General features: G+C 46.2%; 2 gene segments (V, D, J or C); both read left to right on the forward strand.

Annotated features, from left to right (window-relative positions):
* Positions 1-4,772: 4,772 nt before the first annotated feature.
* Positions 4,773-13,436, forward strand: LOC122101359 (the record flags this gene model as incomplete). The annotated part of the segment is given in 3 exon segments: positions 4,773-4,862; positions 4,936-5,244; positions 13,432-13,436. Coding segments are annotated over 3 exon segments (360 nt in total), but the record flags the coding sequence as incomplete, so codon positions are not given.
* Positions 13,437-25,833: 12,397 nt separating this feature from the next.
* LOC122101392 lies at positions 25,834-50,260 on the forward strand. The segment is given in 4 exon segments: positions 25,834-25,944; positions 26,049-26,176; positions 44,497-44,676; positions 50,216-50,260. Coding segments are annotated over 4 exon segments (399 nt in total).
* The last annotated feature ends 8,387 nt before the right edge of the window (positions 50,261-58,647 follow it).

The raw sequence follows: 58,647 nt of genomic DNA on the forward strand, positions 1-58,647 counted from the left end.
AGGCAGCTGCCTCGGGCTGTGAGGAGAAGGCTGATTCCCTGAGCGCTGCTTAGAACACAGAGATGATTCTGAGCCAAGGGCTGCAGACCTGAGCCCATGCTGAGTGTGGGAAAGGCTCTACCCGTCCCATTCTCAGAAAACACAGACAGCAAGGGGTTCCCAGTGAATAAAGCCAGGGAAAAACTCCCAGCTAATAGTCATGTGAACACATTTTCCAGTCAACTGATCCCCTACTATAGAGCTTTCAGCATAAAAGGATGCTGGAGTTTGTCAAGAGCTTTTTCTGCATCAAGATGATCCTTTTTTTTGTTCTAGATATACATAGGTATACAACTCTGTGAGATATGCACACATGTGTATATATGTAGAATACATTTATTCCATGTGTGTTATATATGTGTGTATATGTTGCTCTAATGTGTACCCTATGTATAACTTCACACATTTATATACATATACAAATCTAATTTGCTTTTATGTAGTTTCCCTATGCACATTTTCATATGCAAATCTGCAATGCACAGTTATGTACACTAATGCAGAGATTTATCTACCCCTCTTATCACTGGAATATTGCCGGAGCCTGCCGGCAATGAAAGGGTGTCCTGAATTATGGGGCGAGGACGGAAAAATAAGGACATAAGACAAAGGATGGGGTCGAAAGGTCTGCAGCTCAAGACTGCAGCTCCGTTTATTTTTAACTTTTCCAAATATATACTATTAGAAGTCAAGAGGTAACATAAGGTTACAGTAGTCCAGAAAAACAAGGAAAATTTCAGTAAAAACAGAGTGCAGTAAAACAAGACAAGGTCAACTGGTAGAAAGTAAAACAAACTCTGCAGACATAGCAAAGCAAACCTGGGCACCTGGTGTTTTTTAAGTAAGCCAGTTCCTTGTACGTGCCTTCAAGTGAGCACAGGGGTCAAGATGACCTTACAGCTTTACTGTCAGCTCCCAACAGAATATGAGGGGAGTTTTTATATTCCCTGAACTATCAGCTGGGAATATGTCTAGAACCTGAAAGTCTGTTTCCTCTCATTTGTGTCCTGTGAACGTGTAAGCCAGACAAGGGACTATGGGCTCATCAAACACCTACTCCACAGGGAATATTCACCCAGGACCTCTTCCCCTCTTCTTTCATGTTCACTTCACACGGGATGTCTTCTCTTCCCTTACACATTCACTTCACATGGGACGTCTTACCTTCCTCTTACACATTCACTTCACAATGGACCTCTTTTCTTCCCTTATACATTCACGTCACACAGGACCACTTTTCTTCCTTATACAGTCACATAAAGAGAATAACCTCTGTGCAATTGCAGTACCAAAATAATTCACAAACCATATTTGTTTAACTTCAGGTTCATCCTCATTGTAATATTTCTGCTTATAGAGAACCTATTCTGCTACAAAATGGAACATTGATCACACATTAAGTCTAAGTATAATTCCTGTGAAATACCCACAAAATCGGTGCCATTTTTATTTAGCAGAATGTACAGACCAGGTGGTGTTCATGACAAAATGCAGAAGCTAGATCAGAGAATTACGCAGGTTCCCAGGCCTACCCATGCACAGACTTCCCCAGAACTTGGACCTGCTGTAGGGTCATACATGGAGTAGAGTACATGGACCTATGGATGTACCGTGTCCTCCTACAGTCCTGGTGACCTTATCTGGGGTCATAACTGAATTTCAGTAAATGGTGTTACATGGGTGTACCAAGACCACATACAGTCCTGTGACTTACTCAGGTCATGAATGGAGCAACAGCCACGCACCACCATCTCACAGTCTTGTCATGGTCCTGTGTTCTGCTGGGTTAGGAAAAAGGGTGAAAATGATGGTCATGGAAACTTGCTGCACTTGAGAACCTCCATGATTTCCTGTCACGTGAACTCCCAAGTCTCCACAGTGACTGGGTTGTGTGGGACCAGGTGGAATTCCTTCTTAGGAAAAATAAGAATGATGTCCAATAGTTAAAATGCCATCATTCTTAGAATGTATTCTGGAGAACTTTGCATCTCCTGTGTCAGTTCTATACTGGACAAGTGGTGCAATTTCTGCTTGTATTAAATACATGTTTTCATATGTCTCCAGTCAAAGTAGCCTAACGTCTTCCTTCCATTTCCTAAAGATGAGAAATGATGAGAACTCAGAGTCATGAATTGAAGAGGGCTCTCCAATACATGGTAAGGGCCTATCAACATGCCTGAGAGAACTGAGTTACATTTCCCAGAGGAGAAGCTCCAAATGGCCTGGCAGTGCCGGGCAGCCCACAGCACCTGCAGAGACCTGCAGAGAGATTCCAAATATTTGACTTCCCTCAGCTGTGAAGCAGAGAAGACCTTCAAGGTGAACGCCTTTCCTCTCCCTCCTGCCCAGCGAACCAAACAAACCTTTATCTGTGAAGTGACCCTCCCAAGGGTGTAAACCACAATATTTCCTGAAAATAAAAAGCCTGGTCTAACTGGAGTCAAAGGATAAACGGTTTATTCTATTTTATGTTACAAAAGAGAATCTCCTGCATTGAAATAATTTTTCTTAAGAATATATTTGGAGGGCTGGGAAGGTGGCTCAGTGGTAGAGTGCTTTGCATTGCATACATGAGGCCCTGGGTTCGATTCCTCAGCACCACATAAGCAGACAAAAAAAGGCCGGAAATGGGGCTGTGGCTCAAGTGGTAGAGCACTCGCCTTGAGCTGAAGAGCTGAGGGACAGTGCCCAGGCCCAGAGTTCAGACCCCAGGACCGGACCCCCCCAAAATAAAAAAAAATTTAAAAAAAAACAAGAATATATTTGGAAAGATGATGTCTTCAGGCTGGGGCATTGTGATGTAAGGAATGCCCCATGGGTGTCTTGTGGGTGGAACACTGCCCCAGCCCAGAATTGTGCCTGTGTGCTTTGAGGAGACGCGGGTCCCAGCAGTCCTTGTGGAAGAGGGACTGTCTGTGCTGACCTCTGACCTCAAGGTCACACTGGCCTGTGACCGCGGTCAGGAGATCATACCGCTGAGCACTCTGTGCCAGTGGAGCTGCACAGGTGCACTTGTGGGACTTGGAGGGATTGTGGCTGCAGGTGCCGACAGACGTGTTTCTCCTTGCCCCTGTGTGCTGTCCAGGTGTGGTCAGAGTCAGGATCGGCCTGTGAACCCTTGAGGTCCCATTGCTCACTGCTGGCCTCCAGCTGCATCAGGACCAGCGGTGCCTCTGGCGTCGGCTTCACTGACTCATGAGGAGGGGCTGCACTGGACAGGAGACACGGTGACATCAAAGTCACCTCCACAGCCACACGTGCATCTGAGACAGACAGCAGAGCCCCACCCTCCACACCACAGAGCTCTGCGGTCCACCTGGGGAGGATGTGGGCTTCAGACACCTGCAGGAACGCTGGCCACCAGCAGGGGGCGTCGGGGACACGCTGAGCTGGGCAGGGCCTGCTGTGCATGCTCAGATGACCTGGGCTGTCCTGTGCCAGTGAAACTTGTGTCCTGTTAACACTGGCTCAGATAGGAGCCAGGACCAGTGGATCTCACCTGTGACCCCAGCTGTGGGGAGCCTGCGTTCTGAGCAGTGCAGTTCCAATCCAGCTTGGGAAACAATTGACGAGAATCCCAGCTCACACGACTCACCCAAAACCAGAGAGGAAGCTGCTGCTCAAGGGATAGAGCACCAGACGTGAGCACCAAAGGTCAAGGACAGCAACTCAGGCCCCGGGGACAACCCAGCACTGCCCATAGAGAAAGAAATGGACAACAAGTGCATTATATCCATGAATTAAAATAGAATCATGGAACCATTAATGGGGGAAAAGAGAAGACGGGTAGATAAGGTGACTGTGATGAAGGCAAACTGCAGGAATATATGAAGATATTGTGACAAACCTTGTTATGTGATCACTACTCACTAGTAAACATTAATAACCAGAGTCCCAAGCACAGCTCAAGGCAGACATACTGCCTGGTAAAAAGTAGCTCCTCTGTTCAATTAGTCCAGGAAAACAGGATGTATTCCCACAACTTACTTTTCCCCTTTTTTGGGTCAACTTCATTCTGAGGACACAGGGTCTTTACCAGGAGCTCAGGAGAAGCTCAGGTTTGGAGTTCTGGTCTCTGAAAAGGAGACACAGCTTTCTCCCTCACTGTCTCCCAGCACCTGTGACCAGCCTCTGCTCCCTGCATGTGCCATCAGTCCCAACATGGAGGCCCTTGGGTCAAACACAAGTGACACAAGAAGGAGGAAGGGGAGGTACCACACACTATGGATTAAAATGCTGCTGGTTAAACTGAAGGAAGCTCAGCATGCTTCTCAGGACGCTGTCCTCACATTGACAGCACAGATTCATTTGAACCTACAGTGGACACTCCTGGCCATCTGGAAATGGTGGATCTTCTCAAGAAGGAGATGATATCATCATGTACCCCTCCTGCTCTCACCTCCTCCACTCATGACTTGTGGAAAGCCATCCGTGGGCCAGGGGGGCTGTGGGTCCTGGGTGGTGGTGGTTCTGGGCTCACTGGGTCCCACAATCCCAGTTCATAGATCTGACATCAGGCAGGACAGAGGGAACTCATGAGAACACCGCGATCTTCCACCCACCAGAGAGGCCATTTGCACTTCCGCTGGGGTGGGATCTGTGCCTGGGTCTAAGGAGTCAGGATGTCCATGGGGTAGATTAGCCCAGCAGGTGCTTAAGAGCAAGGCCATATGCAAATCTCCCAGGCCCACAGAGTAGAAAGGCCAGGCTCCTCTGACACATACACACAGGCCTCACCCTGCAGTCTCCAGAGCCACTCGGTCCACATCCCCACAGCATGGAGTGGATGTGGAGGCTCCTTCTCCTGCTGGCAGTGGCCCCAGGTGAGGACCCCAGACCAGGGCTGCCGAGGACTCCGAGGAGCTCCCGGCCCTAACTCCAGTGTTTCCTCCACAGGTACCTACTCCCAGGTGCAGCTGGTGCAGTCTGGGCCTGAGCTGAAGAAGCCAGGAGAAACCGTGAAGGTCTCCTGCAAGGCTTCTGGATACACCTTCACTAGCTATGCTATTAATTGGGTGAGGCAGGAGCCAAGAGGTGGCCTGCAGTGGATGGGGTGGATCAACACTAACACTGGAAATCCAACCTACGCTGAGGGCTTCAAAGGACGATTTGTCTTCTCCCTGGAGACCTCTGTCAACACAGCTCATCTGCAGATCAGCAGCCTGAAGGCTGAGGACACGGCTGTGTACTACTGTGCAAGACACGGTGAGGAAACCACATCCAGAAGGTGTCAGAAACTCTGAGGGAGAAGCTGTTCCTGCTCACCAGACAGCAGCACTAGCTGCAAACAGCCTGTGGTGGAGGTTGTGATTTAGAGCTGAGAAAGGTAGAAAAGGGAATTATGCTCTTCTGCAGAATATTTTCATCATTATGTTGACAAGTCCTGAAATGGAGAGAAATTGATTGCAGCAGGCACTAATTTGTTTAGTAAACATTGCTCTCTTAACAGCTCTCAGCATAAAGACACTGAAGAGTCTCTTAGGAGCTGGACCTCTGACTCCATCACTTGTAGTCCAAGAAGAGGGCAGATCCGACCACTGACTATGGAGACAGTACAGGGCTTCCTCATGTACAGTAGAGATCACACAGATTAGACCACTCACTATGGAGATAGAACAGTGGTTCCTCAGGAACAGTAGAAATCACACAGATCAGACTACTCACTATGGAGACAGTATAATGCTTCCTCCATACATTAAAAACAGATATACCACATGAATCCTTTATATGCCTTCTGAGTATAAAGACAAAGAACAACCCTCTGACTGCCTCAATTTCATTTTACTCAGTCTTTTCAAGGTGCTATTCACAGCAACAGTATTCTCTCATCTGCCTACATGCCAAGCAAGGGACAACAAAGTAATGAGGCTCTTAAAATACCTTCCATGCTGAATATATTGCACTATTGGAAGACCACAAGATCCCAACCAAAGCCTTTGGATATGAGAAGTAATTTTCAGCAACACAGAAAATCAGCATTAAGAATCAGCTCCATCTCTTCTACCAGTACCCTAGTGAGAAAATAATCAGGAAAACAGCCATTCACAAGATCCTCAGAAAATAAAGTGCCCTGAGAGAAGTTCCAGGAAGATGGCAGAGGAGAAGCTGGAGACTAAACAAGCTCTCACATAGAAAGCAGTTTTAGAGTTCCAGTGAACAGTCCTAAACCAGAGAATCATACCAAGTGTGCCATCACAGTACAGAGAGTTAGGCCACAGAGGGAAAATCCAGGCAAGGAGACAGATCTGAGCACTTGCCAGCAGCCGCCACTGCAGCACTGGAGGCGGCGATGGCGGCCGTAGCCGCCATACCTGTGAAAGACCCCAGACCCCCTGGGATGCTTTCTTCAACAGGAGGGCACCCCAAGAACCAAGACTCCAAGCCAGCAGCTGCAATAAGCAAGAGGAGTTTATTTGGCATTTGCGCAAACAGGCTCTCTGTCCAGGGCAGACAGGAAGCCCGGAGCAGAGGTTACAGGCACTTTTAAAGACAAAAGCCACAGGATTAGCATATGACCCCAGGTTTCCCAGGATTGGCTCAGTTTACTACACGGGGGAAGTTTATAACACTCTTTGTAATAAAACAATTGGCGCGGATGATCAAACGGAGATAGTCACTCTGGGAGATAAGGGTTAGGGAGTTTACGGAGTTACAGACTTGTGATTAATTAACATTTGGCATAATTTGTTGGGCTCACCAGGTGGTCCTTATCTTGAGCCCTCTAAACCGAGAATTTTTACACAGGAATGCAGAGGAGCATACTCTTTGTTCCTTATCTTGGGTCCCATTTGGCCACCTGGGGAATTTACTTGTTAGTTCTTTATTTACGACTACAGAGCTTGTCCCAGGGCCCACATCTAGGCTCTGAAACTTTTTATTTATTTCCAAGGAGGGGAAGGGTCAGTGCTAGCGCAAGCCAAGTTTACAGAAGCAAAACCAGCAGTTAGCAATTGTAAAATGTAACTCTAATTTTTAATCTTTCACCTGCAAAACAGGGAATCCGGGACAAAGGCACCAGATGCAATGGGCCAGCAGATTCTACTCAACAACAGCAAGAACTGACAAGGAGCAGACATCTTCATCCTTCAGTTTTCAGACCGAGATGACCCAGGAACCAAGACTCCAGCTTGAGTAGAAGCCTGACATCCTCACTCCTTCTCAGGGAGCAGCGGAGGGAATGCCATGCCTCCCCACTACTGGAGATCTCCATCTTTGATACTGACAAAGGCCTGGCTGAGCAGCTAGCTCCAACTAAGGCCTTGGAAGAAAACAAAAGAGTCATTAAGCAGGTCACAGAAACCTAACCTGGCCTGCCAGGCTCTGTTTACCCAGTGAAGAAAGCCACTCCTGGGGCTGGCTGTGGGGGCTGGGTGACTTTTCCCTGGGTGGAGGCTGCCCCTCCCTACAGCAGCTTTGACAATCAATTGAAATTCAGTAAACATAAACCCTGAGAATGGCTCCAGGCTGGGCTCTGTAAGTGTCTCAGAATCTAGCCCCTCAGGGAAAAGCCACTGTTTGCTGAAAGGCCTCAACTCTACCCAGAACCTACCCTCATCACAGCATCTCCAAACTAGAGGAAACAGCCATCTCCCTCTTTTGTGATACTCAAAGCAGATCTCCCTCCCATTGAACTAGCCTGGGAAGAGGATCACAAAATCCTGGGTAAAAGAGACCATTTTTCTGCCTGCTGAAACAAACTGACTTAAGAAACCAGCCAAGCCACAGGAAAATCAAACACCACAAGCAGACCAGAGACTCCAATTAGAGACTGGTTATGGACACAAAGGAGATACAGGACCTTCCCAATCTCCCACCCCCTGCCCCGAAAAAATCAAAGAACTCTTTTTTTGTACTTTTATACAAAAATTTTTTTCTAAAACTTTTTTTAATTTTTAACTTAAAAAAATTGTTTCCTATTAACTTTTTTTTCTTCCTCTTATAATTTTTATTTTAGGGGTATATGTGGTGTGCTTTTTCTTTTCTTTTCTTTATCTCTTTTTTCTTTTTTCAAATTTTTTTGTTTAGCTCTACTGACCTTTTGATCCTTTTTTTCTTTCCTTCTCATTCTTTTCACCTTTTCTTCTCTTTCCTTCTTCTTTGCATGACTTAATTGCTGTTCTGCTAATCCTCAGATATTCCGATAGTCGATTATTAGACCTTATCCCCCATTGTGTGCACACTTAATCCAGAAATTTATTACTCAATTCAAAACTTCTTAGATTTAAATTCCTTAATAGCAGTACTACCTCTTTATACCTATATAATATTTTTAGCATTTTTATTTTTAAGTTTTTCACATCTCTTTTCTAGCCCTACCCTTCTCTTATCCTATCCACTTTTTAATTTTTAATTTTTGTTTTTCTATTTTTTCTTGTCTCTTTTTTTCTCTCTTTCTCTTTCATCTTCTTTTTTCTCTCTCTACTATCATTCTATCCAACCTATTTCTTGTTTTGAGATTAGGACTTAGTTAAGTTAACTCTCCCATTGCCTTTCCATATCCCTTATTCCTATTTTTACCCACATCTCTCCCTACACCTAATAATTTTGGTTTGCCAAATTCTTCTTTGCAGTTCATAGTCCATTAATACATAGTTGTTTGATGTTGAATAGCTATATCTGTTGAACTAGATTGTATCTGCAGACTTTTGACTGTACAACTGCAGACTTTGGATGATGCTTGCCTTAATATAGTGTTCTATCACAAAACTGGTTTAACTTTAATCCCAAATGGGCAGGGAAAGCCAGAAAAACACTAGAAAAATGGCAAGTCCTGGTATCTCAATTCCCACTCATGATAATCAGGGGAGAGAACAGGTAATGAATAATCCAGAGGAGAGTTCCCAGAAACCTCTACAATCACTACTGGTAAACATGGTAAATAAAAAGATTGAAAACCTGCGAAGGAATCTGTATGAGCATGATAGGGAGAGAGAGGAGGCAAACAAAGGTCAATACAGAAATATCATGAGCATAAGAAAGCTACTCAAAGATTGATACAGGAATTTCATGAGCACCTTGAGAACACTCAAAGAGAAATAAAGGAATGGCTTGAGCAGACTGAGATCAGTCAAAGACATAGACAGGAATTGAGGGAGCTGGCTGAGAACAAAGAGAAAGTCAGGAATGGCTTGAGCAGGCCGAGAACACTCAAAGAGAACTACAGAAATTGAGTGAATGTGAGGAGGCTATTCAAAGAGTAATATAGGAATTGAGAGAGCAGGATGAGAATACACAAAGCTCACTAAAGGCATTCATGGAGTCCATAAACAGAGAGCTGAAAGAAGTCAGGGAGACAACAAAGGGAATGCTGAATGGAACCCAACAGAAAGAATGGGAGTCCAAAGGACCATAACCAATCAACTAAGTGATTTGAGAATAAACACTGAACACCAAATTAAGGAAGTAAAGAAGCTCATACAAGATATAAAACAAAGCTCCAACAAAGAATTTGAAGCAATCAAAGCTCACCAACTAGAAGGAAAAGAAATAAAAAACAAAGTAGAAAATCTTGATAGTAGATTAGACCATGCAGAAGATCGAATCTCGGGGATTAAAACAGCTTAGATATTATAGAGAAAAAACATACAACCATCCAAGACAAATCCAAGAACTATGACAGATCTATTCAACACTTGGAAGACACCATCAGAAGACCTACTCTGAGGACAATGGGTGCAGAGGAGCTCCTAGACACAGAAGTTAATGGTCTAGGAAATCCGATTAACAAGGTCTTAGCAGATAATTTCCCAAACTTGCAAAAAGATAGGCCTATTCAGATACAAGAAGCTTTTAGAACTCAAAATAGGCCAGACCAGAACAGTACATCCCACCCTCACATTATAATCCTCACAGGATCAATTCAGACCAAGGAAAGGATCCTTAAAGCTGTCAAGGAGAAAAGATCAATCAGCTATAAAGGGAAATGAATTAGAATCACCTCAGATTTCTCAGCAGAGACAATCAAAGCAAGAATAGCCTGGAATGATGTATGTCATGCCATAAAGACAAACAACTATCCTCCAAGAATACTGTACCCAGCTGAACTCTCCTTCATAACCGAAGGTCAAATAAAAACCTTCCATACCAAAGAAAAATTGAAACACCAAACCAGCCCTACAAAAGATTCTTAAAGATGTCTTACACATAGAAAACCAACAAGACCACAATAAGGGCAAGAAACTGCCCCAAAACTGAGAATCCAAGAACCATAGGAAGAACCCAGTTTTCGCAGCCCCCAAGAAGGTGGATAACATGGCAGGAACTCCCAAATACCTCTCAGTCCTATCTCTCAACATTAATGGACTTAACTCTCCAATTAAGCGACATAGACTGTCTAGTTGGATTAAAAACCAAGATGCTTCTATCTGCTGCCTTCAGGAGCCACATCTTGCCCATAAAAACAAACATATTTTCTATGTGAAAGGCTGGAACAAAATCTACCAAGCAAACAGCACCCATAAACAGGCAGGAGTTGCATTCCAGCATCAAATAAAATAGACTTCAAATTAAAATTAGTGAGAAGAGATAAAGAAAGTAGCTACCTACTAATTAAGGGATCTCTCCTTCAGGAGGATACTACAATTCTAAATATCTATTCTCCACACAACAGAGCACCCAAATTTATCCAAGAAACACTACTTTCCCTCGAATCCCACATAGATCCAAAGATATTAATCGTTGGGGACTTTAACACACCACTTTCCCCACTAGGTAGATCAACTCGGCAAAAACTCAACAGAGAAACCGCAGACCTAAACAACTGCATAGATCAACTATATTTAACAGACATCTACCAATTATTTCACCCAGAAACATCAGAATACACACTCTTCTGAGCAGCACGTGGAACATTTTCCAAAATAGACCACATTTTAGGCCACAAAGAAAACTTATCCAAATTCAGAAACATTGAAGTTACACTTTGCATTCTCTCAGACCACAAGGGAATAAAATTAGAACTCAACACCAAAAGCTACCAAAGAAAGTCCTGTACCACATGGAGGCTGAACAACACACTATTTAATCACCAGTGGGTAATGGAAGAGATTAGAAAGGAAATTCAAATGTTCATGATATTCAACAAAAATGAACACACAAACTACCAGCTCCTCTGGAACACAGCAAAGGCAGTACTCAGGGCAAGTTTATAGCTCTGAGTTCCTACATCAACAAATTGAAGAAATCTGAAACCAACAATTTAACGAGACATCTGAGCCTCCTTGAAGAAGAGCAGCAAGATAAACCCCAATCCAGTAGATGGAAAAAAAAAATTTTTAAGTAAAAATGGATGTCAAGATGTTAATGTAAGAGATTAGTGTAATTGTGAAATGTTCTATACATTATCAACTATATAAAGCTTTCTATATTGAATGTACATTATAGAGATCGTTCCTATGTGTACATAAAAAATTTTAAAAATAAAGGGATTGACTACTTTGTTAATGAGAAAAAAAAGAAATAATTACAATTAAATCTGAATTCAATGAATTAGAATCCAAAAAAACCATAGAAAGAATCAACAAAACAAAGAGTTGGTTCTTTGAAAAAAATTAACAAAATTGACAGACACTTAGAAAATCTTATCAGAAAAAGAAGAGAACACACCCAAATAAATAAACTCATAGATGAGAATGGAAACATCACCACAGAAACAACCAAGATTCAGAACATTATAAGGGAATACTTCACAAAACTTTATGCTAATAAGTTTGAGAACTTGGCAGAAATGGACCTTTTCCTAGCAAATATTGACATGCCAAAAGTAAACCAAGATGAGTTAAACCATCTTAACAGGCCCATGTCAAGCATTGAAATAGAAACAGCAATAAAAGGCCTGTCCATCTAAGAAAAGCCCAGGACCAGAGGGTTTTACAGCAGAATTCTACAAGGCATTCAAAACAGCTCACACCAATACTCCTCCAACACTTCAATGAAATTGAAAGAGAAAGTTCACTACTGAACTCACTCTATGAAGCCATCATAATCCTCATCCCAAAACCAGGCAGGGACTCATCAAAGAAAGAGAACTATAGACCCATTTCTTTGATGAACATTGATGCAAAACTTCTCAACAAAATTCTGGTCAATTGACTTCAACAATTCATTCAAAAAATCATACACCACGATCAAACAGGATTCATTTCAGGGATGCAAAGCTGGTTCAATATACGCAAATCAATTGATATAATTCACCACATCCACAGGAGCAAGATAAGAACCACATGGTTCTGCATCTCAATAGATGCAGAAAAAGCATTTGACAAGATCCAACACCCCATTATGATGAAGATTCTGGAAAAATTAGGAAGTCATGGAACATTCCTCAATACCATAAAGGCTGTATATGACAAATTTACAGCCAGCATTATACTTAATGGTGAAAAACTAAAGCCATTTCCTCTTAACTCAGCAACGAGACAAGGCTGTCCACTCTCTCCACTTCTCTTCAATCTAGTATTAGAATGCCTACCTACAGCAATAAGACAAGATGCAAACATAAAGGGGATCCAAATAGGGAAAGAAGTAAAACTCTCCCTCTTTGCAGATGACATGATCTTGTATTTAAAGAATCCCACAGACTCCACTCCCAAATTACTCAAGCTGATTCAAAACTTTGGCAAAGTAGCAGGGTATAAAATTAACCCTCAAAAATCAATGGCTTTTCTGTATGCCAACAATGAGAAAAGTGTGGCTGAAATTAGGAAAGCAACTCCATTCCTAATAGCCCCACAAAAAATAAAATACCTAGGAATTAACTTAACCAAAGAAGTGAAGGACCTCTATGATGAAAGCTTTAAAAATGTGAAAAAGGAAATCAAAATAGAACTTATAAAGTGGCAAAAACTCCCATGCTCCTGGATTGGAAAGAACAACATCGTGAAAATGACAATACTTCCCAAGGCTATCTACAAATTCAATGCCATACCTATCAATATTCCAACCTCATTCTTCAAGGAAATAGAAGAGGCAATCCAAAAAGTTATATGGAACAATAAAAGACCCCAAATAGCATACGCGTCCTTCAACAGAAAGAACAGTGCTGGAGGAGTATCAATACCAAATTTCAAACTCTACTACAAAGCCATAGTAATCAAAACAGCTTGGTACTGGCACAAGAACAGACCTCAGGACCAATGGAGTAGAATTGAAAACCCAGAAATGAACCTACAGACCTATAGCCATCTAATCTTCCATAAGGGAGCTAAAAAAAAAAAAAAATAGAATGGAAGAAAGACAGCCTCTTCAGTAAATGGTGCTGGCAAAATTGGCTAACTACTTGTAGAAAACTAAAGCTAGATCCTTATATATCACCCTGCACCAGAATCAACTCCAAATGGATCAAAGACCTTGGCGTCAAAGCAGACACTCTGAAAACATTACAGGATGGAATAGGCGAAACCCTAGGACTCCTTGACACAGGTCGAAATTTTCTTAATAGAGATCCAGAAACACAACAAATCAAAGAAAGGTTGCACAACTGGGATTGCATGAAATTACAAAGCTTCTGTATGGCAAAGGACATAGCTAGCAAGATCAATAGAAAGCCCATGGATTGGGAGAAGATCTTCACTAGCCATAAAACAGACAAGGGTCTCATATCTAAAATACACCTGGAACTCAAAAAACTAAATCCCCCAACAACAAATCTTCAAAGACACAACTGCTCAATAAATAAGTGGGCTCAAGACTTAAAGAGAAACTTCCCTGAAGAGGAAGGAAGGATGGCCAGTAGACACATGAAGAAATGTTCAACCTCCCTAGCCATAAAAGAAATGCAAATCAAAACAACATTGAGATACCACCTCACCCCAGTTAGAATGGCTATACTCAAGAACTCTAATAACAACAGATGCTGGAGGGAATGTGACCAGAAGGGAACCTTACTGCATTGTTGGTGGGAGTGTAAACTTGTTCAACCACTTTGGAAAGTAGTATGGAGATTCCTCAAAGGACACCACATAGAGCTCCCCTATGACCCAGAAATCCCACTTTTGGGCATTTACCCAAATGATCACAAACAAGACCATACTAAAGCTACCAGCATGACTGTGTTTATTGCAGCATTACTTACCATAGCTAAGATATGGAATCAACCCAGATGCCCCTCAGTAGATGAATGGATCAAGAAAATGTGGTATATATACACAATGGAATTCTATGCCTCCATCAGAAAGAATGACATTGCCCCATTTGTTAGGAAATGGAAAGGCTGGAAAATATTATATTAAGTGAAGTACGCCAGACCCAAAGAAACATAGGTCCCATGGTTTCCCTTATTTGCAATAACTAGTATATGTCTGGGCTGGGAAGGTGGCTCAGTGATACAGCGCTTGCCTTGCATCCATGAGGCCCTGGGTTCGATTCCTCAGCACCACATAAGCAAAAAGAAAAAAGCCAGAAGTGGTGCTGTGGCTCAAGTGGTAGAGTGCTAGCCTTGAGCTGAAGAGCTGAGGGACAGTGCCCAGGCCCAGAGTTCAGGCCCCACAACTGGACCCCCCAAAAAAACAAAACACAAAAAAAAACTAGTATGTGTCTAAGTCAAGCAGAAAAGTTCAAATAAGTTGATATTAGGGAAAGGATACCTAAGATACATATTTAAATGTTTTCTTCTTTCACGCAATTGTTTCTAACACATTTATAAGATTATTTCTTTGTTGCTTTGTATATCTCTCCCCTATGGTATAACCCTTGTTTATGATGTCAGTATAATTTGTGGAGGGAAAGGGAAAAAATAAATCGTTTAAATAGGGATACAGGTGGACCCATTACAACAATGAGATTTACAAGTCATTATGTCGAAAACGAACTTTACAACTTTGATGTGGGGGGGGAGGATTGGATGGAGGTGAGGGAAGAGGATGGGAAGGGATGGGAAGGGGAAACAAAGGAGGAGGCTACAATGCTTGATAAGAAATATACTCATTATCTTGCCCATGTAATTCTAACCCCTCTGTACAGTCTTTTCACAACAAAAACAATAAAAAAATAAAATGCCCAGCATAAATATACCCAAGGACAGAAGGCCCTCTACAATGACAACTCTAAAACACTGACGTAAGGAATTGAAGGGGACAGTCATAAAAATCAAGGGAGTGGAAGGACATTAAATTACAAGGATCGAGAAAACAGATACTGTGAAAATGGCCATTTTACCAAAAGAAGTCTAAAGACTTGATCAATCTCCATCAAAAGTCCCATGGCCTTCTTCTCAGAAATGGAAAGTGAAAGTGTTACTGTCACTTGGAAGTACCAAAGACCTGGAGGAAAAGAAGTAGTGCTGGAAGTGGACAAGACTTAATTCACATTTTGCCATGAGGAGAGAATAACATTCAATTTGTACAGTAAACACACCATATGCAGAAGGGGACGAAATCTTGGCCATACATGCATCTGACAGAGGATGAATTTCCAGGATACATGAATCCCTCAAATAATTAAACACCAGTATACACACAATTCCATTAATAACTATATAGAGGAATTGGTCAGAGCTCAAAATAAGAATCTCCTATGGCCAATAACACAAAAAGATATTCAATATTCTCAGTCATAAACGAAATGCACATCATGACTGCATTGCATTCCAACTGTACTGTCCCGACCCGCAGGACTTCAACGAGGGCAATGAACCTAAGCAAGAAGGAATGAAGGGACAAGAGACATGAAGAATGACAGTAAGACAAGGATTCTGATCAAGCTGCAAATTTTTATTTTTCACACAGGGGTATTTATATGCTTAGAATAAGGAAGATTTTCATTGGCCGTAGCAGCTGCAGGATGTTGGTTTAGGGCAGTGTGAAAAGGTCGTCATTAGCAGCTACAGGGTATTTGCTTGGGGCAGGATGAAAAGATTGGATTCTGTAAACAGCCTCAAGATGTTCCAGTGAGATCGGCAAGCCTATCATGCTGAGAGACTCCCTTTTGGCTCCCAACATCTCCCCCTTTCTTATTTAGAAAATTGACCATCAATTGTTGGCTGTTCTTTTTAAGGGGGTGACAGAGGCTCTGTTCCTCTAAGGGCCCAGGGTTTTTCTCCACTCTGAGCAAGCGTCCTCACTCGGGGAGGGGAATTTTACAGGCCTTGGCATGTTTTTTGAGGAGACGGCTTGTGGGTATGCATGCCAACCGTCATGCACCAGAGCTTGCCACTCAGGGGGTCTTGGGTTTTGGGATCTCTCGGATCCATCCCCCTGCAGTCTTACCTGCACCCTTGATTTGAGCATTTTTTCTTCCTCCCATAGGTGCATCCTCCCCCAAGCAGAGGAGAGTATAGAAGGAGGGGCGAACCTATCCCTTATGGCACTGGCGCAATAGGTCTTGCCCGTTGAATGGTCAGGAGTTATGAATAAGGAGAAAGGTTTTCTAAATAAGAAAAAGGAAAGGGGGAGGGTTCCCAATGGAACTAGCACATGGCAAAACACTAATTAAAAGCCTGGGGTAAATCCTAGATCTCAATGCCTTGGTCTGCCATATCAAGGCAATGGTGATGAACCTGTATGGGTTTAGAAGCCAAGAGATTAATCTGTTATTTAATAAATTCAAACAAGAGAGTCCACGTCTGGAGTTCTAGCTGCATCTGTAAGAGAAAAGGCATCATCCTGGGGGGGGGGGGGGGAAGGTTTCCCCTGGGTTGTGGTAAGCCATTCACCTGTTTTATCAAGCATTCTGGCAGCCACCTTGGGGCCACTTTTTCTTGATCTAAAAGACAAAGAGTGGCAGGGAGTGGTCTACCTGTAGCTTGGGAGGGCATTGCCCCTTGGCTTTGTTTGCCAAGGGACATTCACATGCTAAGTGACCAGGTTGTTTACAATTAAAGCAAGTACCTAGCCAGGGACTGAACTTTGAAATGCCTTAGTAAAAGCAGCGCCTATGGCAAGCCCCATGGCATGAGTGGTCCCTACTCCAGCACTAAGCCTGACGAACTCAGAGAGGTCACCCTTGTTTTTATGTGGCCAGAGGACATCTTGACATGCTGGATTAGCATTTTCAAAGGCAAGATGTAATAAAGGCACCTTCACTTTCACTCGGCCCAAGAAGCTTTTCTGCAGCCAAGTTAAGCCGTGAGACAAAGTCACTGTAGGGTTCCTCTGGCCCCTGTCTAACTTTTGCCAGGGAAGTAGTAGCCGATCCCTTTTGAGGGAGATGCTTCCAAGCATAAAGGCCAGCATTTTGAATTTGTCCCAAAAGTTTGGTAGGAAAGCTCGCCTGTTTAACATTGGTATCAAAGGGCGGCTTTACCCAAAAGTTTAGTATAGGTCCAGGTTTTTGAAGATGTTTTAGCCAATTTTTTTTTGCACGGTCTCTCTACATTGTTCCTTAAAGTCTGCATCCCATAAAAGAAAATCACCCCCACTAAGGGTGGCGCAGGCCAGGAACTTCCAATCATTAGGGGTGAGCCAGCACGCACTTTGGTTTTCTAACAAGGCTAACGTATAAGGTGCAGTCAGGCCATATTGGACACATGCATTTTTAAGCTTTTCAACAAACTGAAGGCTAAGCCTCTTATACTCTTGTTGGCCTTTTTCTGCGTGGGTTGTTCCTCTTCATCCCCAGTATCCTGTTCCTCATCCTCCTTTTCCTCCTCTTCTGATTCGTCCTCCTCACCCTCTGAGGTCCTATCTGTCTGTCTCTGAGTTACTGGAAAGGTGAGAACTGATTGATGGTGTGATCTAACCTTAATTTTATTAGGCAGTTTTGGCATATCGGCCAAGGCCAGTGTGCAGAGTTCATAATCAAGGGACCGCAGTTCTTTTAAAAGTTGAAGGTGTTCTCGCCTATGTTGAAGGGACTCGCGTAAAGGGGCCAGGTTAGGTAAAGTGGGGAGAGAAAAAACATCTGGATCTGGAGGGGCAGTGGGCCCTTGAAGGGCCAGGCCACAAAAGGAAGGGATTTTCAGTAAATGGACCAGAAGGCATATCTAATACAACCGATGGGCAATCCCCGGGGGGCCGAGAGGCATGTTGGAGAACCTCCTCTCCCGTTTTTACAAGTTTTAAAATTTCACTATCAAATAGAGAACATTTTAAAATGTCATTAATCAAATTCCAATAGGAAAAGGTGGTAGCAGGAACCTTTTCCGAACCAAAGTTTCATAATAATCTGTTAATCTCCTACTCCTTGCCATCTTTTTGCATCTATGGCTCCTTCAAAGGGGAACAGGACACAAGTCCTCTATGAATGAGAAAAATAATTGTAAATCCCTTTTCTTTTTTTTGGGGGGGGCGTGGTCCAGTCGTGGGGCCTGAACTCTGGGCCTGGGCGCTGTCCCTCAGCTCTTCAGCTCAAGGCTAGCGTTCCACCACTTGAGCCATAGCACCACTTCTGGCTTTTTTCCTGCTTATGTGGTGCTGAGGGATCGAACCCAGGGCCTCATGCATGCAAGGCAAGCGCTCTACCACTGAGCCACCTTCCCAGCCCCTGTAAATCCCTTTTCTTAACCCGTGTTACCCATGTCTTGAGGGTCTCCTTGAGGTCTGACAGAAATAGCTCATGTGACGATATTGCTTGTTCCATGGTGGGTCACTCACAGTGCATTGTCCTCACTCTCCTCCTGGATCTGTCTCTCCGCAGGGTCTGTCAAGGCGATCTCGGACTGTACTTGGCCAAGTTTTCCCGGAGGACGGCGTTCCTTCCTTAGTCAGAGGCTCATGCCCCACATTGGCGCCAGTTGTCCCGACCCGCAGGACTTCAACGAGGGCAGTGAACCTAAGCAAGAAGGAATGAAGGGACAAGAGACATGAAGAATGACAGCAAGACAGGGATTCTGATCAAGCTGCAAATTTTTATTTTTCACAAAGGGGTATTTATATGCTTAGAATAAGGAAGCTTTTTCATTGGCCGTAGCAGCTGCAGGATGTTTGCTTAGAGCAGTGTGAAAAAGTGGTCGTTAGCAGCTACAGGGTGTTTGCTTGGGGCAGGATGAAAGGATTGGATTCTGTAAACAGCCTCAAGATGTTCCAGTGAGATAGTCAAGCCTATCATGCTGAGAGACTCCCTTTTGGCTCCCTACACTATACCCTGACGATCATCAAGAAAAGATACGGGAACTGACAAAGATGCAGGAAAAGAAACCTTCCATGGTGCCCTCAGAATGTGAGCGAGTGCACTATGGGACTCAGAATGGAAAACCCTCCACAGACTAAAAGCCAAGCCACCATGATCCTTCTCCTTACTCCTGCACACACCCAAGGGGTCTCGGGCAGTCTATGATATAGTGATTGCACAGTTGTGTTTGTCTTGAACTGTCCACATAGGAAAGGTTTGGGGATCAGACTTGGTTCCCTTCAATGGATTCCTCAATGCATGAACCTAGAAATTGTGTTACGTATACAGAATGGAATTACTCAGCTATAAAGAGGAATGATGTATATAGAATGGAAATATTCAGCTATAAAGAGGAAAGAACTTACATCACTGGAAGAAAAATTGAAGAAATAGAGAACACTTTGTTGATGAAAATAAGCCAGACTCCAAAGGAGTAATACTGTATTTTTGTCTCTTAGGTGGAATAAAGATCTGGAGAAGATCAACAGCATGAATATAAAATAGGAATGGCAATAGCATGTGGAAGCCAGCAAGATTGGTCAGGGGCAGGAGAGTGTGCAATCAAAGTGCATTACACTCTCGTGTGAAAATGTCATAATGAAACCCATTATTTGGTACAATGAAGCTAATTTGAAAGAAAAAATGGCCCAACACTGGTGGCTCACACCTGTCATCTTATCTTTCAGGATGATCAGATCTGAGGATCACAGTTCAAAATCGCACTATGCCAGAAATTCTGTGAGATGTTTATCTCCCACTAATCACAGACAAAGAAAGAAGTTGTGCTAGCTCTGGTGGAAGAGTGCCAGCTTTGAGCAAACGGAGCTCAGGGAAAGAGTCCAGGCTCAGGTTCAAGGCCCAGGACTAGCTTGAAAAAAGAAGTAAACAGAAAACCTGACAGAGCAGAGAGATGAGCTTTGGCATGAACGCTGGAGTGGTCCAGGAGCTCTGATAAGAGACTGTGATGGAAAGAGGAAGCCAAGTGCAGCTCCCTGAGCTGAGACCTGAATGGAGCCTTGGAGCAGCCACTCCATCACAGACGCAGGGCTCAGGATGAGGGCAAAGCGGGGCATGAATGGTGCGGGCACCGTGCAGCTCAGGATGCCCTGAACAGACCACTCCACACTGCCCTGCATGCCCTTGTGACCTGTGCTCAGTACTGCAGGAGACAAAGCTCAGTGAAAATCCAGCCTGGGAGAGCTGCAGACCCACAGACCCCATGCATGGGGCTCCTTGCCCAGGTGTGCCCAGTACTGTGTATGAGTGTGTGTGTGTAAGAGAGAGAGAGAGAGAGACCATATGTGTCCAGGTCCACACTGTTTATGCATACCTGTACCCACTACAACATATAAATGACTGAGACTTCGTGTGTACACGTCCACACTGTATGTGCACACCTGTACACAGTACAGTATATATGTGTGAGACCTCGTGTGTGCACGTCAACACTGTGTGAGCCCAGCAGGAACTCAAGCCTTGGAAAATGGTGCAGTCTCTCAGGTTTCATGTCTCCTAGTTGATGTTTGGATTTCATTGGTAACTATGGTTACCTTTTCTTTCCCATCATCCCTCTGGGAATGTCTGCCCTATTCCAGGATCATGTTGTATTTACAACACATGTAACTTGTGACTCAACACTGTGTGTTTCAGATGATAGTAAAGCATTGGAATCTGAATGTAAAATTAGCCCTGGGGGCACTAGCACTTTGCTGTGGGTCCTATGGATAAATCATTTGGAAGGTACAATGTGAAAAAGGTCCAGGCAGAGGTGGGAAGGTATGGGGTGAGTGCCTTGGCTCCCCAACATTCATGACCTGGAATTTAACCCTTTTGCCTGACTCATGGATGATGAGTGTCCTCCTGTCCCCTTGAGGAAGGGAGCTGGTCTTTCCTTCCCATCCTGCAAGGGAAGGACGCAGGTGTCTCTTCTGCCACACGAGGACACAGCATGTAGACCACCTAGGAAGCAGAAAAACAGCCCAAAGCAGACAGAAAAGTGCTTGATCTTGAACACCTTGACCCCAGGCTATGAGAAACAAATCCTCACCCTCTACAGGTTTCCCCATCAGGGATACGTTTATACCACCAAGAATGGACAAAGACACCACTGAGCTGAACTTGGAGGCTATGCAGGGGAAAACATCCAGCAAACTATGGATTGAGGCCAGCCTGAACAAGAAGTTGATGAGACCGTATTTCACAATAATCCAGGCATGGGCCCACCCTGTTAACTCAAATATAATGGGCATCCTAGGAAGATAACAGCATGAGGCCAGCCTTGGACAAAGTCATTTCACCCTATGTGAGAAACAGCATGGAGTCAAAGGAGCTGAAGACATGGTAGAGAGCGTGCTGAGCAAACACAAGGCTGTGATTTCAAACCCAAATACCAAAATAAAAGTAGATGAAAAGTGAACATAAAACGACCACCCTAAAATGATCCCATTAGCATATCTGCAGTAGGAAGCACACAGCCTTCCTTAACCCACAACCACTGCTAGTGGGAGGAGGGGTAGAGCGGAAGCCAAAGATATGCTTCCAGAAGAATGCCCCATTTCCTGACTGTGCTGCTGGTGAAGCAGACTTCCCTGTGCTGTGGTGCTTATGAAATGTTATAAACAAGTCCTCTATGTGGTAAAGCTGAACAAGTTTCCAGCAAATAAAATAAGTGCATTTCCATAGTTTAAAAGTGACAAAATGGTCAGATGGGTTCGTTGCCCCTCCTCGGTAGGGGAGACTGGCAGGAATGACTGAAGCCAGTCCCAGAGACACAGTGTCAGCCCAGAGATGAACACGGTCATGCACAGCAATCCATTCAGCTGCACAGAAAGCACAGATAGGAGAACACAACCCATACCACCGGGAAAAATGCATGGCCATATCCCAAATCACTAAAGCAAATACAGTAAAGACGGCTGCACACACAGCTCAAGGGCAATGCACCTCTAGCAATCGAGACTCTTTGATTACAAATTCATACCACCAACAATGTGACACATGCACACATCATGACACCTAATGTGAGCGATGACTGTCTGTGCTGTGTAAAATGCAGTAAAATGAGGTCTCCTAACGCATTCGCTCTGCTGTGCGATGAGGTCTGTGTTCTCTTCCATGTGATCATTGTCACTGCTGACTGCCTGATTCTCCTGTCTTCTCTGCACTGCCTTTGCTCAGATTCCACCCCAGAGCTGCCTATATACCAAGAGGACATGAAAACAGAGCCTCCCTCTGCTCATGAAAAGCTGCAGCTCTGCAGGTCAGGCCTGACTTCCAGGGGATCCATCCTGAGATCAGCACTGGGCACAGACCTCTACCATGGAGGAGGCTCTGACCTGGGTTTTCCTTGTGACCATTTTACAAGTTAATTTGCAGAGAAGAAGGGACACTGGTTATGTGAGTGGAGCTAAGTGGGAGGAACCGTGCATGTGTGTGACCATTGCTGACCTGGATTCTCTGTGTTTGCAGGTGTGCAGTGTGAGGTGCGGCTGGTGGAGTCTGGGGGAGGCTTGGTGCAGCCTGGGGGGTCCCTGAGCCTCTCCTGTGCAGCCTCTGGATTCACCTTCAGTAGTTATTGGATGAACTGGCTGCGCCAGGCTCCAGGGAAGGGGCTGGAGTGGATTTCATCCATTTATGTAGTAGTAACATACAGTACACAGATTCTGTGAAGGGCTGCTTCACCATCTCCAAAGACAACAGCAAGAGCACACTTTACCTGCAGATGAACAGCCTGAGAGTGGAGGACACGGCCCTATATTGCTGTGCTACAGACAAACAGTGCAGGAAATCCAGACACAAACCTCCCTGCATGGCGCTCAGCAACAGCAGGGGCGCTCGGCTCCCACTGAGGTCATGCTCAGTCAGCACCAGCAGGGGGCGCTGGGCACACACTGAGGTCATGCTCAGTCAGCACCAGAAGGGGGCGCTGGGCTCCCACTGAGGTCATGCTCAGTCAGCACCAGAAGGGGGCGCTGGGCTCCCACTGAGGTCATGCTCAGTCAGCACCAACAGGGGGCGCTCGGCTCACACTGAGGTCATGCTCAGTCAGCACCAGCAGGGGGTGCTGGGCTCACACTGAGGTCATGGCAGTCACAGGAGCAGCTGTGGAGCACTCAGGCCCTGACTCCTCTGTGTGCCTGGCCTCTCCACAGGACGCAGCGTCCCCCACAGAGCTGTCCACTGTGTTCTTACTGTTCTCCCACCCCTCAGAACACAGCTTTTTCCATCTTCCATTGTCGTGGTTCTGTTGTGGTTGATGATGCATCCTTGAGAGGACCAGACACAGCACCATGCATGGTTGGTGGACACAGCTGAGATCACTGGGGTCAAACATGAGGAAGGTCAAGAACCCTGCTCAGGCCTTTCCTCTCAGACTCAGGAGAGACGCAGTGGACTCCCTGGCTAGGTCAGTCTTTATCCTCAGGTCGGAGTGCACGGGATGTTGTGCAGAGCCAGGGCCTCCATGTCACTGATGGATTTCAAGGCCCACCGTTCTGCTCACACAGCCCAGCGTCCAGCCAAGCTTTGATCCTGTTGTCCCCTTTCTTCTTGCTGGTGACATGTGAGGGGCCATCGGTCAGGACCGGGGGCTGCTCTGTGACCCACAGAGCCCAGTCGTGGGCACCGCTGAGCTGTGGTTACATGCAGAGGTGCAGTCACCCACACAGTTGTCCACACCTGTCCTTCACATTAATCCCCTGCAGACGTGGCCTGTATTGAGTCTCTAGACCCCAGGCCCAGTACCAGGATCTGGAGGTCAATGAGGCTGTGGCTCTGGCTCCTGCATGCCTGGGAAGAACTCACTGGTGTCCCCAGGCTGCGTGCCCTGGACTGTCCTGTCCTCCTCTCTATGGACTCTGGCGGGAAGCTCAGGGGAAATCTGCAGCTAAGGGCACATGGATGAGTGTGAAAACAGTCGTCACTTGGGATTTCACCTGCATCACCTCACTGTCCTGAGCCTGTGCACATGGGACTGAGGACCGGCTGGGGCCAGGTCCTCCTGGAGCACGTGGGCTGTGGAGGTGCAGGGTGGGTGGGAGCTCTTGCGACTGGCCGTCAGGAAGAGATCTAGAACCTCCCTCAGAGCCTGCTGCAGATGCTGCCTCTGTGGTGGAATGTCATCCTCTCTAGGCTGTTCCCACTCAGATCCACCCAAGTTGCCAGAGAGGAATTAGTGAGGAATTTCATTCCATCCACACAACACCTCCACTGCAACCTTCAAGAGGCTTGGTTTTAATGTGCGGCATTGATCTGCCGGGGGTATTTCCAGTCCTGGGTCACTCAAAAGCCAGGCTGCCACAGTATCAAGTCTGTGTCTGTATAAAGGCCTGGAGAAAAGGCTCTTCAGAGACAAGTGAGGAGTGGGGACAATGTGGTGGTGGGGACCTGGGTCTAGCGTGGTGACCTTCCTGGATGACAGGTTTCTCACAATGTGTGTGGATGAGAGCAGTGCTCCATGTGCAATAAGAGCAGAGAGCTCAGGTCATCCCTGCTTCCCAGAACAACGATGCTAATGGTCATCTCCTGCTGTTGTTACATGTCTCACTGGGAGACACATACAATAGACCCTATGGAGAGATCAAAGAGTATAGCTCTTCACAAAGACTAAGTCAAAGACTAACAAAGTAAGCACCAGAAAGAGGGCACTGGGAGTGGAGAGATGAGGGAAAATGGTAGATGAATGAAGGAGACAACATGGAGAACGCAGGCAAGAATACAGTGCCTATGCCACAGAATTGAGAACACTGAGCTAAGGGTGGGTCAAAGGGGAAAGGTGAGGAAGGAATGACTCAGATCCACATGCCTTGAATCCATGAACTGCTGTGTTCAATGATGTCAGCATACATGTCCTAAACATTAAGCAGAGAGAGGGAAGAGGAGGTGGAGGGGTGGGCAAGAATGTTGAAATGGGCAACGTTGATTAAGCCTCAGTGTGTTCATAAAGTGCTTCACGGAATGGCAACACGTTTATAGAGCGACTTTTTTTTATTTTGTTTTTATTTAATTTAAAAAATTGTGTAGTTGATGTACAGAGCAGTTAAAGTTAGGTGAATCAGGTACAATCAGGCAGTTCTTTTTTTTTGGGGGGGTGGGGTCCGGTCGTGAGTCCTGAACTCTCGGCCTGGGCGCTGTCTTTCAGCTTTTCAGCTCAAGGCTAGCGCTCTACCACTTGCACCACAGCACCACTTCCAGCTTCTTTTCTTTTTGCTTATTTGGTGCTGGGGAATCGAACCCGGGGCCTCAGGCATGCAAGGCAAGCGCTCTACCACTGAGCCACCTTCCCAGTCCTCAGTGCAGTTCTTTATGAACCATTTTCCCCTTCTGTTGCTCTCTCCCAATCCTTCCTTCCTGTCCCCACCCATAAGATTTCCAGTTCATTTTCCACAGTGTTTGGTGAGTATCACTGTGATATTTATTCATTCCTGTCCAGATTTTATGTGACTCCATTACTTTCCCAAATACAAACAATTAGTAAACAATAAAAAAGGAAATGGGAAAATGTTTTTAAAAAGCAAATGGCTCAGCAATCTTGACTAATCGAAGCAGAGTTAAACTTCTGTAAAGAAGTTCATATTCAATCTGGTTTTCTTGAAGCCAATTGATTAGAGAAATTTCACAGTTTATACACTCAACTAACAAACTCTGTCTTCCACCTGCATCTCCTCTAGGGGCTGTCCTCCTGATACTTCTGCCCCAGAGCTGCTTTATAGCAGAGGACATGCAAATAGGACGTCCCTCTGCCCATGAAAACCAGCCCAGCCCTGACCTGAGCTCTGTGAGCTGATTCCACCAGTGACTGAGCACAGACCACCACCATGGAGCTGGGGCTGCGCTGGGTTCTCCTTGTTGCTCTGTTGAAAGGTGATTCATGGGGAGCAAGGGATACTGAGTGTGCAAATGGACACCAGTGGGAGGAACAGTGGATGTGTGTGACCATTGGTGACCAGGATTCTCTATGTTTGCAGGTGTGCAGTGTGAGGTGCAGCTGGTGGAGTCTGGGGGAGGCTTGGTGCAGCCTGGGGGGTCCCTGAGACTCTCCTGTGCAGCCTCCGGATTCACCTTCAGTGGTTACTGGATGAGCTGGATCCGCCAGGCTCCAGGGAAGGGGCTGGAGTGGCTTGGAGAAATTAATCAAGGTGGTAGTAGCACAAACTACGCAGACTCTGTGAAGGGCCGCTTCACCATCTCCAGAGACAACAGCAAGAACACACTTTACCTGCAGATGAACAGCCTGAGAGTGGAGGACACGGCCGTCTATTACTGTGCTAGAGACACAGTGCAGGAAATCCAGTGTGGGCCAGACACAAACCTCCTGCAGGGCGCTCAGCACCAGCAGGGGGGGCTGGGCACAGCTTGGAACCAGGTCAGCTCAGGAGCAGCTGCACACAGAGCCCAGGGCTGCTCTCCTGCTGTCTGCCCTGCCTCTGTGTCCACAGTGTGACAGCATCTCTCCTGAGTTCATGACCCGCACTCCTCTGTGATGTCTCCAGTCCTTTGCTAGGACTTTAAGAATGAACAGAGTATCACGGTGGAAGCAAAAATGGCTCTGCAGTGGTGACCAGTATTTGATCCTGAAGAAACTGAGAGACCCTGATGACCCCATGAGACTCAAGACAAAGATCTCAGGTTTCCCAGAATTCCTTCTGTGAACAAGAGGGAAACCACCTGGCATGGTGACTGGTGTCTGTAATCCTAAAGACTTGGGAGGAGGAGAGAAGAATGATTTTGAGGACCTCATCTCAATAAATAAGCTGAATGTGGCAGCTGTTTCCTGTGATTCCTGCTACACAGGAGGCAAGTGTGGAATCACTGTCTGGAACCTGCCCCAGGCAAAACCACAGCACAGTACCAGATAATTAATAAAATCAGAAAAGCTGCAGAAAGGACAACAGTGGGAAATATGTGCCTAACAAGAAGGAGACTCTGTATTAAAAATAGGAGAGACAGAGACACAGGGACAGAGACAGAGAGAGACAGAGACAGAGACACAGAGACAGAGACAGAGAGACAGAGAGAGAGAGAGAGAGAGAGAGAGAGAGCGCACAGCCCATTGACCCATGACTCTTAACAGGCCTCAAATGCTGCCCTCCTCCCTCCACCTGTGGCACTGCTCAGGGGTTCAGAACTGTCCTAACAGAATTGCTCCATTCATTCCCTTTCTGACTCAGTGATTCTTGGTATCACAGCCTCCTTTTCTCTTTGTCCAGACACCAAATGTACTTGGGGACACAAGTCATAAAATACAGGGGTCGGCCATACCCCTGGAGCTCAGCCTATTGCTGAGCTGGGAAATGTTGGTGGACTTTGCAGTCTCCCCTGACCAGGGCCTCTTTCTGGCCACGAGGAGCTGGGCCAGGTGATCTCACAGCAATCTGACTGAGATTCCTGCATCCTGGACGTCCTCTAACCTGCTCAAACAGGTCCTTGTTTATTGCTCCATTACATTCTGTTCAGAAAAGAGCAAGCTTCACTTCCTGAACAAGAACGTATGTGTGAACTCTACAGGCTTTAGGAAGAAGAACTCAGAGTTCTGAGGTTTTCCCCTGGACAATTTCTGTGGATGATGAGACAAACCAATCACCTCATCAGGAGACATCCATTACTCTGTCCATGTGGAGACAGATGTGACCTCATTTGGAAGAGAAAACTCCTGGTGAGGAGGCCCTGGTTCCTGTAGCACAGGGAGGAGTCTGTAGAAGACACTTCTGTATTCATCATTGTAAGGAGTGAAGACAGGATGGGAAGATTTGTACCTAACAGAAATCATCAATAGTTTAGACAAAATCTACTTAACCTACTGAACATTTATCTATGTGTGTGTGTACTGTGTATTTTATAGCATCCTGTTGTTGGCATGTGTCATTATAATGAATAAATAACTAAATTAATGAGTGAATAAATGAGGAAACATACAATTAACCCTGTGTGAGCTCTACTGATGTCTAGGGGCCTGCAGGTCAGCGGTGTGTAGTCCTCAGGGTCCAGGCACTGTGCCACACTGTGTTTCATGGGTAATGGGGACAGGGAAGGATCATCTCAGGGCACGTGTGAATACTTCTGATATTGGTGCTCATTTGGGTTTCCTGAAAACATTTTTCAAAATTTCTTCCGAATGGGAAATATTGTTCCACCTCTATTGGTATAAAATTCATAATTAAATGTTCATGTATTTAGATTTGCAGCATTTCCAAAATTATTATTATTATAAATGTGATGATCACAGGGTTACAGTTGAATAAGTTAGATAAAGAATATGTTTTCTTTGTACAATATCAACCCTTCTCTAGCTCTCTCCCCATTTCTCCCTCCATCAGCTGTATAAGTCATCATCTACATAGTGTCTAGTGAGTACCACTGCTGCCTCTGCTCAGTCTTTTACTTCCCGCTGTGCAGCCCCATGATCCCGAGGGTGCAGTTACTGTGAAACCATTGTCAAATGAAGCTAATCCACAGAACATGACCTTACATGGACTACTCCATATTCTGCAGAGATGATGTCTTCTAGGTTCTGAGACTTGGATCATCCCTATTGTTGAAGAAATGACCTGGTTTCAGGCTTCTGGATTTCTGAGACTTGTCCTGAGGCTGCTGTAGGATCACTCATGGAGGACGGGCCCTGTGCTGACGAGAAGATGTGTTCTGGAGCCATTACATTAAGTGTTCTGCAAACATTGTTAGATCCTGAATTTGTCATCACCTAGCTGGGAACCTGTCAATAATGCGTGTAAATCTAGCAACTCAGGAGGATGGCATCTGAGGATTGTGTTCTAAGTGAGGCTGGGCAGGAAAGTCCATAGGACTCTGATCTCCAATTAACCACCAAAGGTGAGGAATGGAGCTGGGGCTCAGTAGTAGAGCCTGAGCCTGGAGCAGATATGCACAGAGACTGCACCCAGGCTGTCCTGAAGTTCAAGGCCCAGGACCACCACCAGAAATAAAAAAGCAATCATCTGTCACCTTCACTTTAGCTCCAGTATTTCATCTGCATGTATAACGAGCAACAGCGTGTTGACTGGTGCTTCTCCAGAGAGACCGTGAAGGTCAAGACGCCGCCTCCAGTAACGTGTCCTGTGACATCATTACTGGGCAGAGCATGTGGTGTCACCTTGGTGACCCCTCTCAGCACTATTGGATGACAGTCGTATTCATATATTTAGAAGAAACAGCAAGGCAAACCACTCAAAAAGAGCCAAGAACTCAAGACGAGGAAAGCGCAGTGGAGGAGGAACAGACACCATAATTGGAAGGCTCCTCAGAGGGCAGTGCGGGCAGCGGCAGCGCTCACAGAGCCCTGTGCTTCTCAGAGCTTCTCCTCCAGGGGCCGGGGTGAGGACAGGCCGCGTCCAGTGCCTGATGCTGTCGTTCTACCCTGTGCATGAGGCGCGAGTGACAGACTCACCGGGTCACCACAGGGGCCAGCCTGCTGCCGACCCTCCAGGGACGTGGATTCCACGCATGAACTCCAGTGGAGGGCGTTTGCTCCGTGGTCTGACCTGTGTCTTCCGGCGTGCGTCCTCTGCCTCCTGCTGCTGCCAGAATCATGGGCTGAGCAGTCAAATGTGGAATTCTCTGGAAAGAGTTGCTCAGCTCTGCTCCAGAGACCAAGAATTCCTGGAGACATGGAGGCAGGGTGAGGACTGTGAGGGAGCACCGTGGGCTCCTGCTGTCCCGTCTCATTCAGACGTTTCCACAGACAGAGATCAGCAGGAAGAGAAACACTGCACTTTTCACAGAGGATGGGGAGTGGGTTTATACACTGGTGCTTTGTGCCTCTTTGTTCCAGGAAGCAAGATCATCTCTCCTTACGAGGCCGATAAGGACACTCCTGCCCTGCAGAATGCCATCTGTGTCTCCACACAGTGGGAACTGGCGTCTGCCCCCTAATATCAAGAGCACACTGGTCAGCAATAAGAAGTGAATAAACGGTTAGTAAGTCTCTGTACATCCATGGCACAGGTAGAAGACTTTCCCTCTCCACCATCACAGTCTGATCCTTGAGAGACCCGGTTCTCGGGATCAGTGATGTCACTACTTGTTCACTGTCTGAGACCGATGCTACACAGCAGTGTGTGCATTTCAACACCAACCCAGTGTCACAGTGACACTGATGAGGAAATGGGGGGTTTAGAATAAGCAAGTGGAGCCAGGCCCCAGTGCTCTCCTTCTCATCCTAGCAGTTGAGGAGAGGATCACACACAGATCTGGGGATCACACTGTAGCCAGTGCAGGAAGGAAAGGCTGTGAGACTCTTACCTCCATTAACGGCCAAAAAGCCAGAAGTGGTGCTATGGCTGAAATGGGAGTGAGCCAGTCTTCATCAGAATGCAGACACGCTGACTTGAACAGTATACATGTACACCAGGGACTCCAGGTCTCTCTGGAACCTTCTTTTCTATTTCCTGGGAGTAAACTACCCGAGTAACCACCGTGTGTCTTCATGCAATCCTGCAGGCTCTTCTCATGAGCGGTCACATCTACCAATCTCCCTCCCAGTTCAGTACACCTCTGAAGACCAGGACAAGCTCTGCAGTCCCAGAACACTTGGTCCACAAGGATTCTCCTGCTTCTGCATGCTTGTTCTTTCTCTTTCCCTCCACTGACACTCAGTGGATCTACTTCCTGATCAAGGTTCCAAGGTTCTGTGTATGTACGTATATGTGTGTTTGTGTATATATGTGTGCTTGTGTATTGTGGGCATGTATGTACCTGTGAGGTGTGTGTACAGGTATGTGTAGGTGTGTATTTGTTTGTGTGTTAAAGAAAGACACTGTTTGCGTTCACACATTACATATCTAAATGAAAAATCAGGTCTTTCAGCATGAATGCCTCTTGGTAATTGCAAGGACCAGGGAGGTAAGGCTGTGGTCACAGGGCTCAGGTGACTAGAGACCCGTGATCACCTCCTCTCAGGGGACAGGTGACAGGGACGTTGCCCCTCGTATGCAGCCACAAGCAGGGTGGCCCCACATGCAAATTCCCGCATACACACCCAGAGAATTCCCGCATTCACACCCAGATAAGTCCCACCCTCGCTTAAATTCAGCCTCTTCCGCGCTCTGGAAATGCGTCTGCGCGTGACAGACGTGACCTCGTGAACATGGAGCAGGTGTGGTCTTTGGGCTCCTGCTGGCAGCTCACAGCGGTGGTGACTTGGGACTGGGCAGGAGCGTGGGATGCGGCGTCTGGGCCGAGACGCAGCTGCTCCTCTGTCCACAGCTGTGCTGTCCCAGGTGCAGCTGCAGGAGTCAGGCCCTGGCCTGCGGAGGCCGGTGCAGACGCTGTCCCTCTCCTGCGGTCTCTGGTGACTCCGTCAGCATGGTGACTGCGGAGCTGGACCCGACAGGCCTCAGGGAAAACGCTGGAGGGGACTGGATACATCTATAAACGTGGGAGCACCGCATACAGCCCGAGCCTCCAGAGCAGAGTCACCATGACAGTGCACACCTCCAAGGACCAGTGCTCCCTGCAGCTGAGCTCCGTGACCACGGAGCACACGGCCTTGCACGACTGTGTAGGACACACTGAGGAGACCAGGTGTGAGCCCTGCCACAAGCCTGCCACAGGGACGCACGGGATCCACACGGATGCTGAGCACGCCCGAGCCCAGAGTCCATCCAGAATACAGCCTGCAGCCCAGTGCTGGTGTCACCGTCTCACTGCATCTGTACAGCTGACTGCCAGTGATCTCCTCTGGATCTGGGAGGCTGCCACTCCGTGGCATCTCTGAGTTCACAAAGTGATCATGATCTTCAAACGATAAAGCATGCTCCAACATCAATGAGACCAGGGCATCGGCCTGGAAACGGCAATGACCCAGCCGTGGTCCCCAGGACCTGAGGAAGGCCAGGGGACCTGACGATCACTTTCCCATCAGACCTGGGGAGACACTCTGGGATTCCCTGCTGAGGAGGCCCTGAAATTCCCGTTGAAAACGTGAGGGACATGGCTACGCACAGGTCCTCCCTGCAATCCAGGCTGTGCGGGAAGTGGGGATTGGAGGATCATGGTTCAAATCCAGCCAGTGAAAACACTAGCCAGCTGAATCTCAGTCAAGGAGCTGGGGGTGACGGCCCAGGCCCGCAGGGCCCCCAGCTACACCAGAGCTATGGACACAGCGTTTGAGCTCCGAGCCCAGCCTCAGTCAACACCAAGGCTGTGCCCGAATAACAGCTGACAGCAAAATGAGAGGCATGGCCAGTCACGGCACGACGGCCCAAAGAGCACAGGCCTGAGTTCTAACCCAGTACTTCCAAATCCTGTGAGGAGAAGCCAGATGACCACCCCTGGAGCTGGCAAACCTTCCCTTTCTCCCATTCCCGCCTGTGCACATCCAGCTCACGACTGGACAATGGGGTAGTGTCAGCGAACTCATTTTCCTGCCCAGAGACTCTCCTCCATGTGTCTTCTTTTCTCTGGTCAGCAGAAATGGAGGTTGTAAGTGTGTGGACTGAACCCCAGGTCAGGTGGGGACCTGGGGTCAGGTGTTGCTCAGGCCGGGGCTTCTGCAGACCTGGGGAACGTGCCGGTGCATGTCTCAGCCTGCGTGCATCAGCCCTCTCCTGCTGCCTCTCAGCAGGCCTCCTGTGGGAATGGAGGTGGACGTCGGGTCTGGAGGGAGGCTGACCAGGAGTCGAGGGACGTTGATGCAGAGCTCAACCTTGTCCACTCTGAACACATGATTTCACCTCCACCATCCGCGGCTCTAGGGAAATGGACACATGGGCTGCCTGTTTGTGCTGTGAGGCTCAGGAGCGAGGGCAGGTGTCCGTGAGTCCTGGCGTTGTGCATGTCCGGGCACTGCTGCTCACCCTGAACCCTGTGCTGAGCAGAGCTGCCTCCCGAGGCCTCTGCCCCGCGTTCTGGTCCCTGTGGTGCTGCTCCTCACACTCCTTTCATACTCCCCTCCCTGAGACAAAGACAAATCTCACCCTGTTCCCTCACCACACCATTACCCGAAGGAACAAGGCTCATTTCTTGAGGAAGGATTTTTGTCTGAACTCCATGGCTTAGGAAAGGCGTCTCACACTTGTGAAGGTTTCATCCTGTGGAATCATTTGGACAGTACACAAACCCTTCTCCTCACCAGGAGACAGCACCCTCCAGGTACCTGCTGAGTGTGTGTGGAGCAGGAGGGGTGCAGTGCTCTGCAGACCTGGGATCCTGGTACCCGTGTGTGCCGCAGCCCTGGTGACCGCAGACATCCCAGTAAAGACACCAAGCTGTGGAACTCAGATTTTGGCCTCCAGGATGGCAAAGCCTTCCTCCAGCTCAATGCTGAGTTGTTACATAGCACACCACATTTCCATACAACAGTTTACCCAGCATAGGAGTCCCCACACAGACACCAGCAGTGTGAATACCACCACCATGGGTATAGATACTTCCTGTTGATTTCCTCTCCATTTTCCTATAAGCTCCTCCAGCTTCTTGAGAAAGCTCCCTTATTTGCCCCAGGGTAGATCGGTGTCAACCTGGTTCCTCCTGTTCTCCCTGAGCCTATAGATTTCCTCATCCTCCTGAAGATCCCTCCACAGCCTCCTGGACGTTGGGTGATTGTCTGTTCATTTCTGAATTTTAATTTCCGGGCTGGTAGGCAGACGTCCACTGAGCCTTTGGACGCACCAGCAAACCCACCACCCCGTACTTTGACAGTTCCAGGCTTCCAGGCATTATCAGTGTCATCCTTCCACCATATCGGCTGACATGATGATTGCATTATGTGGGTCTTTCCAATGTGTATCTGCTACTGAAGGATTGCACACAGGAATGGAATTTCGATATTAAGGGCATATAATGCCATTGCTATGTCTTGAGAGCTCCCAAAACTCAAGCTCTGAGACCCAAAAAGATAGGGAGGATGCATTGCCACCTCCCACATGAACCCTCAGAGCACTGAGACTTTCCTGAAAAGGTCACTCAGTCCTGACTTGATGGGAATGCAGATTTCTATGCTAGTGTAGGCTAATTTCACACCAGGCTTTCTGGCAGCTTGGGCTAGAGAAGAATCAATTACTGCTTACTTTGGCTTCTTAAGATAAAGAGGTCATTATCACTGGAGTGTGATTAGACCATTTAATTGGTGCTTGTGACTTTAAGGACATTGTGACCTCACACTCTGAGGTACACCCTGCACTCTACTCAGTAAATACCTTGTAAAATGGCCCCAGGGCACCTGAAGCTGGTGGAAGGCTTCAGGCCCCAGGCACCCGAAACCTGATTCGAGACCTGTGTCCATTACTGTCTTGTCCCCAGGCACTGCATATTGCAATATGTGTGGACATAAATAAATACTCTAGACTGAACATTCCAGAACCCAGACAAAACACAATTAAGAATTGATAAATGCTTGAGGACATAACTGTGTTTAACAGGATCTAAACAGTATACAACAGATACATGCACTAATCCTGACAGGCTGCCCACTATGTTTAGTGTCAGTTCAAATAACAGATCAGGAAGAGCATCGGGAAAGTTAAGGCTCACCTTGTGGAGGGGCTGCTGGTGTCTAGGCCCTGCTCAGGAGAGGGCTCAGCCCACATGCTCCAGATGACCGAGCCCCCATGAGCATCGGGTTCTGGGAAAAAGGGAGGGATGGCAATGGTGCCCTGCTCCTGCTGCGATGGTGACGTTTGGTGTCCTTCTCACCACTTTGCTAAAAGTTCTCAAGGTCAGAAAGCTTTGTAATTTTTTCTACTTCCTTGACATAGCATTGACAATTAAAATGATGCACATTCACACTTAGAGTGCAACGTGACAATGCACACAAATGCTGTGGAACCGTTGTCAACGCAGAGCTAAGGATCGTACACCATGCACAGGTTCCATTCTTTGACAGTGAGGAAGCTTGCGGTCTGCTGACTTACAAGTTTTCACAAATACAGACCACACAGGTGTCAAAAGCCCTCCTTTGTCTTTCTGAGCTGCATTACCACACTTCACGTGAACTCCCCAGAGTCATCTATGTTTTCACAAATGCCAGGACTTCCTCCCTTCCATGGATGAACAATCTCCTGTTTTGCAAAGACACCACATTTCCTTTCTCCATTCCTTCTCTCATGGACACCTGGGTTAATCTCCTGGCTTGTGATGTAAACAATGCCACAGCAACTGAAGATAAGAAGCAAATGTGCCACTGGACATTACTGGAGTTTGGAATCCATGGCATTTCTAGTGTTTGTGTGCTCATGGACCGTGGTATAACTTCCAGTCACGTTCTCATTTACATTCTCACTGTCAGCCTGCCTGCTTTACATGACCCAGCTTGGCCCCCAACACTCGGTATCTCTCATGTGTTGATAAACATTTTATTGTGCACTTTTGCACAAACAGGGACCTTGCACTCTCCCTTTGCTTTCTCACTCAAGGCTGGTTCCCCACAATTTGAGTCAGGCCTCAATTTCCTTTTCCCTTTTGGATCCATGACTGGTACTCAGTGTCAGAACCTGATGCTTTCTCTCATTGACTAGCTGCCTAATAACTGGTCCACACGCCCAACACAAGGGTTGGTGATTTCTTTCTGTTTCTTTCATTTCAGGGTTTTTGCTAGATAACGCCTCCTCAGCCCATGTGTCCCATGGCAGAGCTGGCAGTCCTTCTGTGAGCACACCTGATGTCACCTGCTGACAGCTCAGCTCTCTTCCCCAGCAGGAGAGCTGCACACAGGTCAGAGCTCAGTGCCACAGTTTCTCCACCCTGACTGCTTCTCTGCCATGTCCTGGGTCCCAGGACCTCCCTGTCGCTGCTCCTTTCCTCTCTTCCTCAGAATCTGCTCAGCTTTGTGTCAGTGGATTCTTGTTCATGGACAAAAGTGTTGTTCACCTTCAGCTCACCAGCTTGTCCAGCACTAGGAATCACTGTAACAAATGACTTGAAAGACAGATGCAAGGAAACTGTCAAAGGGTTGATAAAACAATTTGAAGAAGACACAAGGCATTTTCCATAATTACCAAATACCAATATACCTATGAGCACATTGTTATGCATTGTGACTTATTGAGATTATTATTATTGAGATTAACAACATTCATGATATTGTTACAAACGAATGCATATAAACAGGATAAACAAGAAAGCTAGACTATGACAAGTGATACACCAGAGCCCACTGTCAAGTATATGCCTGAACCCTGGCTGTCTTGGTTGGTGGTCAGATTAAAGTGCGGCAAAGCCACACCTGATCTTGGCTCAGGAAGGAGGCTCTGCAGAGCTCACAGATGAGCACCATTCTCCTGGAACACAGCAGGAACTGTGGACCCTCCTTGGCTGTGCAGGCCCAGACCAGGCATGGAGTTCATACCACGTGAGACGCTGCCAGTGTGGAAATGCATTCACGATTGATTTACACTCTTGCGTGTGCACAAGGAGGTCACACGTGTGTTGCACTTGGTGTTTTGTGTGATCAGTAATGCTGACAGAACGATCACCAGGCACAATGGCAGAGTGAGAGGACATGTGTGTCCCTCTGCAGCCCAGACAGCTCTCAGTGTCCTCACACTCTGCCTCAGGCTCCCAAGGAGCTGCAGGTACAGTGTGAACCACAGCGCGTGGTCAGTGCGTCATGATGTCTCCAAGGTGACCATTGTCACCAAACGCCTCCAGCACAGCCACCTCTGCTCTGGGAGCCCAATCTCTACACTTCCCCCCAGAGCTGCTTTATAGTAGAAGACATGCTAATAGGACGTCCCTCTGCCCATGAAAACCAGCCCATCCCTGACCTGAGCTCTGTGAGCTGATTCCACCAGTGACTGAGCACAGACCACCACCATGGAGCTGGGGCTGCGCTGGGTTCTCCTTGTTGCTCTGTTGAAAGGTGATATATGAGGAGCAAGGGATACTGAGTGTGCAAATGGACATGAGTGGGAGGAACAGTGGATGTGTGTGACCATTGCTGACCAGGATTCTCTGTGTTTGCAGGTGTGCAGTGTGAGGTGCAGCTGGTGGAGTCTGGGGGAGGCTTGGTGCAGCCTGGGGGGTCCCTGAGACTCTCCTGTGCAGCCTCCGGATTTACCTTCAGTGATTACTACATGAACTGGGTCCGCCAGGCTCCAGGGAAGGGGCTGGAGTGGGTTGCACGAATTGATCCAGGGGGTGGTAGCACAAGGTACGCAGACTCTGTGAAGGGTGGTTCACCATCTCCAGAGACAACAGTAAAAGCACGCTGTACCTGCAAATGAACAGCCTGAGAACCAAGAACACAGCCCTGTATTACTGTGCAAGAGACACAGTGAGAGGAGCCCATTGGGAGCCCAGACACAAACGTGCACACAGCCTAGGCCAGCAGGGGGCGCTGAGCTCGCGTCAGCTGCAGGTGTGATGAGGAGGTGGCCCTGGGGTCTGGGCCTCCACCCTCACAGGGCTCCCAGGACCCGAGATTGTATCTCTCCTGCACTGCCTGCCAAGGAACCCAGAAGGCTTAGCTGCTTCTTATTGAACACAAGGCAGGTGAGTGACAGAACAGTGAGGCCCAGGGTCCAGCTTCAGGACAGAATTGGTCCAGCACACCTCAGCACCGGCAGTGAGCTCATAGTAGGTGTAACAGTCAGTGTTAGGGTTTTTTAAAAAGAGGTAGCCGAGTAAGAACTGCACCATGCACGTGGTATTCAGGTAAGGGGTGGGTTTATTCAGTAGACCTGCTGGGACCAGGCAAGATTGGCACTCCACGCGGCTGGCAAAAGAGAGCATCTGGCCCTGGGTTAGGCCTTATATAGGGTAGGGGTGGGGAAAGGTGTGTCCAGGTAAAGGGAAGTGGGATCAGGTGGGAGAAAGGTGTGGCCACATCAGGTTAAGATGCGGATGCAGATGTGACCTCTTCCAGGTGTCCCAGTTGCCTAGGTAATGCAGGCCCTGGGCGAGGTCTGTTCCTCGTCCAGCAATGGACCTTACATTGCAGCCTTTTGATAATTATGAAAAAGGGCGAAGATTCTCTCTGGCTACTTCCTGCTTGCAAGGGGCGTCGTGGGGGTAAAAGGCTGAGATGTGGTCCACTCTGGGAGAAGGCAGCAGGCAGCAGCTGGCACTTGGGTGTTGAGTCCTTCGATGAAGTCTGGAGAAGTTTCATGAGGCATGGATGGAAACCTAAACAAATGGAAACTCTGACCATTTTTAAACCTAGAATGGCTAGCCTTTGAGAGGGAATCTTGAGGGGGGTTCCTGGGACCCAGCCTGCATCGCAGTCTTCAGGGCACAAGCCAACATGTAGAAAAGAGAAAGGGAGAGATAGGGAATGTTGGACATGAGTGGCAGAGAGAGAGCAAAGAGAGCCTGAAAGTAAACAGACTTCTGACCATTTACCATTGCAGTGGCAAAAACTGTCTACATCTGAGAATGGCATAAAATTAGGCTCTCTGGCTTTCCAGGGAGCGCAGGAGACATTTCAAAGGGGTTTCATGGCTCAGGCGTGATTCGCAGCACCCCATTAAATGAGTAGGAGAGTCACTGTGGTGAGTGAAGGAGAGCTGACCAGGCAGAAGCGGCATCCCGCCTTCCCCCAGAGCCCTCTAGAGAGAAATGGCCAAGCCCCCCAAACCAAGCGTCCTCGGCTTCGGAGGTGACCGGCCTTTCAGCTAAAGGCCGTAGGAACTCTCTGGCGTGGCACCACGTCTGGACAGAGACTGAGCAACAGAGAGCCGTAGAGAGTAGTTTCACTCACCAGAGTAGAGAAGTGGTGTGGACATGGATGTGAAGGCCAGCAATGGTATTGGTGAAAAATCTCGCGTGGTGTCTCAAGGCAGTTCGGTTCACAAAAAAGGGGTGGTTAGGAAATTCTAGGTTTTATTGGGTAGCCGGTGAAAAGAACACCAGGCGCTATTCAGGCAGGAAAAGTTAATTTGACTGAACGGCTGCCCCCACCAAGCATGGTGGAGAAGCATGGCTGAAAAAGGAAAAGGGGGGAGGAAGAGGGGTGACCACCTCTGGGCCAGGACTTATCTAGGCCAGGGACAGGAAGAGGTGTGGCCAGGTGGGGGAAAGCTGTGGCCACACTGGAGATGGGAGGCATGTGACCAGAGGTGGCCTGGGATGTGACCTAGTAGGAGGAGAAGCTGACTGCTTCCAGGTGTGCCAGTTCCATGATGTCTGCAAGAAGCCAGTCTCTTAGATGAAGTCTGGAGGAAGTCTTCCCAGGCAGAGGGCTGGACAAAGATGAAAAGGAAATATATTACTGAAAAGATTGGAACTCCATGGCTTGGAGGTGACCTAAGGGATGAGGTAGTGAGGTGTGTGGAGAGGAGAGCAGTTAGCTCAGTGTTACTCACCCGGATCTTCAGGGATGCGAGATAGCCTTAACTTGGTAGGCCCAAGCGGGGAACAGGTGTACCTGGAGGTCAGGGTTGGCATAGAAGGGGCAGGAGCAGGAGCCCTTTTTATTCTTGACAGGTGAATCCACTGGGGCTGTCCCTTGAGCTTGACTGCAGTGGGCATGGTCAACAGAACCTGGTGAGGGCCTGTCCACTTAGGGTGTAAACCAGATGGATTAAGGGTCTTGAGAAACACTTGATCACCAGGCAGGGGGAGCGGGAAAGGGGCCTTGATGAGGCTGAGGGAGACACTGGTCAGCATGTTGACGCAGCATGTGCCTAAGAAAGGTGAGGACGGGAAGGTAGTCTATTAGTGGAGTCTTGGCATTGTCAGTAGGGAAATTACCTAGGAGAAAAGGTCTTCCATACATTAACTCAAAGGGGCTGAGGAAAGTAGGGCTTCGGGGAGAAGCACGTAAGCGGGTGAGCGCCAGGGGTAACAGTTCTGGCTAGGATTGCTGGAGCTTACAGAAAGTTTAGTAAGTTGTGTTTTGAGAAGTGCATTAGCTCTTTCAACCTTTCCAGAAGACTGAGGCCTATAAGGAATGTATAGATTCCACTGGATGTTTAGAGAAGATGCCACCTGTTGGGTCACTTTGGAGATGAAAGTAGGCCCCTTGTCAGAATGAAGTGACCTGGGTAAGCCAAAACTAGGAATAATTTCTTTAATAAGGACAGAGGCAACAGTGTCAGCAGTCTCCAACATTGTGGGATAGGCTTCAATCCATCCTGAAAAAGAAGGTATTTCAGCCGCTTACATCTGGGCATGTGAGTGAAGTCTATCTGCCAGTCTTCCCCTGGGGTGTGTCCCCGTGCTTGGTGTGTGGGAATGCAGCTGGTCGGAGACCACCCTGTGAGTAGGTAAGAGCACATGTGGGGCAGGCTTGGGTAATAGCCTTTAGTTGGGTAGTTAGGCTAGGGCAATGGATTAAAGGTTTAAGAAGGTGGGAGAGAGGCTTGTATCCAATATGCAGCGCCTGGTGAACCTGGGAAAGAAAGCTGTCTGCTTGTGTCTCAGGAAGAACAACTCGTCCTTCCAGAGACCACCATCCCTGTGCTTCCTGGGAGACTCCCTGGTGGGTAAGTTCCTCGAGCTCCTGTGGGGTATAAGAGGGTTGTATTGAAGGCAATACCAGAAGCAAAGGAGCTGGAAGTTGTCTCTGTAGTTTTCTCTGGGCTGCTAGCTTTGCCTTCCGGTCTGCTTTTGAATTGCCAATTGTAATGGCATCCAATCCTGTCTGGTGTACCCTGCAGTGAATGACCGCTACCTCTTGGGGGAGGGAAGCAGCTTCTAATAGCTTAAGAATAAGTGAGGCATTAGTAATGGGAGTCCCTTTGGTGGTCAGGAAGCCACACTCCTTCCAGATTGCTGCATGCGAATGGAGAATATGATAGGCATATTTTGAGTCTGTATAAATATTAATCTTCTGACCCTTGGCTAAAATTTAGGCTCTAGTGAAAGCTGTAAGTTCTGCCTTTTGTGAGGTAGTGCTAGGGGGCAGAGGGCAGCTTTCAAGAATGGTTCAGTTATTAACAATGGCATAGCCCGCAACTCGCCTTCCTGAAGAGGTAGATGTGGAACTGCCATCGATGTACCAGGTGTCTTCTGGGTCAGGAAGAGGAGTTTCCGAGATACCTGTAAAATGGGGTGTGAATTCCTCCAAGGTCTCTGTACAGGAATGGGAAGGAGGGTTAGAATTGGATGGAAGCAAGGTAGCTGGATTGAGCGGGGAGCAGCTTTCCAGTGAAAAGTCAGGGTTTTGAATAAAAGTAACATGAAGCAGCTATAGGCGGGAAGGGGAAAGGGAAGACAGGGATTTATGAGACAAAATGTCCTTTAGTCTGTGGGGAGAGCGAATGGTAGTGGGTTGGCCAAAAGTGAGTTTTGTGCTCTCCTGTGCTAAGGTGGCTGCTGCTGCCAGAGCTCGAAGACAGGCTGCCATTTATGTTAGGTTTTTGTAAAAAGAGGTGGCCGCGTAAGAACTGTACCACGCAAGTGTATTCAGGTAAGGGGTAGGTTTATTCAGTAGACCTGCTGGGACCAGGCAAGATTGAAACTGCATGCAGCTGGCAAAAGAGAGCATCTGGCCCTGGGTTAGGCCTTATATAGGGTAGGGGCGGAGAAAGGTGTGTCCAGGTAAAGGGAAGTGGGATCTGGTGAGAGAAAGGTATGGCCACATCAGATTAAGATGTGACCTCAGTGGATGCAGATGTGTCCCAGTTGCCTAGGTAACGCAGGTACTGGGCGAGGTCTGTTCGCAGTCCAGGAGTGGACCTTACAGTCAGCAACCAATCTCAGGACAGAGTTCCATGGTACCACAGCCACAGAACCTCTCCTGCAGCACAGATTCTCTGCAAAGCCACACAAGGCAGAGACAAGACAAACACTGGATGTGGATGACATGTCTGATACTCTGCACACTCACTCACACAGGGAAGCAGGAAAGACTGTCATTTCCATCACTGATGAGTCTGTGGGAGCAGAGGACCCTTCTAAGCTCAGGACAGATTCCTTGGTGACAACATTCTTGCCAAGGCCACAATCCATATGGTGCAAGGCAAAGACCGAGATCTGACCAACGTTCAGTGTGGATGTCGTGTCTGATAATCCCACACACGCACATACAGAGGGAGGAAAGGGTTGGTGACATTTCAGAAAGACCAGAGAAGCCTCTCAGGAAACTGTGAAATGACTTGGGAGAGCCTAGAAAGGTCAGGCTCTTGGGTTTTCACCTCAACCTGGGGCAGAGGAAGGTGAGTTCCTCCTCTGCACACAGCAGGTCAGAACCGCTCACTGAATGCATGAGAGGGGAGAACCAGCACTCCCTTAATCCATGTCCACCAGTGACACACAGGGAAGGGAGAGAAGTGAACTTGGTGCTGCCAGAGTCTGACGTTAAAATGTAGACTACACGCTCATTCCTGTGACTGCACTCCTACTCCATATGACAGCAACAGCGTAAAATAAAGATGTAAAAGCACAAAGAGATTGCTGGGAAACACCTCTTCAGCAACATGAAATAATGCAAAAGAGTAAAGCTTCATTATAAGGATAGTAGTGATAATGTCTCTAAAATGGTTTACTATCCATGGTGTATCATCCTAACAAATGTCTCAAGGAAACAACAAAAGACAACTCTAGAACCCAGTGAAATAATGATCAGAAGATCTGCATTGAGAGTTCTTTAAAAAGATAAATAATCCAGGTGCTAGTGGCTATCGTCTTTAATCCTAGCTACTCAGGAGGCTGAGATCTGAGGATCGTGGTTTAAAGCAAGCTCAGGCAGGAAAATCTGTGAGACTCTGATCTCCAATAAACCATTAGAAAACCAGAAGTGCAACAGTGGCCCAAGCAGTAGAGCTCTTGCCTTGAGCTGTAGAGCGCAGGGACAGGGCCCAAGCCCAGAGTCTAAGCCCCATGACTGACAACAAATAGACAAATATTGAAGTACAAGATAATATGCTAATATCAATGAAATGCAAATCAATCCCACAGTGGAATATCACCTCACCTAAGTCAGCATGACTGTTATCAGAAACATGGAAAATATAAATGCTGGTCTTCTGGTAAAGTGTGGGGAAACGTTCTTCTGCTGAGAATGCAAACTCCAAAGTTTTGTGTTGTTTTGTGGGTATTTTTTACACATTTAGTTTGAGGAAGGGCCTGAGATTAAAGTAAAGGTTCAACAAGAGAACCGATAAAAGAAATGGGATAGCTGTTGACAATGGAACAGTACTCACACAGAAAAGAAGAAAGACTGCCATTTGTGATAGACCTAAAGGAAGTTAGCTTAAAGGAAATAAACCAACAATAGAACCACCAGTATCACATTATGTCTAGAAGAAATAGACTGCACAGGACAGAAAAGGAAGTGTTGGTTACTAGAGAATGAGGAAGGATGGAGGGAAGACAGGATTACACGGAGGTTAGAAGTTGGGTACAAAATTGCAAGCAAATAAGGAATCAAATGATTGATAAAACAATATGAAGAATATGAAAATAATTTATCACCAGTTACCAAATCAGTGTTTACCTATGAGCAGTGTATGTTACATGTAGTGACTCACTGAGTTTATGACGATATACAATACATTTGAAATTATTACAAATACACAATACATATGACTGACAAAAACAAACAACAAAGACTGTGACAACTGATACACCAGAGTCCACTATCAAGCATCTGCCTGAACCCTGGCCATCTTAGTTGGTGGTCAGAATGAAGTATAGTGCGGCAAAGCCACACCTGATCTCGGCTCAGGACAGAAGCTCTGCAGAGCACACAGATGAGCACCATTCTCCTGAAACACACCAGGAACTGTGGGCCCTCCTTGGCTGTGCAGGCCCAGACCAGGCATGGAGCTCATATCACGGGAGCCGCTGCCAGTGTGGAAACAAATTCACCATTGTTTTAGACTCTTGCGAGTGCACAAGGAGGTCACATGTGTGTTGCACTTTGTGTTTTGAGTGTGATCAGAAATGCTGACAGAACGATCGCCAGGCACAATGGCAGAGTGAGAGGACATATGTGTCCCTCTGTACCCCAGACAGCTCTCAGTGTTCTCACACTCTGCCTCAGGCTCCCAAGGAGCTGCAGCTACAGTGTGACCACAGCACATGGTCAGTGCATCATGATGTCTCCAAGGTGACCATTGTCACCAAACTCCTCCAGCACAGTCACCTCTGCTCTGGGAGCGCAATCTCTAGACTTCCCTCCAGAGCTGCTTTATAGCAGAGGACATGCAAATAGGATGTCCCTCTGCCCATGAAAACCAGCCCATCCCTGACCTGAGCTCAGTGAGCAGATTCCACCAGTGACTGAGCACAGACCAGCACCATGGAGCTGGGGCTGCGCTGGGTTCTCCTTGTTGCTCTGTTGAAAGGTGATTCATGGGGAGCAAGGGATACTGAGGGTACAAATGGACATGAATGGGAAGAACAGTGGATGTGTGTGACCATTGCTGACCAGGATTCTCTGTGTTTGCAGGTGTGCAGTGTGAGGTGCAGCTGGTGGAGTCTGGGGGAGGCTTGGTGCAGCCTGGGGGATCCCTCAGACTCTCCTGTGCAGCCTCCGGATTCACCTTCAGTAGCTATGGCATGAACTGGGTCCGCCAGACTCCAGGGAAGGGGCTGGAGTGGATTTCATACATCAGTGGTAGTAGTAGCATATACTACGCAGACTCTGTGAAAGGCCGCTTCACCACCTCCAGAGACAACAGCAAGAACACACTTTACCTGCAGATGAACAGCCTGAGAGTGGAGGACACGGCCATCTATTACTGTGCTAGAGACACAGTGCAGGAAATCCAGTGTGGGCCAGACACAAAACTCCTTGCAGGGCGCTCAGCACCAGCAGGGGGTGCTCAGCACACACTGAGGTCATGCTCAGTCAGCACCAGCAGGGGCGCTGGGCACACACTGAGATCATGGCAGTCACTGGAGCAGCTGTGGAGCTCAGGCCCAGACTCCTCTGTGTGCCTGGCCTCTCCACAGGACACAGCGTCCCACACAGAGCTGTCTCGGGTGTTAAGGGCTCCCAGGCTGGGTGACACATTGCTCTCCAATTCCACTGGTTTCTCTCCATCTGCTGAGATCCTGAGCAGAGACCATCCGCCCTTCCCCATGCTGTCCTTTGTCTTCCTAGAGAAAGAGCAGACACTCGCTGCTCACTTTTTTTTTGTTTTTTTTTTTTGGTAGGACCTTAGGCTGGAACTCTGGGACTAGGCGCTGTCCTTCAGCTCTTCAGCTCAAGTGGAGCACTCTACTACTTGAGCCACAGCGACAGTTCTGATTTTCTGGTGGTTTATTGGAGATAAGAATCTCAGGGACTTTCCTGCCTGGGCTGGCTTTGAACCACCATTCTCAGATCTCAGCCTTCTGAGTACCTGGCTTTGCAGGCATGAGCCAGCGACACTGGGCTCATGCTCACTTGTTTACACTCAGCCTCTGCCAGACCCTGGAAATACTTCCTGTGAGTCACAGACATCTTCCTGTCGCCTGGAATGTCGGGCGGGTCTTTGTTTCCTTGCTGGACGTTCCTGGGTGTAGGACATCAGGATGCGGACAAGATGTTGTGAAGACACTGCATCTGAACTCAGAACACACCGTGTCTCCCCATTCCTGGCCCTGAGGTGCTCTGTCCTCAGATGGCCTGTCCCAGCAGCTGCAGGAGTTCCACAGCATGACCTGGCCAAGCCCCCGTGGTCTCTGTCCCCTGCCTGCACCATGTAGGTGGCACTAGCTGTCATTAGTGATGGAGCTGGGTCCCACAGCCCCAGGGAAACTGCTGGGAAAGACAGGAGACATGTTCAACTGCAGCCGTCTCTCAGGAGTCAACTCACAGTGTCTGAGGACACAGCCACGAACCAGATGTCCATGAGCCTAGCAGGGTGGCCACTGGGGACCCAGCCACGGATTACTGTGCAAAAGACACCAGGAGGGAGGTCAGTGTGAGTCCTGTGCACCAGACCCTGAGCCTGAGCTGCGGAGGTGCTCAGGGCCAGCAGCCCTGGATCTCACCCCAGAAACTGGGTGGGAGCGGTGTGTCAGGTTCTGTGACGCTCCCTCCTCCCATTCCCAGGGTCCCTCTGCACACTTCCCCAGCACCCACAGTCCCTCTGGACATGCCTTGGTTCTGTTTCGCTGTGGTTTGAATGGCGCTGTTTACACTTTCATGATTCCTGAGGCTCTTTCTGTCTTCCTATCTTTTGAGCACAAACTGTCATTTGGGACCCTGAGCATTCTCACTGATGGAGGGAATTAGAAGAATGGAGGATGGTGCTAACCTCCTAATTTGCTATTTGTGGTACAGTGATTTGAACTCCATGTTTTGCACTTGCTAATCTGATGATCTGCTGCAGAATCAGGCCTGCAGCACTGTTCACAGTTGTGTGTTTTTGAGATAGTAAGTTTCTTTCTGCAGAGGCAGACATCTGGATGGTGATTCAGAAGAGAGTAGAAAGCAGGGCGGGTGCTTTCCATGATTCTCCTGGATTCTCCCCATGGAAGCTGAGCATTCTGTCTTAGGACAGTCTCACAGGACTGCTTTTAAATCCCAGGCTCATGCCTGTAGTCCTAGCTACTCAGAAGGCTGAGATCTGAGGATCAAGGTTCCAAACAGCCTGGGCAGAAAAGTCCTCACGAGACTCTTATCTCCAATTACCCACTCAGAAACCACATGGTGCTGTCTCTCAAACTGGTAGAGCATTAGCCTTGAGCTAAGGAGCTCACAGACAGTGCCCACATAGTGAGTTCAACCCCCACCAACAAAAAAGATATAGAAAGAAAGAAATCAGTTTGATCAACATGTGTCCATCACTGTCACCCATTTAAACTTTCTCCCCATTCCCGCACAATTATACTTCCTTCTATAATTTGAATCTAAACATCATTTAAGTGTTCTACCACTAAGATACATTTGTATACTTTTAAATTGACACAACACATTTAGGAGAGAGATCTTAGTAATTTGATATGCTAATGTAATGTGTAATGATAAAATTCAGTAAATAGCATACCCTTCCCTTCAGCATTAAATTAATGCAAGACAATTTAACAGGCAGGTGCGTGACAGAGCAGCGAGGCCCAGGGTCCTGCTTCAGGGCAGAAATGGCCCAGAATAACTTAGCATGGGAGTGAGCTTATCACTGGGCTTAACAGTCAGCAACCGATCTTAGAACAGAGTTCCATGGTACCACAGCCACAGAACCTCTCCTGCAACACAGATTGATTATAAAGCCACACAAGGCAGAGACAAGACCAACACTGGATATGGATGTCGTGTCTGATAATCTGTACTTGCACTAAAGCGGGGAAGCAGGAAAGACTGTCATTTCCATCACTGATGAGTCTGTGGGAGCAGAAGACCCTTCGAAGCTCAGGTCAGATTCCGTGGTGGCAACATTCTTGCCAACGCCACAATCCATATGGTGCAAGGCAAAGACCGAGATCTGACCAACATTCAGTGTGGATGTCGTGTCTGATAATCCCACACACTACATATAGAGGGAGGAAAGGGTTGGGGACATTTCAGAAAGACCAGAGAAGCCTCTCAGGAAACTGTGAAGTGACTTGGGAGAGCCTAGAAAGGACAGGCTCTTGGGTTTTCACCTCAGCCTGGGGCAGAGGAAGGTGAGTTCCTCCTCTGCACACACAGCAGGTCAGAACCACTCACTGAATGCATGAGAGGGGAGAACCAGCACTCCCTTAATCCATGTCCACCAGTGACACACAGGGAAGGGAGAGAAGTGAACTTGGTGCTGCCAGAGTCTGACGTTAAAATGTAGACAGCACACTCATTCCTGTGACTGCACTCCTACTCCATATGACAGCAACAGCGTAAAATAAAGATGCAAAGGCACAAAGAGATTGCTGGGAACCACCTCTTCAGCAACATGAAATAATGTCAAAAGAGTAAAGCTCCATTATAAGGATAGTAGTGATAATGTCTCTAAAATGGTTTACTATGCATGGTGTATAATGGAAACAAACGTCTCAAGGAAACAACTAAGTCTAGAACCCAATAAAATAATGATCAAAATCCTGCATTGACAGTTCCTTAAAAAGATAAACAAGTATTCAAGTACAAGAAAATATGCTCAATCTCAATGAAATGCAAATCACTTCCACAGTGGAATATTACCTCACCTAAGTCAGCATGACTGTTATCACAAACAGGGAAGAATATAATTGCTGGTCTTCTGGTAGAGTGTGGGGAGGAGTTCTTCTGCTCAGAATGCAAACTCCAAAGTTTTTTGCTGTTTTGTGTTTTTTTTTAACATTTTTAATTTTAGTAAGGGCCTAAGATTAAAGTAAAGTTCCAACAAGAGTAGAACAGATAAAAGAAATGGGATAGGTGTGGACAATGGAATAGAACTAACCCACAGAAAGGAAGAAAGACTGTCATTTGTGATAGACCCAAAGGAAGTTAGCGTAAAGGAAATAAACCAACAATAGAACCACCAGTATCACATTATGTCTAGAAGAAATAGACTGCATAGAACAGAAAAGAAAGTGTTGGTTACTAGAGAATGAGGAAGGATGGAGGGAGGATGGGATTAGAGGGAGGCTGGAAGTTGGGTACAAAATTGCATGAAACAAGGAATCACATGGTTGGTAAAACAATTGGAAGAACATGAAAATAATTTATCGATAGTTACCAAATCAATGGTTACCTATGAGAAATCTGTTACATGTAGTGACTCATTGAGGTTATGACAATATACAATACACATGGGGGCTGGGAAGGTGGCTCAGTGGTAGAGCGCTTGCCTTGCATGCATGAGGCTCTGGGTTCGATTCCTCAGCACCACATAAGCAAAAAGAAAAAAGCCAGCAGTGGTGCTGTGGCTCAAGTGGTAGAGTGCTAGCCTTGAGCTGAAGAGCTGAGGGACAGTGCCCAAGCCCAGAGTTTAGGCCCCACGACTGGAACCAAAAAAAAAAAAAATACATGTGATATTGTCACAAATACACAATGTATATGAACCAGAAAAACAAACAGGAAAGCTTGACAATGAGAAATGATACACCAGAGCCCAGTATCAGGAATCTGCCTGAACCCTGGCCGTCTTGGTTTTTGGTCAGAATGAAGTAAAGTGCAGCAAAGCCACACCTGATCTCGGGTCAGTAAGGAGGATCTGCAGAGCTCACAGATGAGCACCATTCTCCTGGAAGACACCAGGAACTGTGGCATCAGGAAGGTGCAGAACCTGGCAGCCTCTGGGCTTTCCTCTTCCCCTCTGGGTCTCGGGTGGTTTCCTCTTTCTTCTCTAAGTTCACATCTCAGCTTCCTTGCCAAATGTTCATGAAGAGATCCTGGGCTCTGCTTTAAAAAGAAAAGTGGAGCCTCTGACCCTAGCTATTCCGGGACATCTGAAGCTCATGTGGGAAGCCAGCCTGTGCAGGCAAGTCTGTGCTGCTCCAATCTAATGATCCAAGACAGCAGTAGTGAAGCTGTGGCTCAAGTGGTAGAGTGTTAGCCTTCAGCAAGAGTTCATGGGCTGGGTCCAGGCCCTGGGTTCCAATCCCCAGGACAGCACAAAATAAAATGCAGCCTGCAGGCTTGTATCTGTCATGATAGAAGTTAGTTCTGGCTGACCCTGAACACAGAATTGTACACTAATGGAAGTGTGTCAGCACACTCACAACTAGAATTCACTGAATGACCAGGGCTCAAGGACTGGTCAGGTAAACATGTCGGAACCAGGAAAACAAAGGTTTCAGGTGGAGTGTGCATGTAGCTGTCAAACACTGATGATGGAAATGTACACATTTGGCCAAGAAGAGAAAACATAACAAATTCATAGCCCAGTAGTGTAAAGCACTGCAAATCACTGGGTCACAGATGCATGTGTGAAGACCACACACTGCCCTCCCCAGCCCAGCCCTGAGGGCCTTTCTCCAGGTGCCTCTACTCCCAGACCTCCAGAGTTCAGCCTCACCGTTCTCTGCAAAGCCAGCATCTCACAAGCCCTGGAGGCTCTTGCAAATGCCCTGAACAGTACAGGAAGGGGACTGCTGTGCTTACAGTACCCAGGACAGGTACCCGTGGTCCAGGCACATAAGGCTAGCTGTTCTGCTTGAAGGTGGAGATCTATTCTAGCTAGATGTTTCAGGAAACTCTTTTCAACCATTTGCTGTGCTGTGCTGTGCTGTGTGTGTGTGTGTGTGTGTGTGTGTGTGTGTGTGTGTGTGTGTGTGTGTGTGTGTGACATCCCTACTCCTGCAGACTGAGATTGAGGAGCTCACCAGGCCAGCACAGCCAGGCCAAGCAGTTCATGAGACTCCATCTCAGAGAAAGATGCTCAGTGTGCTGACATGTGCCTATAATCCCCAGATGGAAACTTCACGTAGGAAGATGGAGCTCCAGGTGAGAATATGACCAAAATCACCAGACCCTTCTCAAAAATGGCACTGATACCATCAAAGACTGGAAGTCTGCCCAGTGCTAGAGCACCTGCATGGCAGGCCTGAGGCCTCGAGTTGAAGAAAACATCAGTAGCTGTGCTGCCCAAATGAAACATTGGCAGCCCTGTTATGTACTCACATGCACACAGTGTGAGTGGATTTACATAGTGTGTCAGAAATAACATGTGGGGGCTGGGAAGGTGGCCCAGTGGTAGAGCGCTTGCCTTGCATGCATGAGGCCTGGGTTCGATTCCTCAGCACCACATAAGCAAAAAGTAAAAAAGCCAGAAGTGGCAGTGTGGCCCAAGTGGTAGAGCTCTAGCTTTGACCTAAAGAGCTGAGGGACAGCGCCCAGGCCCAGAGTTCAAGCCCCACGACCGGACCCCCAAAAAATTAAATTAAATTAAATTAAATGTGGGCTACATTGCGGAAACAATCTCCAAGTTTGCAGGCGGGTTCCATTGGTAGATCTCCAACCAATGAGTCAAAGGATCAGGCACCAATTTGAGTTTTGATCTTAGACTTAAAAAAAAAATACTAGAAAAGTATCTTTCCAATTTAACTACTTCATTCCTTGTCTTGAAAGCTCATAGGTAAGGGTGTACATGTGTGTGTCAATCTCAATTATGTGTGTATATAATTCATACATATTTACACACACAAGCCTATAGTTTGTATATATGATCGGTGTGTCAATGTGTATGCACACATACAAATACACCATTCTAAAATATCTGTGTATCTAAAGCTACCACCATGACTGTTTATTGCAGCATTATTTACTATAGCTAAGATAAGGAACCAACCCAGATGCCCCTCAGTAGATGAATGGATCAAGAAAATGTGGTATATATACACAATGAAAATCTATGCCTCCATCAGAAAGAATGACATTACCCCATTTGTTAGGAAATGGAAAGGCTTGGAAAAAAATTATATTAAGTTACGTAAGCCAGGCACAAAGAAATATAGGTCCCATGGTTTCCCTTATTTACAATAACTAGTATATGTCTGAGTCAAGCAGAAAAGGTCAGATAAGTTGATGTTAGGGAAAGGAAACCTAAGATAAGTATTCAAATGTTTTTTATTTTCTTTCACATGATTGTTTCTAACACATTTATAAGATTATTTCTTTGTTGCTTTTTATATCCCTCCCCTACCGTATAACCCCTCTTTTTACTTTATTTGATGTCGGTATAATTTGTGGAGGGGAAGGGAAAACACAAATCATTTAAATAGGGATACAGGTGGACCTATTGCAACAATGAGATGTACAAGTCATTATTTCAAAAACGAACTTTACAACTTTGGTTTGGGGGGAGGAGGAGGATTGGATGGGGGGGGCAGGGAGAGGATGGAAAGGGATGAGAAGGGAAAACAAAGGAGGAGGCTATAATGCTTGATAAGAAATGTACTCATTATCTCGCCCATGTAATTCTAACCCCTCTGTACAGTCTTTTCACAACAAAAACAATAAAAAAATAAAATGCCCAGCATAAATATACCCAAGGACAGAAGGCCCTCTACAATGACAACTCTAAAACACTGATGTACGGAATTGAAGGGGACACTCATAAAAATCAAGGCAGTGGAAGGACATTAAATTACAAGGATCCAGAAAACAGATACTGTGAAAATGGCCATATTACCAAAAGAGGTCTAAAGACTTGATCAACCTCCATCAAAAGTCCCATGGCATTCTTCCCAGAAATGGAAAATGAAAGTGATATTAAATGTCACGTGGAAATACCAAAGACCTTGAGAAAAAGGAGTAGTGCTGGAAGTGGACAAGACTTAATTCACATTTTGCCACTGAAGAGAGAATAACATTCAATTCCTACATTAAACACAGGATGGGCAGAAGGAGAAGAAATCTTGGCCATACATGCATCTGACAGAGGATGAATTTCCAGGATACATGAATCCCTCAAATAATTAAACACCAGTACACAAAATTCCATTCATAAATATATAGAGGAATTGGTCAGAGCCCAAAATAAGAATCTCCTATGGCCAATAACACATAAAAGACATTCAATATTCTCAGTCATAAACGAAATGCACATCATGACTGCACTGCATTCCAACCATACCCTGTCAATCATAAAGAGAACAAATAAGAACTGGCAAAGATGCAGGGAAATAAACCTTCCGTGGTGCCCTCAGAATGTGAGCGAGTGCACTATGGGACTCAGAATGGAAAACCCTCCACAGACTAAAAGCCAAGCCACCATGATCCTTCTCCTCACTCCTACACACACCCCAGGGGTCTCAGGCAGTCTATGATATAGTGACTGCACAGTTGTGTTTGTCTTGAACTGTCCACAATAGGAAAGGTTTGGGGATCAGGCTTGGTTTCCTTCATGGATTCCTCAATGGATGAACCTAGAAAGTGTGTTATGTATACAGAATGGAATTACTCAGCTATAAAGGAAAATAATGTATACAGAATGGAATTACACAGCTATAAAGAGAAATGATGGATACAGAATGGAATTACTCAGCTATAAAGAAGAATGAACTTACTTCACTGGTAGGAAAATTGAAAAAATAGAGAACACTTTGTTGATGAAAATAAGCCAGACTCCAAAGGAGTAATACTGCGTGTTTGTCTCTTAGGTAGAATAAAGATCTGGAGAAGATCAAAAGCATGAAAATAAAATTGGAATGGCAATAGCATGCGGAAGCCAGCAAGATTGATCAGGGGGGAGTTCCGGGAAGATGGCGGAGGAGAAGCTGGAATCTGAACAAGCTCTCGCATAGAAAGCAGTTTTAGAGTTCCAGTGAACAGTCCTAAGCCAGAGAATCACACCAAGTGTGCCATCACAGGACAGAGAGTTAGACAAGAGAGGGGAAGCTAAGACAAGGAGACACATCTGAGCGCCTGCCAGCAGCCGCCACGGCGGCGGCAGGGTCGCAGCGGCGACCGCAGCCGCGGCCATACCTGAGCGCTCACACAGAGAGTCCGAGACGAAGGAGCCAGATGCAGCGGGCGAGAGGATTCTACTCAACACCAGCAAGAACCGACAAGGAGCGGACATCTTCATCCTGCAGTTTGCAGACCAGAGACGACCCAGGATCCAAGACTCGGCGTGAGTAGAAGCCCGACTTCCTCACTCCTTCCCAGGGAGCAGAGGAGGGAAGGCCACCCCTCCCCCCCCAGCACCGGTGATCTCCATCTTGGATACCAACAAAGCTCGGAGGAGCTGCTAGCTCCAACTCAGGCCTTGGAATAAAACGAGTCATTTAACAGGTCACAAGAACTTAACCGTGAAGTGACCTGCCAGACTCAGCTCCATCCAGGGAAAAGTCACCCAGCTCAGGCACCAGCCATTGGAGTGGCTTTCCTCACTGGGTAACCAGAGCCAGAGGCTGCCCCTCCCTCTAGCAGCCTCCACAATCAATTGAAAAACAGAAACCCTGAGAATGGCTCCAGGGTGGGCTCTGTGAATTTTTCACAAAATAGCCCCAGGGAAAAGCTACTGTTTGTTGAAAGGCCTCAACTCTACCAGAACCTAGCCTCATCACCCCTCTTTTGTGATTCTCAAAGCAGATCACCCTCCCATTAAACTAACCTGGGAGGGGGATCTCAAAATCTTGAGTAAAGCAGAGCATTTTTCTGCCTGTTCGAACAAACTGACTTAAGAAACCAATCAAGCCACAGGACCTCAAGCTGACCAGAGACTCCAACAAGAGGCTGGTTACGGACAAAAGGGAGATACAGGATTCTTCCCACCCCTCCCAAAAAAATCAAAAAAAAAAAAAAATCAAAGAACTTTTTTTTTCTTCTTTTCTTTTTTTTTTTTTTTTTTGGTACCTTATATATATAAAAAAATTTTTTCCTTTTCTAAAACTTTTATTAATCTTTAATTTTTGCCTTTTTTGAAAAAATAATTGTTTTCCAGTAACTTTTTTTTCCCTCTTATAATTTTTATTTTAGGAATACGTGAATGTACATTTTCCTTTCTTTTCTTGTCTTCTCTCTCTTTTTCTTTCTTTCTTAATTATCTTTTTGTTTTTTGTCTAGCTCTACTGAACTTCTGATCTTTTTTTTTCTCTCCCTTTCTTATCCTTTTCACCTTTTCCTTTCTTTTGTTCTTCTGTATGTGACTTAACCCTTGTCCTGCACATCCTGATAAACCCATAGTTAACTAGTAGACCCTATCCCCCATTGTGTACACACTTAATCCACAAATTTATTACTCAATCCAAAACCTCTGAGACTTAAATTCCTTAATAGCAGTACTACCTCTTTATACCTATATAATATTTTAAGCATTTTTTAAGTTTTTCACATCTCCTCTATCTCCCTCCTGTTTTCTCATTATATTCACATTCCTCTCTAAGTAGATGGTCTTTCAATCTCCATAACTATATTAATTTTTACATTTCTAAGTTTTTTTTCTGGTCTCTTTTCATTTCCCTTTCCCTTTCTTCTTTTTCTCTCCCTCTCTACTTGCATCCTACCCAACCTATTTCCTGCATTGAGATTAGGACATAGTTAACTCTCCCTGTGCCTCCCCACACCAATCTATTCCTAATTTTTACCCACATCTCTCCCTAACCCTAAAAATTTCTGGTTTTCCAAATTCTTCTCTGTGGTTCGAAGCCCATTAACATATAGTTGTTTGATGTTGAATAGATGTATCTGTTGAACTAGATTGTATCTGTAGACTATTGACTGTATAAATGCAAACGTTGGTTGATGGTTGCCTTAAGATAGTGTTCTAGCACAAAACTGGTGCTATTTTCATCTCAAATGGGCAGAGTAAGCCGAAAAAACACAAGAAAAATGGCAAATCCGGGTATCTCAATTCCCAATCTTGATAATCAGGGGTCAGATCAGATAATGAACAATCCAGAGGAGAGTTCCCAAATAGCTCTACAAACACTGGTGGCAAACATGATAAATGAGAAGTTTGACAATGTACAAAGGACTCTGTATGAGCGTGATAGGGAGAGAGAGGAGGCATCCCAAAAGTTTATACAGGAATATCATAAGCGTGAGGAAGCTACTCAAAAAATGATACAGGATTTGCGTGAACAACTTGAGAATACTCAAAGAGAAAGGGAGGAATGGCGTGAGCAGGCTGAGAACACTCAAAGAGAACTGCAGGAATCCCACGAACGGGAGGAAAGAGAACTGCAGGAATCCCACAAACGGGAGGAAGCTAATCAAAGAGTAATTCAGGAATTGAGAGACCAGGTAGAGAACACACAAAGATCAGTAAAGGCATTCATGGAATCCATTAACAAAGAGCTGAAGGAAGTCAGGGAGACCACAAAGGGAATGCTGAATGGAACCCAACAGAAGGAATGGGAGTCCAAAGAAACCATAACCAATCAACTAAGTGATTTGAGAACAAACACTGATCACCAAATTAAGGAAGTAAAGAAATTCATACAAGACCTAAAACAGAGCTTCAACAAAGAACTTGAAGCCATCAAAGCTGACCAATTAGAAGGAAAAGAGATAAAAAACAAAGTAGAGAGTCTTGACAGCAGGTTAGACCATGCAGAAGATCGAATCTCAGGGATTGAAGACAGCCTAGATATTATAGAGAAAGAACATACAACCATCCAAGACAAGTCCAAGAAGTATGATAGATCTATCCAACACCTGGAAGACACCATCAGAAGGCCTAATCTAAGGATAATGGGTGTAGAGAAGCACCTAGAAACAGAAGTTAATGGTCTAGGAAATTTGTTTAACAGGATCCTAGCAGAGAACTTCCCAAACATACAAAAAGATAGGCCTATTCAGATACAAGAAGCTTTTAGAACCCCAAATAGACCAGACCAGAATAGGACATCCCACCGTCACATTATAATCCACACAGGATCAACTCAGACTAAGGAAAAGATCCTTAAAGCTGTCAAGGAGAAAAGGGTAATCACCTATAAAGGGAAACCAATTAGAATCACCTCAGATTCCTCAGCAGAGACAATCAAAGCAAGAAGAGCCTGGAATGATGTATGCCAATGCCATGCCCTAAAAACAAACAACTATCAACCAAGAATACTGTACCCAGCTAAACTCTCCTTCATAACTGAAGGCCAAATAAAAACCTTCCATAGCAAAGAAAAATTGAAACAATACATCTCCACCAAACCAGCCCTACAAAAGATTCTTAAAGATGTCCTACACATAGAAAACCAACAAGACCGCAACAAAGGCCAAGAAACTGCACCCAAACTGAGAATGCAAGAACCATAGGAAGAACCCAGTTTTCGCAGCCCCCAAGAAGGTGGATAACATGGCAGGAACTCCCAAATACCTCTCAGTCCTATCTCTTAACGTTAACGGACTGAACTCTCCAATTAATCGACATAGACTGTCTAGTTGGATTAAAAAACAAGACCCTTCTATCTGCTGCCTGCAGGAGTCACATCTTGCCCGTAAAAACAAACACATTTTCAATGTTAAAGGCTGGAACAAAATCTACCAAGCCAACAGCCCCCATAAACAGGTGGGAGTTGCAATCTTAATATCAGATAAAATAGACTTCAAATTAAAATTCGTGAGAAGAGATAAAGAAGGTCGCTACATACTAATTAAAGGATCTCCCCTTCAGGAGGATATTACAATTCTAAATATCTATTCGCCAAACAATGGAGCACCCAAATTTATCAAAGAAACACTACTTTCCCTCAAATCCCATATAGATCCAAAGACATTAATTGTTGGGGATTTTAACACACCACTCTCCCCACTAGATAGATCAACTCGGCAAAAACTCAACAGAGAAACCGCAGATCTAAACAGCTGCATAGATCAACTAGACTTAACAGACATCTAACGAACATTTCACCCAGCAGCATCAGAACACACGTTTTTCTCAGCAGCACATGGAACGTTTTCTAAAATAGACCACATTTTAGGCCACAAAGCAAACTTGTCTAAATTCAGAAACATTGAAGTTATACCTTGCATTCTCTCTGACCACAAGGGAATAAAATTAGAACTCAACACCAAAAGCCACCAAAGAAAGTCCGGTATCACATGGAGGCTGAACAACACACTGCTGAATCAAGAGTGGGTCATGGAAGAGATTAGAAAGGAAATTCAAATGTTCATGCTATTCAACAAAAATGAACACACAAATTACCAGCTCCTCTGGGACACAGCAAAGGCAGTACTCAGAGGCAAGTTTATAGCTCTGAGCTCCTACATCAACAAATTGGAGAGATCTGAAACAAGCAATTTAATGACACATCTAAACCTCCTTGAAAAAGAGCAGCAAGATAATCCCCAATCCAGTAGACGGAAAGAAATAATCAAAATTAAATCAGAATTAAATGAATTAGAATCCAAAAAAACTATAGAAAGAATCAACAAAACAAAGAGTTGGTTCTTCGAAAAACTTAACAAAATTGACAGACCCTTAGCAAATCTTATCAGAAAAAGAAGAGAACACACCCAAATTAATAAACTCAGAGATGAGAATGGAAACATCACCACGGAAACAACCAAGATTCAGAACATTATAAGGGAATACTTCTCAAAACTTTATGCTAATAAGTTTGAGAACTTGACAGAAATGGACCTTTTCCTAGCAAATATTGACATGCCAAAACTAAACCAAGATGAGTTAAACCAGCTTAACAGGCCCATATCAAGCATTGAAATAGAAACAGCAATAAGAGACCTCCCAGCTAAGAAAAGTCCAGGACCAGATGGTTTTACAGCGGAATTTTACAAGGCCTTCAAAGCAGAGCTCACACCAATACTCCTCCAACTCTTCAATGAAATTGAAAGAGAAAGCTCACTACCGAACACATTCTATGAAGCCATCATAACCCTCATCCCAAAACCAGGCAGGGACTCATCAAAGAAAGAGAACTATAGACCAATTTCTTTGATGAACATTGATGCAAAAGTTCTCAACAAAATTTTGGCCAACCGACTTCAACAATTCATCCAAAAAATCATACACCATGATCAAACAGGATTCATTTCAGGGATGCAAAGCTGGTTCAATATACGCAAATCAATTAATATTATTCATCACATCAACAGGAGCAAGAATAAGAACCACATGGTTATCTCAATAGATGCAGAAAAAGCATTCGACAAGATCCAACACCCCTTTATGATGAAGGTTTTGGAAAAATTAGGAATCCATGGAACATTCCTCAATACGATAAAGGCTATATATGACAAACCTACAGCCAGCATTATACTCAATGGTGAAAAACTAAAGCCATTTCCTCTTAACTCAGGAACAAGACAAGGTTGCCCACTCTCTCCACTTCTCTTCAATCTAGTATTAGAATGCCTAGCTACAGCAATAAGACAAGATGCAGACATAAAGGGGATCCAAATAGGGAAAGAAGAAATAAAACTCTCCCTCTTTGCAG

Source organism: Dipodomys spectabilis, unplaced genomic scaffold (genome assembly GCF_019054845.1).
Source record: "Dipodomys spectabilis isolate Male_0828 unplaced genomic scaffold, ASM1905484v1 ptg000657l, whole genome shotgun sequence".
Lineage (NCBI taxonomy): Eukaryota > Metazoa > Chordata > Mammalia > Rodentia > Heteromyidae > Dipodomys > Dipodomys spectabilis.